At 41.3% G+C, this 72,089-nt stretch overlaps 1 protein-coding gene and 1 long non-coding RNA gene across 7 annotated transcripts; both read right to left on the reverse strand.

Moving 5' to 3' along the window:
• Window positions 1–7,616: 7,616 nt before the first annotated feature.
• On the reverse strand, window positions 7,617–27,173 carry LOC143274142 (uncharacterized). The gene is made up of 3 exons (XR_013052572.1): window positions 26,958–27,173; window positions 9,773–9,900; window positions 7,617–9,200 (listed from the first exon to the last, which is right to left on the reverse strand). It is a non-coding gene; the product is annotated as an uncharacterized LOC143274142 (long non-coding RNA).
• A 4,415-nt stretch (window positions 27,174–31,588) lies between these two features.
• Window positions 31,589–36,162, reverse strand: Tpbg (trophoblast glycoprotein). Of its 6 annotated transcripts, none has more exons than XM_076576748.1 (3): window positions 35,702–36,162; window positions 34,579–34,686; window positions 31,589–34,457 (listed from the first exon to the last, which is right to left on the reverse strand). In XM_076576748.1, exon 3 carries the CDS (start codon window positions 34,346–34,348, stop codon window positions 33,068–33,070), a length of 1,281 nt encoding a protein of 426 aa, XP_076432863.1. In that variant the 5' UTR covers window positions 34,349–34,457; window positions 34,579–34,686; window positions 35,702–36,162; the 3' UTR covers window positions 31,589–33,067. The 6 variants fall into 6 exon arrangements, with proteins under 6 accessions (XP_076432863.1, XP_076432864.1, XP_015857785.1 ...); XM_076576749.1 differs by lacking the exon at window positions 35,702–36,162 and adding an exon at window positions 34,865–34,998; XM_016002299.3 differs by lacking the exon at window positions 35,702–36,162 and adding an exon at window positions 35,357–35,485 and having other exon boundaries at window positions 31,589–34,686.
• Window positions 36,163–72,089: the final 35,927 nt, after the last annotated feature.

Genomic DNA, 72,089 nt, shown 5'->3' on the forward strand with positions numbered 1-72,089 from the left:
CACTAAATGAAACACACAGCACTTGATTCTTAAAAACTACATATCAGTGTATATGTGCACAGTATTCCCACATTCATTTGTAATGTCTATATATGTGTGTGCACATATGTAAAGTTCCAAAAGTCATTTGTAAATATTATAGTAGTAATACAGAATTTTTTTTTATAAACTCTATGCTGCTTGGAAAACACCTTTTAAAAATTATTTGTGGTAATGGTATGCTTGCATTGAGACATGGTGGATCTTACACTTCTAATTCCCTTTGTATTATTCCTACAAGGTGTGCTGATTATGATTAGAATCTTTCAGTCATACCAAGGTAAGAATCTCTGCTCTTTCTCAGTACATGCATGTGGTCTTTTGTGTGATATGATATAACGATGTTACATTAAGCTTCCAAGGTGATAGCAAACCTTTCAGGGATGATGGAAGTTAAGCCTGTTTTTTATTGGCTTCTATTTGTTAGTGGTGACCAGCAAAAAATAACACGCAACTTTCAAGTTAGCAAATTGTTGATTTCAAGATAATGATTCTCCTTGGATACTGTTTTATTGAAAAATCCATCTCTTCTGACCTATTGTGTAAGATTCTTATATTATCTGCATATATCTTATCTGTGTGGTAGACACACACACACACATACACACACACACACACACACACACACACACACACACACACATACACACACACAAACAAACAAAACAATGAAGACTCCATATGGATACCTGAAATTTGCCATGCTGGGATATTCACACCACAGAAATGCAAATTACTTGACATTATTTTGATCAATATTCTGTATATCTAACTGACTTCTAAATGAAAAAAATATATCCATACTCCTGTGGATAATTTTGGAAGTTCCTTCTAAGTTTAAAATTCTAATATTCCTGTAATTCCAGATTGAAATATTGTACAATTAAGAGCAATGGATGTCATCAGCACCGCAGAACCATCAATACTTAGTACTATGCTAATTGTGTCTGGAGGACAGTTTTCCCTGATGAATAGGTAGGCAAGAAAGGTATTAAACTGATATAAAATGTATTGTTGTAAGTATTAAATAAGGATGTGTTTCAAGAAACAAGCACTGAAGTCGCCCTAAAATATGATTCAGTCTCACACTCTAATTATAAAGTATAATTTGTTATCTCTCATTGTAGATCAGAGATATAATGTGTATGTTCCTACTCCTTGTATCTTCTGATATACATTTATAAAGCAGCTGGTTGAGGGTGACATCAGTACACTTTAAAGGTGATTGTCCCTGTGCATCTATAGGCTGAAACTGAAGTACATGGGACACAAATGTTGAAATGAAGTCAACACTTTCTACCCTTAGAAGCATTTCTATGGAAGGCCATGTGAGTCACAAAGAATGGATTACATACCTTGGGGTTCCAAGAGAAGAAAATCCAGACTGCAAATCATACCCTAATAACAGGAATGCCCACATGTCTTTCAATTATTAGTTGGAAGAGTTCTTTTTTCTTGGTGCTAATTGGAAAAACGCTTAGGTCCCACTAACCTCACATTTGAGCAATTGCTTACAACTGAACCTTTCTACACTGGGCAGTAACAGGATGAATCTGCTGAGAAGCTAATCTCTGTGTCTTGAAAAGGAATATAATATGTAAATTACAATGTCTTGGAGACATATTGTAAATTAGACATTTAAAGGTAGAACCTGGAAATGTAAAGAAGAAAGAACAAGTTAGTATTCAGTGATAATTTCTAGAAATGACTATTTCATCTCTTACACATTTTTCACTCACTCTAGAAACTGCTTCCTCACAAATTACTTTATTACAAGGAAATTATACTAACTTGGTTATGTAATTTGAGAGGAAATTATAAGGAAATCCTATTTTGTTGATAAATTTTACTCCTGAATTTTATATTTGGCTTTTAAATTGTTAAACATTTTTCTTTCCACATTTTTCTTGTGTTGGGACATAAGCTGCTTTTAACAGCTATGAGACTCAGTTTGGTCTCTTTTGCTTACTGATTACAAATAAATTGATATAATCCTGGCTATTTTTTAAACTTACAAAAAGTAGGAATAAGAAGACCTAGGAAGCAGTTGTAAAAGTGTACCAAGTGGATTTCTTCACATGTTCCTGTGAAAAGGCAGAAGTGTGTCTTTCCCACTGTTAAGTGTGGTAAACAGCCACACCAGAGTGGCTCAGAGCTGCACACTGACACCTGGAGAAAGTCTCAGGTAGATCTTTCCAACAAAGAGCACAGAAGGAAATGAACTTTCACAGAACAAACTGAGCATACATGCATTACCTATGGTAGACAGTGGAAAGCAGCTATCCAAACTGTAAGAGGCTCTGGCTGGGATTGAGAAAATGTAGGCAGAGCTCAGCTTTCATATGAACTAAAAAAAAAAAAAAAAAAAAAAAAAAAAAAAAAAAAAATCTAGGGCAGCAGTTCTCAACCTGTGGGTCATGGCCCATTTACGGTCAAATGACCCCTAAAAACTTTGGAAAACACAGATCTCTCCATTACGATTCATAACAGTACCAAAATTGCAGTTATGAAGTAGTAACAGAAATAATTTTATAGTTGGGGGTCACCACAATAGGAGGAACTGTATGGAAGGGTAACAACATTAGGAAGGTTGTGAACCACTGGTCTAGGAAATGCTGTAAGACATTTAGCATCCCCATCCCAATCCCTCCCCAGTCATAGCTCTGAGACAAGAATGCTCACCCACTGGGAAAAAAAAGCAAAACAAAACAGGCAGTCCAGTCCATCTTCCATTTTCTCCACCCACAGCTTTCTCCCTGTCACAGACACACATCCACAATCATGGATCCCAGTGAGGAAGGGGTCTGTGCACACACTCCACCATGTATGCTTGGGACAGACATTTGGAAGCTCATTTTATAGATTCCTCCAGCCCAGGTGTCCACAACAGCTATTGGAAGTTCACAGACACTTCTGCTGATTTTCCTTTCTCTTACCCCACTCTTCCTCTCCAGATTCTCATCTTGTCTTTATTAGTCTTTGCTCCCAGGGAAACTCAAACTAAAATCAGTCCCCCCACTCCCTTTTTGGGCTGCTTTATACTTTCATCCTTACTTTGAAACAGTTCCAAGGCTCCTCCTCAGAAGAGCCTGACCTAAGAAACACACCTGATTCAGGTGCTGCTTTAATTAAGACACTGTAATTGAGCCTGCCCATCATCATCCCAAAAGTATGCCTGTTCACTCCAATTCTTGCTATATGGCAAGCTCCACAAAATGGATATAATACATAAAATATGTAAAAGAAAAGAATAAATGGGGAGAAAAGAGAGGGGAAATAAGACCAGTGTAGTAGTTTGAATGTAATTGGCCCCCATAAGCTCACAGGGAGTGGCACCATTGGGAGGTATGGCCTTGTTGGAGGAGGTGTGTCACTGTGGAGGTGGGCTTTGAGGTCTCACATGTGCTCAAGCCAACTCTCAGTGTCCCAGCTCACTTCCTGTTGCCTTTGGATCAAGATGGAGAACTCTCAACTCCTTCTTCAGCACCATGTCTGCCTGCACTCTGCCATGTCACACCATGATGGTAATGGGGTAAATCTCTGAACTGTAGGCCAGCCCCAATGAAATGTTTTCCTTTATAAGAGTTGCTGTGGTCATGGTGTCTCTTCACAGCAATAGAAATCCTAAGAAAACTAGTATCTCTTGTTAACATGAGTTATATGTTTTTGACCATCCCAATTCCAGCTCCCCGATACCAACCCTACTTCTCATTTTCTTAAGTTGTATTTATTAGTCTCTCTCTCCCTCTCTCTCTCTCTCTCTCTCTCTCTCTCTCTCTCTCTCTCTCTCTCTCTCTCTCTCTCTCTCTCTGTGTGTGTGTGTGTGTGTGTGTGTGTGTGTATGTGTTTGAGTGTACATATGCCACAGTACCCATGTGGACGTTGGAAGTCAACTTTCAAAAGTCTATTCTTTTCTTTCACTGCGGGTCTGGGGATTGAACTCAGGCTGGTAGCCCGCACTTTCTCCCAATGAACCATCGCAAAGGCTTTCTCTGCTTTTCCTGTCTTTGATTTTTCACTGACTCATCTCATAAAAACAGCCCTGAGATGAGCTTCTTATCTTAATTCCTGAATAAAAGCAAAAAGACTTGGTTAAATAAACGTAAATGAAATTGTTTCAGGAACAGCAGGGAAATAAAACTCACAACCAAATTAAACACGGGCACGCACATATGCACAGGCACGCACCGGCACGCACCGGCACGCACCGGCACGCACAGGCGCACACGCACACGCACGCACGCACACAAACGCCCCTTGATGGACAATCTCAGGGAAGAAAGGAAGTTGCACATCTACGTCTGGCCCGGGAACAGAGCAAGCACAGTGGTGCTGACTGGTGTGGGGAGGCTCGGAGCCCTTCAGTCTGCCTGAGAGCTGCGGTAGGGAAGGGCAAACTAACCCCAATGATGCTCGCCTGTCATGGCTCATGTCCGATGGGGTAGTGAGATGAGCGGGCATTACTACTTACATGGAGCTGTCAAAAATACAAGTGGGCTAAGCGTATAGCTCAGGGGTAGAGCCTAGTGTACTCAAGGCTCACGGTGCACTTCGCTAACACTTCAAATAACAACCTCCCAACCCCCTTACTTTAGGACAAGAGAGACCTTGAGCAAGTTCATTCTTGCCTAGACTGGCCCAAGGGTTAAGTGAAGTGTGCAAGCATGACAGGTGAATTTTTTTTTTCCTCACTGATAGGAACAATTTTAAATCAGGGAGACAAAACATAGGTGGTACAAGGATAAATCTTCTAAAATCAGTATTTTATACACTGCAGGTTGTGACCAGTCGATGGGACATAAAATCAATACAAGGATCCTAACCAGTATCTTTAAAAGATAGAACAGAGGATTATTTTGAAGAAAGAAAATTGTCAGAATGCCCATGATTGTGGATCTGTGTATGTAAGTGTTGAGTCACAATATACTGTTTTCTTCGCTCTTGTTTGTAATTTAAAATGCCTGAATGCAGGGCTAGAGATGGATCAGTGGTTGAATACGTACTGCTCTTGGAGAGGACCGGAGTTCAGTTTCTAGCAACCATTGGGTGACTCACAACCACCTGTAACTCTCCAAGAGATCTGACACCATTCTAGGCTCTGTAGGCACCTGCATTCCAGTGCTCATGTGAATATATAACAAAGCTTCACAAACAAGCCTTGAAAACAAAGTTTGAACGACCCTGATCTACACTGCTGTTCTCTAACAGTGCTCCTGACATCAAACATCACACTTCAGATAAGAGTGGCCTCCTGGCCCCATCACCAGGGATTTTGAATAGGTACGAGATGAGACATCACCCCCCCCACACACACACATACCAAAATCAGCCTTTTAGATAAATCACAAATGAATCTATCACTGAAGTCTTGAGATATATTAACTTAATATGCTGTTATTTGGCCTTGGGTTATAGTAAAGTATCAGAGGCAATTAATAAAGATCAAATGTTTCATTTTATCCCACAATATGAGAAATTTTAGTCTTGAGATCCAGTGGTCCCACATCTTTTCAGTTTGGCAAGAGCAGTCCATCATGGCAGAAATTCAAATGAGAGCAAAACTGCTTGACCCATGACCAAGAAGCCAAGAGGAAGGAGACTGGGGCCCAGTAATTACTCCCTTCAAGAGCATTAGTCCAAAGATCCCACCAGGATCCACCCCATAAAGACCTCCCCTCTCCCACCAGTGGCTTCACGGTGACAAGCCTCAACACAAGGCTCTCCAAGGCTGTAACAGATGTTACCACGTCCAGTGTGGTGCTGAGTAAGTGTAAAGGACAGCCTGGTGTTTTCCTTTCTAGCACGACAGAGGTCTTTCTCATAATCAGCATCGCAGGGAAGACTTCGTGCGTGCGTGCGTGCGTGCGTGCGTGTGTCTGTGTGTCTGTGTGCGTAGGTGGGTGTGCACATGTGTGCAGAGCCCAGAGTTCAGCCTTGGGTGTTGTTCCTCAGGCATACTTCCTTATCTTGTTTTCTTTTGGAACAAAGCCTCTCACTTGGCCTGAACTCACTACTTGGATAGTCTAGCTACGGATCACCAGCCCATCTCCACCTCTCCTGCGCTGGAATTACAGGCGCGCACCACCATGCCCAGTGTTTTTATGTGGATTCTTAGAGCCAAACCTGGATCCCCATGCTTGCACAGCAATCACCTTACTAACTAAACAATCTCTCCAGCCTGAGACTGTCATTCTTGATAAGAAGCAGGGTGACACAGTGGTTAAAAGGATTTCTGTGACACGAAACAAACTTGAATTCTAATCTGTGTGCAACTTGCCAGGTATGAGAGCTCAAAGACCTCATTTCATTTGTTTGTAATAAGGAGTTAAGAGATATCCCTACTGCATAAATTTAAAAGAATTAAATGTGACACAGCAACTTGTGCAGAATAATCTAGAAATATTAGCCACTCCCCTCTGTGGAGCTCCATCTTGAGAAAAAACATTATTCGATTTATCGTGGTAGAGCACGGAAAGATCTACTCTGAGTGTTTCTGAAAACACAGGGATGGAAAGCAGCCCTTACTTTCATGGGCCCCTCAGTCTGATGTGGTTGTAAATGTATGTAGCAGAAAATAAACTTATAGGTTATTAGGTTGGCCCATTCCCCCACTTAACATGTGAGGAAAGTAAGACATGCACATCTAAGCAGGTTATCCAGAGGTGTGTAAGTAGAGAAGCGTCAGAAACAGAATACAGACCCTACACACATGCCAGTCCTTCTTCCTAAAGTAGATTCCACGTAGAGAGCTGAGTCTTGACAGCTGCTCTCTACATGGGGATTTGTATGAATACTTATTTGTATGTATGTTTATTCTCTACTGATATAAAGGATATATAGCACAGATTTTATAGGTGATGAAGATGTTCAAGATTGTTATTTTAGAATCCAGATGGTCAACTAATTCTCACAGAACACTTAAGTTGATTTTAACGAGTACAGCCATAGCCAACACGTGGTTGCAATTCGGCTATAATGTGACAAATGAGATCTGGGTCTCAATTCACTGACTGTTTCTGATTGCAGTAAAATACATACAACATAGTAAGCAGCACCTTGATAAATTCAAGCATCTAATTTAGTTGGGTAAATGCATTCTCACTGTTATGTAACCAATGCCCAGAAGTTTTTCATTTCATAAAATGAAAACTGTCTACTCATGAAACAATAATTCTTTATTTCCTCCCCATCTCAGCCCCTGGGAACCACTGTTCTGGTTCTATTTCTATGAGTTTGATCCCTCTGGATACCTCATCTGAGTGAAATCACAAGTATTTTTCTTTTGGTTGCTGGCTTATTTTACTTTGTGTAACATACGTAAGACTCATTCCTGTGGTAGCATGCCTTAAGGTTTTGTACCTTTTGTATGCATGGACCATGGCATACATACCACATCCATTGCATATATACCACATCCATTGCATATATGCCATATCCATTGCATATATACCACATCCATTGCACACACATACACACACACACACATATATATATATATATATATATATATATATATATATATATATATATATCACATCCATCGCATATATACCACATCTATCATGTACATACCACATCCATTGTATATATACCACATCCATTGCATATATACCACATCCATTGCATATATACCACATCCATTGCATATATACCACACTCTTTTATATATACCACAACCATTGCACATATACCAGATATGTGGACCCATCCATACATTGATAGAGACAGGCTGTGTCTATCCCTTGGCTATGTGAATAAAGCTACTATGAACACAATTCTCCAAGTACCTCAAGACTTGACTTTCAATTCTCTTGAATAGTCACCAAGGAATGGCCCTGTTAGATGATAATGGTTTTGTTAATTTAATCCAAAATAATAGTTTTATTCTATTTTTAATGCTATTTTCCGTAGTTTGGGCACCATTTGTATGACCACCAATAATACACAGGTATTCAATTTCTCCACATTCTCACATCTTCGACAGCACTGATTTTCCACATTCTAATAATAAACCTTCTAATGAAGTAAAGTTATCTACTGATACTTCATCAAAACGAAGAAATTGTCATGGAGTCTGACATGTATGTATTAAGCCATTTTTTCCTTATAAAAATTATGTTCATTAAACTGAAACCTGTTTGGCTCAGCACACTTAATGTTACAATACCATTCATTAATCAATATGAGTGGCTATTGAATCAGATAGATTCCAATAATCCCTCAGGCTTCCACACTATTCACACTGTAGCAGCTACTAATACCACGTGTACTTAAACTCTGTATCCTTTTCCTCCTTATATTTTTAAGTATAGATAAAGAGCATAAATGAATCAAACAGTAAATATTTTAGATTTTGTGGCTTATAAGCCTTTGTCATAATCATCTAGCTCTTCTAATGTACCATGAAGCTACTCAAGACAATGCATAAATGCATAGTCATGGATGTGTGCCAATAAAACTTAATTCATAATAAAAGATGGCGGGCCCTAGAGAACTCAAGACTTGTTGCTTGCCATTTTTTTCTTGCGTGAATTCTCTAACCACTGTTCTAGGGCATACTGAACATGGAGTTAGGAAGAAATGCATAGCAGCATGCTACTTACAATGTTTATATCAATTGATTCAAGTAGACATAATCACAATGATACAAATAACAAAAAGGAGATGAATAATCAGGATATGATACATTCTTAGTATTTAGTACTTTTGTATTTTAAGTTAACATAATTCAACTTTTATTAATGGTTAGAGTTAAAATATGGATCACAGTATTCCTGAGAACTTACAAATTGGTTCTCACAGTCTGTGTGGGTTGGTCCAGCTCTCCAGTATCTCCAGGCCCCAGATCTGGTCCTGTCCAGTGAAATTCTTGCTTCTTGCAGCCTATCAACTTTTAAGAAGGCTTGGAAGAATGTAAGAAATGGGTAGCAGGAGACAGAGGTGTGGCAGGCTGTCTTCCAGGCATAACAGTGCTATTCCACTCTTAATGTACAGAGTTATGATTTCCTGCATAAGTTCTCCACAAAGTTGGACCTGTCATGGAGGGGTAAGGGGCTCATGAGTCCCCCCTCTTCATGAAAATATATGCCTGTTAATGACTGATGGGTGACGGAAAGGCATTTTCTTCCCATGGTGTTGCCATGGCTAAAGGGCCCACACTCCTGTAAATAATCCAAAGGAAATTCACTGTGTCATCAAAGAAAAATATGGTACAATTGGAGAACAAGTTAGAAAGAGGATTAATGCAACTGGGAGAGGGACAGGAGAGGATAATGGATTTTTATATAAATATGAGCAAAACAGATTATGCACACATGTGAAAATATCATAACGAAACCCATTATTGTATATAACTAATAACTGAAATTTTTTTAAAAGAATATATTCTCCATCTGTACATGGTGGCTCATGTCTATAATCAGAGAACTCACAAGGCCATGATAGAACTTCAAGTTTCGAACCAGCCTGGTTTCTTGGTAATTGTTTTTACTTCATTACAACTTACTTCTACAAAAGCAACACCACCCGTATCATTTGGGCAGTCTGACCCTAAGGCAGTTGGGCCAGCTCCTGAACTCAGTAAAAAAGCTAAAACTCATGTGGTCATACAGTGAGTCCTCTTTAGCTAGCCTAAGTGAATTTGTGTACACCTTAGAAGTTTCTAAGATTATCCCACATTTTCCAACGTGGGACCCAAGAACTTGGGTAAGGTATGATGCATCGAAGACAGTACCTGTGAGCAGAGTGAGGGGGCTGCATTTTCACTTGGACCAGTGCAACTGATTTCACTTTTTCGTTTAAAGTCTCAATTTTCTCCCCTCTGTAAGCGAACGGCAACAGGGACAGGGCAGCACTCCATACCTGTGAAGGCAGATAGATATTACCATGGTTACTTGAAAATTCTGACTAACCTGGTTTTACAAATGCAGATCATCATTTGTCATCTGAACTCGAACATGAGGCATTAAAGACTACCATTCCGTGAACCCGACAAAACACTTGAAGCTCTGCATAACACCCTGAGGTTGTTAAGGCAAATTCAAACCGCCCAGTGATGTTAACTTTGCGAGTTTTTACCTGCATTTCCCTTAGCCGTGATCTCTCTTTCTCTCCATGTTTTCAATAACTCAGAAGAGACATCTACTCAGACCTGTTTTTCTTTAGGTCTGGCCTCGGTGCCGCCATTTCTGAGTTTTCCTTTCTAGATCCTTCCTTTCTACTCTAGGTTTACCATTCTCTTTTCCTCACGAATATGTCTCTCTGGCTTGCCAAAGTAGATGTTTACTGAATACAGCACACTGTGGCCCTTGAATCGATTTGAGGCATGGAGTTACATTAAAATGCATGTGGCTCTTCTTCAAATCGGAAGCAACTTCCATTCTTTGACCCTTGCATCCATATTTATCAGTCTACTATATTCCATCACCCCTTTGTTGTTGTCGAGTTCTACCTCTGGCCTTACTGTAGGTGCATACTACCAACCAGCACGGCATAGCTCTTTGATCATTAAACATGAGGCATGAATAAAACAGGTCTTCTGTGTGGCAGACCTCCTCCTGTGTATTCTGCGAGGCTGCACTGTCTAATGCTTTCGTCTCATGAGCATGGGCAGCTCAGCCAAGGGGCCTTGGAGAACTTGACCAATAGCTCTGGTGTGAAAACCCAAATGAAATCTGCATGAACAGCACTGGAGACCTAATTATTCATTTCAAACAGGTGGAAAAGTAAATACAGAAATCTGTACTGAGTGGAGAAATACATTTTGCATTATTAGTAGAATACCATGCATTTACTAGAAAGCCTTTGTTGATGCAACTCTTAAGAGTAGTTGAAAAGGGTTATCTAAGCCAAGGCATTATTTGCCCTTTATATTCCTATTTATTAGAAAGAGAAAAGCCTTGCTTTTATATCTAAGTTTTTCACTTGTAATTGTCATTTGCTTTGCTGAAATGCCCAAGGATACAAACGAAAAGCACAAAGCATGGAGCTCTGGATTCCAGAGGTGACTCACTACATCTAGCAATCCATCCTGGACATCTTAGCAGGCCTATTTTGGTGCCGTTCTCCAGACGCAGCAAGGCTGCAGAATCCCAGGTGTTCCCGCTGTGCGCAGAGCCAGGGTGCAAGAGTTGACCCAGGAAGCAAGAGCACACACTCATTAAAGCAGGGAGACAAACTGGCTGGCAGTTTTGTGCATCCCCTTTGCTTGTTACAGAGGGGGCCTGATGTCCCGGTGTATCTAGATTTAACAAGCTGTAGTTCACTGGGGACCCAGAGAGGGCAAAGAAGTGCTTGGTTGGTGAAAGAGAAGAGTACATTGTTTATTTCATGGCTAGAACACCATTTAAGTAATGTAAACTTTTTTTTTCTTGCATGAGACTATATGTCTTGGACATCTAAACAGACATGAAGCAGTATGAGTAATATAGGGCTCTGGCCAACTGAACTAATTAATCATGTTGGGTGGATTAATAATAGGCTCATGATAAGATTTCTGAACTCTTAAGAATGATTTGAAAAGAGCAGCAGGCATCTCTCCATCTGAAGTGAACACAGAACACAATTCGAGGAGTTTTCTCATTCTGCAGTTGTCAGGTGGTTAATCAGGTAGAAAGATTTTCAACTGGACCAGGGAATTAGGTCATCATATTGACTTTTTTTAATCTGTCAGATACAGATTAACACTGAGAACACTTTGTGGTGCAGGTAAATAACATATTTTGGTGAAAACAAAAGTGAGCAGTCGTATATAACAAAAATCATAGTAGAGATACAAACCACAAAGTAGAAATACAAATACAGCCAGTGAATAGGATTGTCCACAATAAATAAAGATGTGTGTACACAAGAGGAAACTCGTGGCTACCAGTGCAGTGCCAGAGTTCTCATGAAATGCCAAGCACAGACCTGAAACTAAGCATTGGATGGGGTACTAGGGAAATATTTTATTTCTTCCCTTTGGCATGATATTTTGAAAATGTTTTTATCACTTCAAAATAGCTTTTTTTTTCTGTCCAGAACAAGCAAGACAGTCAAAGTGCATTAGAAAGTTGAGGGGGGTTTGTTGTTGTTTTGAGGGACTTGTTTGTTTGTTTGTTTGTTTTTATTATTACAGGAATAAACACCAACTGTGAAGGAAAGCTAAGCTCCCCTGGTTGATGTTTTAAACATCATCTTATAAAATCAATCCCATCAGTTGCTTCATGATATAACTATTTTTTTCTGCTAAAAGGAAAAAATTATGAGTCCTTGGAACTTCTGTTTCTGGGATGATATTTGCTCTGATGTTATGTATGGTGTAATGTTCATCCAGTCCATTACATTTCCTTCGGTTGGATTTCCCAGCTGAAAAGTGAAAATCCTGCTGAAGTTTGGCCTCGTCCTCAGACACTGTCCAGTTGCCTTAAACTGCGGCTAAGTAAACTCCTTTTTGTCTGATGTGAAAGTCATTGCCTGAAGCAGAGGTTTAGTTATAACAATGAAAAGTAGCATATTTTATGAATAAATGAAAAATAAGTATGTAACCTAAATAATAGGCAAGCTTATCAGATGGACAGGGGAAGAATCAGACACAACAAGAGATATATGTATTGGATATTTTTGCTGCTGACTTGGCATGCACTTTGTAGTAAATACTGTGGGGTGCATATTATAAATGGGAAATTTGCAACTCATAAAAGCTACGCACACGGGAAGTGGGAGAGGCCAAGACACTTACACAGCACAGTTGATTCCATAGTCACACCAACTCTGTAAGCCCCTTGCCAAACCCCAGCATCCTGGTCCACACAAGCAAGACTTCGAAACACTACATAAAGTTCTATGTCCTCACGATATAAACAGGCTGGCTGGCAGTTAAAACCAACACCAGTTTCTAAGCTTCTATTCCATTTATTTGTTCTTACTGAAATGCATGCCTTTCTGTCAACCAAATGAAAATAAATGGACGGGAATCCTTTTCATGTGAGCTAATAGGAAATAAGAAAGCTATGTTTCCTGCTTTTTGAACTGTGTGAGTGTGATAAGAAAATGAATTTTCTTTGGAGAGGAGCAAGTGTTTCAAACGAATGTGCAAAATATGTTTATGCGAATATTTGTATTTTCCATCTACAGAATTACAGTAGACATATTCCTGTTTTCTGGGTGGAAATAATGGCCCAGGAAAATTACCTACTAGATGCACAAAAATTAGAAATAATCTATGTGGGGAAAGCAGCACAAAGAAGCTGTTCATTGGTCTCCCTGCTACTTTTTAAAACATTTTTTTCATAGATTTTTTAAAAAATGTTATGTATATGAATGTTTTGCCTGCATGTATATGTGTGTATGCACCACACGCATGCCTGGTGCTCTTGAAGGTCAGAAGAGGGTGTCTGTCGGGTCCCCTGGAACTGGAGTTAGGGATGGTTGAGCCACCATGTGAATGCTGGGAACCAAGTACCTGTGCAAGAGCAGAAAGTGCTTGTAACCACTGAGCCATATCTCCAGTCCCAATATTTTATTTCTTAAGACTGCATACTGTGGTTATTCAACATGTTTAGAAAAATCAGAATTTTAAAGTTCTGTAACAATATAAGTTACTATGATTTTCAGCTAGAAAAGAAAATTATTTCCCAAAAATAAACAGTATAGTTTGCTTTTCTGAAATGTGCATATTTTCTTAATGACATACATTGTAAGCGGCAAATGTCCAAGTGGGCTCAACTCACTTTTGAAGCTGTTACAAGAGTGCAAAGTGAAGAAGTGAGGGATTTAAACCTGAGGGTAGGCACCAAATTAATCAGAGGCAGCCAGGTTCTGTGAGTTGTCTAAAAGGATTTTTTTTTTTACTTAATGTAAATGAACTTTTACTGAAAAGCACTTATCGCTGTTGTGAGTGCTGTCTCCCCAGGAGGGCGCAACTTCCACAGCACCATGCAGAAACACTGAAAAGCACAACTATTCTTTCTAGGGGGAGAGAAAAAAATGCTGTGTTTCATTTTCATTTGTTCTATCATTTTACAAAAACCTTGATACATTAAAAAAAAAGGCTCCGTACCAAGCTGGTTCTGTAAACTAGGCTTCAGAAAGAACTACTTCTCAGCCTGCCAATGCATTCCTCCTTAATTTTAAGTGGGCAGTCATGATGCATCAAGGTTGTTGAGTAAGTCAGATTAACCAAGTCTTCTTGCCTTATTTATATGAATGCTCTCCCTTCACAAAAATTAATATGTTGACATTTGCTCTTGGCATTTTTCTAACTAAAAAGACCCTTTAAGTGGTGCAGAAATTGTTTCTCTAATAATCTAATTTCTCTTATTCCTTTGTTATTCTTTTCTGTAACTGATAGCCAGAAAAAGAAAATTTAAAAAAAAAATCACTTAAGTGACCCTGTTAATCTTAAAGTTATCCTGTGATCTACCAGTTCTTTCTAAGTAATGCCTGAAAGAATTTATCAAGATCCAGAGCAATACTGATAGCCTGCTGCATCGGAGGTGGGTGGCAGGAGAGGGCGAGCCCAGATTTCTCACCATTTCAGGGCTGCTTGCAGCTTAGGAAAAGGAGATTTAGAGGAGAGAACAGGCAGAACCAAGCTCACACACACACACACACACACACACACACACACACACACACATACACACACACACACACATTCATGTGCAAGGATACACTTTCACACATGAGCACACATGCTCAGAATTCATGATGAAGTCCATGTTCCTGGTGTTAGATCCTGGTCTGACTGTGCAGACCTCAAGTGTAGGTTTGAAGGCAGCTGCCGCCCTGTGGTGTGATCCATGGCTGGCTAAATGGAGGCTCTGTTGCCTAGTCCTACCACCTCACAATGTTCCTAAACTTTTGGAATCTATGATTTACTTCCTCCTTCTCAAAATAAGGCTCATAATTAATGAGGAGTCATGTGTGCTCGTGTGTGTGTGTGTGTGTGTGTGTGTGTGTGTGTGTGTGTACATGCGTCATGCATGTACATGAGTGTGCATACTGGGGAAGCCGGAGGAGGATATCAACTGCCTTTCTCTACTGCTCTCTTCCTTACTCATTTAAGACAGGGGCTCACACTGAACCAGAAACATTGTTTCTGCCAGGCTGGCTGAGCAAGCTTCCAGAATATCTTCTCACTTCCTGGTGCAGGGTTCAGGCACACGCAGCCATGCCCGGCTTTTTACAGAAGTACTGGGCATTGAACTCAGGTCCTCAAGCTTTCACAGCAAGTGTTCTTACCCCCTGAGCTGTCTTCCCAGTTGCTAATTATGCTTCAAGTTCTGTCCTTTTATCTGGAGGCAATTTCATAAACAGTTTATAACAAATGAAAAATGTTACTGTAGCAGTTGCCTCTTGAGCTTCGCTGGCTGCACAGGCGTCATTGGGTACTTGGCACGGGTCCACTGGCCCTGGGCATTCTGAGGATATTTATTATGAAGCAGAGTCAGGACAAACATCTTAAAAGATGAAGATGACTGAAGTCCTCTGGTTGGGGAGCATCCCTTCATACCCAGGAAGTGCAGTCACTGAAAGCTTTAGACTTCCCATGGCATAAAGCCACGGCATAGAGAAGGCAGAGGACAGCGACGGGAGCTCTGCTAAAACAGGCTGGAACAAAAGATTGGGGGAAGGCCTGAGGAACGGCAGAAGAGAGAGATGAAAAAGGGTTGCTGAGTACTCCGTCATCCATGCTGCTTAGTGATTACAGAATGAACAGTCAGCTGCGAATCTGATTCGTAACTGAAATGCAGCCTCTGGGTAGAAGGACTGTAGCACACTGTGTGAGTGTACTTCATTCTGTTTTCAAAGATTATCCTTTAATTGCCTTTGCTTTATAGTTAGGGATTTCTTTTTCCTAGCATAGAAACTGAGGGTCTGGGTCAAAACATAAATCTTTTCAGCTCAGTAGTTGAGCAGCAAGGACTTGGCATCTCATCTTTGTAGGTTACAATAAAGAAATCTTTGCCAGTTCTAACTCATCACCTCCCTCCTGGTCTCTGAAGAATTTAGACAAAGGGAAATTGACAGAAGCACCTGTCGTGGCTGGTTTACCAGCGTCCTCAGAGTGGAGAGAAGGGGACAGTTCTCAAGAAGACGACTGTGAGCCTGTCTCTCCTCTCTGGAACTGCCTGTTGGAGTGGGTTCTTGCTGATACCTTGAGGCCTATGGGGAGCATCCTCCCGTGGGGTCAAGGACGGCAGGAGCAAGGAGGCCTCACCTCCTGTGGGTGAAGGGGCTGTGTGCGTACTGTGGGGTGAGGCCTGTGGCCAGGCCTGCACGCATGCCTGCACGCATGCCTGCAGACAGGGTCAGGCATCTAGCTGGAGCCACACAATGAGCGGTGGAGTCTGCTGCTAACTTGTTAAAATGCACTGTTTGTAGCCACTGAGATAAATATTTACTTCCCTTAACCTTTACTTGTGTTAGATAATTTTACTCAAGGGGGGGAGGGGGAGGAGAATTCCACTTGGCAGAACTATGGTGAAGTTTTCTGTGAGCAGGCCCAAAGTTCAACACTTTCCAAAGGAAAGCCAAGGAAAGTGGAGCAACAACAAGTCCCCATCCCCTCCTCTCCTGTGCTCTAAGCAATGGGTCCCTTCTCGAAATCTCCCCTGCTCTTACTTCAAGACTTCTGTGAAAGGCAGCAATCAAGGAGTCTGGAAGCTGTACAATGGTCTATAGCCCAAGCCCAGCATCTGAGAGACGGGAGTTCCTGAGAAACCCTGAAGCAGTATTAATTACTTGTTAAGAGCAATTAACGAAAATGACTACATTAAATATCTTCAAAGACTTGGAAACGATCCACTCGAGATCCCTTCCAAACACAAATATGAGCTTGTGTTTTCTACCTGATGTCTGAAGTCCAGACGCCAGTTTGAACTTGTGTCAGAAAAGACAAGTGCTAGGGAATTAAGTACCCAGAGAAAAAGTGCTTTGGAAAATGTGAGTGAATGCTTCATATACGTTGGCAGTTGCAAACAGTCAAGTATTTCCCCACCAATTCACATATGGTTTAAATTGATATATCTGACATCTGCAGGACAATTTTTAAAAACATATGTGTGTGTTTGTGGGTGAGTGGGTATGGGTGTACACTCATGTGCAGGTGCACGTGCACATGTATGTTCACCTGCATGTGGATGCCTGAAGTGGACACTGGTGTCTTCCTTGCTCACTCTCCACCTTATATACTGAAGCAGGGTCTCTCACTGAACCTCTAGCCTGCTGACTTGGAGCTAGCTAGCTGGCTTCAGGGATCCAAGGTCTCTGCCTCTTCAGTGCTTGGATTACAGACAGGCCACATCCATCATGGTTATCTACATGAATTCTGGGGATCTGAATTCCAGTCCTCACATTCACCTGGCAAGTGCTGTACCTTCCTGTTTGCTTGTTGACAGCAATTCATCTTGTTTTTGTTTTTCCTTCTTCTTCCCTCTAAAATTGTGTCACTGAAAGCATAGTCCCTCCCTGGGCCAAGGCTTTGGCACTGACTTATTAGAAACCTGCAGAATCTCAGGATCCAGCCCAGACTTTTTCAATCAGAAATTCCATTTTTAACAAGGACTCTGGGGACTTCATGGGCAAACTACTCCCTTGGGAACACCACTCTTAAACATGGCTGTGCACACTGCTTATAAGGAAAGGGCAATTATTAAAGATAAGCCAAAAAAATTTAAAGTCTAAAACTTGCAGCTGGAAAGACATCTTGGTTGACAATTGCTTGCCATGTTCAAGCATGGGGACCTAAATTCAAGCCCTAGTGCGTACACACACACACACACACACACACACACACACACACACACACACACAGCCAGGCAACATGGTGGTCTGAACCTGTAATAACTCGTGTGAGGAGTTAGAGATAGGAGGATCCCTGGCACTTACTGGCCAGGCAGACTAGCAGACAGTGAGCTCCAGATGCAGGGAGAGACCCTGTCTCAAAAAACTAAAGTGGAGAACTGGAGAGATACCAGAGCTCTGATGTTCAGAATCCAGGTAACCTAAGTTGTAAAAGGTGTAAAAGTCAGGCAGGCATGGCAGTCATCCAAAATCTCTTTACTAGGGAACCAGAGACTGGTGATCGGCCGGAAAAACTAATTAGTTAGACTCAGTGGACTCAGCAAGCTCCAGGTTCAACAAATAAAGTAGACAGTCATGGAGGAAGAAATCCAGCATCAACTTTGGACATCCACAGGTACACACACACACACACACACACACACACACACACACACGAACATTTATATGAAGTCACAGGAAATGTCTAGGATCTTTTTCATGGTTCAATCACTATATTAAATGTAACAAATTTTCAACATGGCTAGAATTAAATATTTTTTAGAAATCCCAGTACACAGCTGGAAGTTCATTATAAAAGCCTCCACTAATGAGCAATAGACAAATCACAAGTTGGAAGGGAAAGAATTCTTGATGACAAATAGAAGAGCAGGCCCTGGTCTTGCCAATGAGTTTTTTTTTTTTTTTTGGTTGTTGTTGTTTTTGTTTTTGTTTTGTTTTGTTTTGTTTGTTTTTTTAATGGATCAGGGCAATTGTTGCACCCTCTTTCCTCAAACTGTTAGTAAGTCAAGTGCAGTATTTTCTAGAATTTTCAATAAGAGGATTATGCTGTGAGTCCTCTGAAAAACGATTTTTAAATGCTGTGTTCAGAACAAGAATAAACTCTGCTCGATTGTGATTGTCTTTCTGAAAATCCGAAGCCCAAGTTCCCTCTGTTGTTACAGAGGAAGGGCAGCCAGGACACTCCAGACACCTCTGCCTTCACTGTGGGAAACAAACGAGAACACCTAAGGGAGCACATGCCTGAATCCTGTAGAGCATACAGCCCAAGCGGTGAGCAGATCCGCGATGGCATGGCTTCCTGCTTCATCCTGACAGCTGAGTTCCATGTGCTAATGACAGTCTCTACTGAAACTCACACACTTAAGCAATTCTTTACTGCTAATTAGTTTCAGGCGAGGGGGGGTGGGGTGGGGGTGGAGAACTTCGGGGCAATAGTGGTCTGAGAGTGAGGGAACTTAGTTGATTTAATTCTTTTTCTTAAGGTGTTGAATTTCCCAAATGTTTCACAATTTATTACCTTGCAGTAAAACCTTTTTAAGAACAAAATAATTTTATCACTGTTGGTCAAAACACAAAACAACTGCATATTAAAGCAGCAGGAGCTCTGATGTTTGTTTTTTTTTGTTTTGTTTTGTTTTTTTTTTTTTTTTTTGTCTACATACTGCCATACAATTAAATCATTTGATTCTAGAGATGCTCAACTGGGGACGAGGGTTAATCAGAGGAAAACCACCTCAAGCAATCAAAACTATTCTGCAGCTACCTAATGCTTAACTAGTGGTGGTTAAAACAGAATATTCCGTCCTTCTTTATGACTGCCAATTACATGTTCTTGTTGACTGAGTGGAGAAAATTCAAAGGAGCTAAGTATATCCATGAAAAGAAAAGTGAAGTGCTCTTCAAAAAAGGACACTTGCTGTTCTTGCAGAGGACTGGGGTCCAGGTCCCAGCACCCACACTGGTTGGTTCACGACTGCCTGTAACTCTAGTTTCAGGAGACCTGATGCCCTCTTCTGGAATCAGAGGGCACCTGCACTCATGTACACACCCACACAAACCACCCCCCCCACACCTCCACACACACACACCACAAGGAAAAGAAAAAGAAAATTGGCTTACTGGTAGAGAATTTACCTAGCACAAGAAAGACCCTAAGTTCAATCCCCACTATTCCAAAAAGAAAATACAGTTTTGATTATACTTTTCTCTACTGAAGACGCCTTCAGCTTATTGCTTCCCACTGAATAAACTGCTATTTTCCTAGTGAATAAATTCTAAACCCTAAAACACGGCTGAAAGCCTCCCATGCTCTTCTCTCTTACAGGCTCCGCTTGCCATCGACCCTTTCTGGGACCCAAGCCAATGAAGCGGTGCACCACGCAACACCATTCCACACGGTGCTGCCCGCTGTCCACAGTGCTTCCCTTTCCTCAGCACTGCTCGGCACTGCCTCGCTCCCCACATCACTTCCAACTGCCCAGAAAAGGGGAGGAAATCCTACTCTTGCAAGTATGCTCGTCAGTTTTAACTATCAACTTGACACAAGCCAGCACCTCCAGGAAAGAGAGATTAGTTCACTAGATCAAGTTGCCTGTGGGCATGTTTGTGGAAGATTATCTTGATGGTTAACTGATGTTAGAGGAACCGGTCCATTGTGGGAGGCATCAATCCCTAGGCTCCCAGTTCCTGAACATTAAAAGACAAGAGAAAGCCACCAAGTGATGAGCTAAGGACACTTATATTCTCTGTTTGTTCTTGTCGTGGATGTCATTTGACCAGCTGCTTAACTTCCTGCCTTGACTTCCCTGAAATAATAGACTTTCACTTGGAATTAGAACCTTTCCTCCCTATGTTCCTTTTTGCCAGAGTATTTATCACTGCAATATAAATTAAACCAGGATGGCAGTAAGTTGGAGAGCTGACAGCCTTCTGTAACAGTATGCTCTGAGAAAAACATTTATTACATTACTTGACAAGATGTTCTGGGATGGATGGAACTACATGCTTTCGTCTTTCCGGTTTGCTATCTTCATCATATGGGCCACAGTTTTCAGGTTCGGTTCATTTGCAGTCACAAAACAGATGCTGCTGCACTAATGACACATCCTGACAAATCTACACCCAAAATGAAAGGGACACGGGTATCTCTCACATACCTTTTCTATAGGGGAAAGAAATCTTACCCAGCATGCCATTGGTAGATCCCTGCTAAACCGCCAATTGGAAGGAATGACCCACATCCATCTCTAGTTTCAGAGAAGACATAAAATATAAGCATTCAGGATTTCTGGCCTTCAAGATAGCTAGCTAGCTTCTGTATTAGCCAGAAAGAGGCTTGGGGTAGGGTGGTGTGACTGTTCTGAAGGCAACCAGCAGCTGCTTTTAGTACTTCAGTCCAAGATGCTCAAATCTAATGACTGAATCCACATCTCTGATTCACCCAGGTAAAGCAACCTCTCCCTTGAGTTTATACAGTGCTGGGTGCCTTTTCTATCCCAGCTATAGCTCCCGCTTCCTACTACAGGTTCGTGTTTTCCTAATTTCCTCTATGGAAATATTCCCTTTCTCTCTCCTTCATCTTTTACTCTTCCTATGCCCCAGCTTGTTCACTGACCCTTGGAAAGTCTTGAATAAATGTTTCCTGAACTGGAAACATCAATAATTTGGATAACAGTTAGATGGTTCATTTTCTATGTGGAAGAAAAAGATGCCTTGCTCCAAAGTAAGTTTATATCTTATACACACTGGCTATTAATACACAGTCCATAGGTTCTTGGGAGGCTGAGGAAAAAGAATCATCAGGAGGAGTTCAAGGACAGTCTGGACTCACCTCATCAAAGACATTACTGGAGAAAGAGGCAGGTTTTCCAAGGGCACTTTCTGGAATGATTCCTAAAGTCAGTTTAGGTCAAAAGCATCTAGCTGCCAATGAGACACAGAGACTCAATCAGGTAGAGACAGCCTCAGTGCCTGGGAAAAGTTGGTGCAAAGTTGCTGTCCTGCCTCCAAACTTCAAATCTTCTCTCTTTACAAGAGATTAATTAACTGGCCTCCAACCTAGGATTTCTGTCACTCTCTGAACCAATCAATAGAAGCATCCTGCTCCCTGAACTTATGGTACTATCAGGGTCTCCCAAAAACATGGGTACTAATAACACTCTTGAGTCAACTAAGGCACAGCTTGGAACTCAGCCCCACTCCAAAGACTGGCCAAATGCAGTTCTGCCTGGTAAAGTACCAGCTCTGCTGGCTCTGGTGGCAACATGCTAGCTACATATCGAGTTTCTCCAGCAAAACAAAGAACTTGTCAGATACCCTAAACACCATCCTGGTAGACTGTGTTTAGTTAAATGCTATTTTTTCCTACCACCTAGTCATAGAATTGAGTCAGTTTTCCCCAAAGTCTAAGCAACTTATCTCCAACCAAGAGGCAGCTGACTCAATAGTTGTTCATTCCACTTGTACTGCTGCATTTTTACCAACGTTCCTCAGACTGACACTACAGCAACCCACACAAGCAAAGCAACCCAATCAGTTTAGACCAAAAGCCAACTGAATGGGAAAAGCATTTTGTATTTTATTCTAAAGGTCGGGTCAATCAAAGACCTTTTTCTTCCGTTGGAGCAGGTAGGTATTTGCTGATAGGGCCAACGATCCCAGTTAAAGTAGTAAATAAGACAGTTTGTACTTGGAGAGGCAGGTTATCTGAAGACTCTCCTGATTTCATTCCACACTGGGGAAAATTTATGTGAGTCCTAGGATTTGGTAGGATGCAGGGTAACTGCTCTGGCAGAGCTGGCAAAGGGGCAGGGAGCATGCTCCCACTTCGCTCAGAGGCATCTGCCCAGTGAAAGATGCTAAAGACATGACAAAGCTTATTGAACTTGGAAGGCCTGCAACCCCATGCCTCCCATGGAAGATGTGACTCACAGCTGATCATGAAGGCCAAGCACCCAGGAGAAGCCTAGGAATGTCTGCTGTAATTACCTACATTGCTCTTACACTCTTACACCAACCATTCTCCAGAGGATGCAACTCACAGCCACAGCAAAAACTGACCATTCAGGTTCATAAAGGAAATCTGCACCAGCCTAGATCCCTGTGGTCAAACAGCTCTGTCGCTCTCTCACAGGAAGTACTTCTTAGCAATCACAGACGTTTTTATTTTCCATGTTAGATTTCTAAATGATTGTGTGTGTGTGTGTGTGTGTGTGTGTGTGTGTGTGTTGTATGAAGCTGTTCAAGTGTCTACATGTGCATATATGTGTGCCTAATCCCACATCCCCAGTGCTAGGATTACTTCTTATGTAAGTGCTGGGATTTGGTCCCAAGTCCTCATGCTTACACAAGGATTTTTACAAAGTGAGCCATCTCTCCACTCCATAAATGGTAGACTACAGTCCTCTTTTCAACATGCAATATCCTATTCAGGGCCATATAATATTGTCACTGTTCCTCTGTATTGAACAAACAAACAAAGAAAAAAATCAAGGCTGAAGAGATAGCTCAAAGGTTAAGAGGTCTTGTTGCTTTTCCAGAGGATCTGAGTTCAATTCTCAGCATCCACGTAAGTCAGCTCACAACCGCCTATAACTCCAGCTCCAGGGATACACCTTCTGGTCTCTGATTGCACCTATTCTCTCTCTCTCTCTCTCTCTCTCTCTCTCTCTCTCTCTCTCTCTCTCTCTCTCTCTCTCACCAAAATAAATCTTTCAAAAACATCAAAATATAGTGATTTCTGTACATTATGATTTAACATTAAAAAAAGGAGCCAGCTGGATGGGAAATGGTGCTTGCCATCAGGCCTGGTGAGCTGACTTCAAAAGCCTGACATGCACACGGCTGAAGGAGAAAACAGAATCCTGCACGTGGTCCTCTGACCTCTACCTGTGTACCATGGCACACGTGTACACACATACATACACAAATAAACAAATATACTTATAAATTTTAAAAACAAAGACTCAAAATGGAAAATAAATGACCAGTTATCTGGTTCTCCAAATGCCCTCTGCTGCTATTGCTGGGGAGGAATCTGCGATTTCGTTTCTCTCTCCTCACTTACAGAGCACTCAGTTGTTACAGTGGTACAGGCCAGAACGATGGTACAGCACAGTGGCTAAGAACACCTACTGGAAAGGAACTTGAATTTCAGTCTCAAGTTGTAGCTGTACCATTTATCCAGCTATGTGAATTTGGGCAGGCTATTTACCTTCCATGGTGCCCCAGTTTTTCCACGCATGAAATGGTCTCTATTTTCCCATTAAGAAGATACAATGACTTACTACTTTTAGTCAGTTACGTGAATAATATAAGGTTACGTATGCAACAGAAAGCTGCATGCATCCATATCCAGTGTGGAATGTAGAGCCAATTTAAGACGGACACCTCTGTGGTGTTGCCAGTGTCTCAACTCTTCCTACAACAATGGGTATTAGAATCTGAGTCCATTTTTTTTTTTTTTTAATGTCTACCCTCTGATGTTTTAAGCCCCTGTTCCCTACTTCTCACCCCTCTAGTATCTGGGAAAACCAATACAAATTAACTGACTATTGCTCTCTTGGTATGGAAGGAATGTCTGGGGGGGTGGAGATTCAAGCCATACAGACCTGGGAACTCTCATTTGGTCAAAACACATAACCACAATCAAAACCAGACCCACTTTCCTCCCTTGCTTAAGCTGGTCTAGACCAGTATGAATGTCTTCCCTGCTCACTTCAGATCTTCTTGGTGTGTGTGTGTGTGTGTGTGTGTGTGTGTGTGTGTGTGTGTGTGATCAATTTTAAAATCCAAACCAATGTTAAATGTGAAAATGGACACTCAAGAAATGGAGGTGGGGGAAGTGGTGGTCAATACCCTCTATTTGATGACTGCTGGTCCTCTGGAGTCTCTCTTCTCTTCCTCTTGGCCTGCTCACTGGCCATGCTAGTCATAAGCATGCCACACCTTAATACCAGAACTACGGCCTTAACTACGTTTTCAGTGGTCATAGTGCCTTACTGACATACAATCTCCCATAACAGGCAAGGGTGACCCAGCAGGCTTGGCACTTAAAATTAGCAAGAAAAAAAAGTGAGACCTCATAGACCTTACCCCACAGGTGGCACATTCCAGTATAAAGACAAAAACTATAGAAACTTAAAGCTTTCATTTAAACTATAGGAGCAATAATTTCTACTATTTTGCCTTTAATCCCCCAATTTGGCCAGTGGTGAGACCTGACAGAAATGAATAGCATCTAACAGAGGACCCTCAGTGAAGACTCTCAGACCCAGTGATTATTTAAATAGCTAGGTATACCACACTGACGACAGCTTCACCTTTCAAGATTCATTTGACATACCCAGGTTCACAAAATAGCAGTGGAGTCTCTGTCTGTCTCTCTGTCTCTCTGTCTCTCTGTCACACACACACACACACACACACACACACACACACACACACACACAGCCTGAGGCCTATACCTCAATTAAACCTCTGGCAATTACGTTTGCAGTTAAACTGCTGCATACTCCCTTGTGCTACTGCAAAACAGCGATTTATCTCACAGCACCCGTGACACCCAAGTAAGTCCAACATCTTTTAATTCAGAGGTCCACATAATATTAACTTGTTGTACTTAAGCTCATTTACTTTGTTCCTTGGAAACCTCACCCATTAAAGAGGACCCTCCCAAACAAAAAGCACTGTGTCTAAACTGCACCATATCCAGCCTTCCCTTTAATGTCCCTCTCCAAGGTCCTTCACGGCAGAAACCTCAGCAACCTCCCCTTCCGGTAGCCCCAAACTGCCTGCTGGGTTCCTCCTCTGGCCCGTGCTACACAAGTATTGAAACATCAACTGCTTGCTGAGCCATTCTGGAGTTAAAAGTCCTGCTCTGGCCCAGCTTAGGATCCTTTGTACCCAGTTTTCCTCTTGGGTTTGTGGACCATGGAACAACACTCTTCAGACTCAGCAATTATGGAGAGCTCCTTGTCATCATGGAAATGCCATGACCTATAGGAAGAAGTGACTTGTCCGATCTGCTGTCGTTTGCTAGATGGGAAATTGTTGTAAGATGTCAGCCCTCTCCCACCTCCTCTGGAGACTTGGGAGTCCCGTAAGACTAGATGAGTGTTTAGACAAGGCAGTCTAAGCTTTACTGGTGTCAAAGTCACCCTGTCATGAGATGACACTCTCTTGTGAGCTGTTGCCATCCAATCTCAGTCAATACGCCCATGATGGGGAGCTGTCACCCAAACTGATAAACTCCATGCAGTCATCTTGGCCTAGAAGATGCTCGTCTAGCAGCTAGTTCAATGTTTATGTTCTAACAGACTCTTGGGATCGTACCAATGATCCAGCCAATTAATCACCAACAGCAGCTATTCTTTATTGTAGCTCATCCTTTTGGGGGGGGTGGAAATTGGGAATTTTCTTAAGGATTTACAGGTCACACATGTACGCACTTATTAATGCTGAGAGAAGTCTTCAGACGTCTTTTGTTATCCCTTCCAAGTGCCTAGCCTTTCAGACAGTGGCCAAGATCTCCATTTCTCTCAACATAAAACACCACGGTTCCTAAAGACAGCAGTCAATGGTACTTTTACCACTGGCCTGGTACTTCAGGTGTCATTGATTGCAATACGGCTTTTTAAAACAAGTTAAACATCAACTAAATGAGACATGGTATGTTTCAGTCATCCATCAAGCATCCATGCTTAACAGTTCAGATCCACTTGTGATGTCCATGCACTGACACTTTGCAAGCCTCAGCTGTCCCCTCCCACAGGATGATCGCTGCTCATTCTCTTTGCTGATGCTGTTCCCTGTGGTGAGTCTTTCTCCCACCCATCACCTGAGGTTCCTCTTCTTCAAAATAACCTTAAAAGATAACTTGCCCAAAACCCTTTCCAGATTCTCCCAGCCAGACAAGTTTCTCTCTACTCGAAACTCATGCCACGGTGTGAGCCTCCAGTTTCTTATCTCCCACTCTATAGCAAAATTGTTCATATTATGCTGTCCAAAAGCTCAAGCTTTGAGCATGCGTCCTAGAGACAGACACCCTCACTAGCCTTCCTCCCCTCCACCTCCCAAAAACCCTGCGGTTTAAATCCCACACCTGACTTTTACTAACCTAGACGTAAGGCAGTAAATCACTGTCTTCTCTCAGCCTCAGCCTGCTCTTCAGAGGGCTTTGCTCAAAGTCTGACTTACAGGAAACACTTGGTAAAATGTGAGTTATTATCGTCATCACCGGGCCTCACTAGTAGGTGTGAAACAACCGTATGTCAGAAACCCATTTTTAAAACTCTATCCCAACAACGGCACCTGATACGCAGAAAGCATCTAATAAATATTTATTGACTCACCTGGATGAATGATTCATGGAGCCTCGTGGAGATGCTAAAGCAAATAAGTGAGAAGATCGATACACAGTTCACAGCTTGCATGGAATTTAAATGATGGGGTACACACGGAACATCTGAAATAAAAGCAGAAGGTAGGCAAGGGCACAGCTTGCTGTGGAAACTACTTCCTATGTGGGAAAGGTCAGTTAACTTCGCACATGCTCCTTCATACCTGCCCCTCCCGCCTCCCGTCCACATCCCTCCTTCCCTTCCTCCGCCTTATTCCAAGCTGACTTGACATCTAAATGTATTGCTTTCATGAAGAAAGTCAGCATTCACAGGTTTAAAACTGCAGCTAGCTAGTTTTCTCCTTACTCAAAATCCTGTCCACAAATATTTTATTGCTCTGTAAAATTTGATATAAAAACCTTTATGACAAAAAAGTGAACTCTGTACTTTTAAATAGGCTTCAACACCACTTTCAGAGTTTAAAGATAGCCATTCTCCTTCAAGCTCTGCATTAAGGGAGAAAATGGCAAAAGCAGGAACAGAGGCAGGCACAGCAGTGCTCACCAGAAGATTACCTAAGTCACAGGACACATCCTCTGTATGAAATGTAGTATTCTAAAACAACTTTAGAGATAGTGGCAATGATTACTGTACATATGTAAACTACATGTGGCATGAAGAGAAAGCAGTTTATCTCAGTATTAAGGCTTTTCACCCTTGATGGAGAGTATCAAACACTGTGACCTTGACCCCTGGAGTTTTAAATATTTATGTTATATTTGAATATTTTAAAAGTATAAATTAACTTAAATATATATTTTAAATGCTGTATAGCCACACTTGGGATCGATAGGAACGATCACAGAATGTGTCTGACTGAAAAGCTAAGTCTTCTTTGCGGCTCGCTGCCCTCACATCCTAACACTGGCGACTGTCCATGACGGATGTGTTTGTAAATGGACCTGCCTAAAGTCACAGCTAGTCCACTTCCCCTGTGTACAAGTAGTGACCTTGAAATACCATGTATCACAGCTATCTTTGGAGAAATCAACAAAAACTAGTAAAGCCAGTGCTATGTGAGAAAAGCCTATAAGCTTTCCATAAAAATTGTATCTTCATTATATCCTCAAATTAAAAAGTATTATTAAATATGCACTTTCCTCAAAAAAGTCTTATTGTTGGTTGTATTTTGAGTTCTTGCCTCCTTGATAACGAGTGTTATCTGACATTTATCAAACTAAACTGACTCATAAATAGGCCTTCTTATCATAAAATGTTGGCTAAAGAGAGAAAGCATATTTAATAAAAATTTACGTGTAAGTTTGTAATGTAGCCATCTAATTTAAGGCACATTTTAATTTTAGGTAATTCAGCAAAGCTCCTTTCCTACAGGATTTTATATCAACTGGTATCACATTCAAAGGCACCAACTGAAGTCTTCTCGAAATCCACATAAATGACAAACCTTTTGCGAACTGTGGCATGCGCTCCACAGCGAGAGACAGCTGGGGTTCTCGTCTGTGGGGCTGCATGTACAGATAGCAAAGCCGTGCAGCAGCAGGGCTGGCCACAGCCTGTCAACACACGGGCTTTAATAAGGTGAGAATGTTTTGTATTGCCGGAGCTTCCCTGGCATAGGCATGAGCAAGAGAGCAGACCATAATCATGCAAAACTGACGCTTTCACCTGGTGACAAACTTCGTGGCCATGAAGTTTCATTTCTCACCAGCTGAACTCATTCCTCTTCAAAATAGAATTATACACATTACCCAGCATTCCAGAGTTTCTGTCCTTCCAATCCAAGTATCACCACAGAGTCTCCAAAACACTTCCTATCATGGAGGTGAACAGGCATATATGAAAATGCTGTGGTAAAATCCACTCTTCTGTACAATTTATACATAATACAATTATAAAACTATTTCCTATCATGCTATAGATAGAGATGTTTTATAGTAGCAACCATCAGGAAAGTATTATTTCAAAAACATTAGCATATGTTCAGGGACCTGAAGCATGGTACCTGTTACTAATTTTGAAGAAAAATCTGAAGGAGATTGAAACCCTCACTCAAACACAGTACAAATGCACCAAGGAAATTGTCTTCTTAAAAATTAGACTTGGGAATTTCTAAGGTAGGCAATGAGCAATACTGCCATCTGTCAATCAGGGTGGGAGATGGGTAGCTCAGAATCTTGGTTCTAGAATGGCTGGCATTATACTACGGGCAACTCAGTCATCATTTTTTTTTCATTTGTAGAATGGAACACTTGCTCGACATGTCTAAGCACCCTTCCAAGTTTGAAGCACCAAGAATTCATGCATCTGTAAATATATAAACCGTATCTTAAACCATTTTAAGTCTAGGTTTTTGTTTTTTTAAATCCATGGCAATGACCGAGCTGCTAAAATGTTCTCAGATAAAACACACAATTGGAAAAGCCAGCTTTTGTGAATCCAGTCTCCAAGGAGAAGAATGAAAAGGTAATTGTATGAAACCTTCAAGGAGCTGTTTTCCCCATCTGAAAGAAGACAGTAACACAGGACAGCACCGCACAGGATTTCTTAAGCTACCCGTTTCTACCACACTTCTGCCGCGCTGCTGAACCCTTCTAAGAAATTATTAACGAGTTTTCATATGTTATCCACAAATAGAATTTCCTCCCTTTTCTCCCCTACCTGACCTTATGAAAGTCGTGTCTTCCTGATGCTGCTCTGAAGGCTGGACGGCTAGGGGATTTCAGAGCAGGAAGAAAGCACATGCCTTAGCCTTGCAGCTCCTCATGGTATCTGTTATCGGAGTCTTTGGAGAAAAATCCACATACAAAGTGGGAATGACATGAAAGAATGAACTCTAGCAAACTTGAGCAGCAAAGCTTCTAACTCTTCAACAAAGCAAGCTTATTAGAACCCTAGGCCCAAGGGAGAAGAATGAAAGTATGCCAGAGGAAGTAAGCCATAGATTGGTTGCCTTGTACCACAGCCACTCTTACAAGATGCTAAAGTAAGGGGTGAGTGACTTTTAATTAGATACTGCAATGAGCATTAATTCACATTGTCAATCTTCATGTTTTCTGAGAACTTACTAATTGTGAGTCACCCATGTGCTTCAACCCACCCTTCCCATTCATCTTTCAGTGTGGAACTTTCCTTCCTTAAAATGAACAAACAAAATCAACCCATCAGATGTGTTTCAAAGCCTCCCTGTTTTAGGAAGCTTAGAGATCACCAGTGTCTCGCACTCGGGGCAGCTGAACTGACAAGAATTAATGCTGACGAGTGAATGTCACCGGAGAGCACTGATGTGGGTCAAGTAGCTGTACTGCCACTAACTAGGTATGTGTTAGATATTTGAATAGCTCTTCAAATTAGGAGATAAAAAGATGCATTTTTCTAACTTTCTTCAAATGAAATTCGCTAAGGATAAGGGATGTCTGCTGAACTCTTACCTTCTGAAATAACAACAGCCAAAATTTAGTTTTATAGTGGAATCCTTGTAGGTTTCTAAGAACAACATATAATGGTAAAGAACAGTATTTATAACAAGTGTGATTATTTTAAATAAAGGCACAACTTTTATGTTTCACATTTTCTATTACCCCCATAGGCTTCTTGTGTTTATATAGCATTGGTCTTCCAAGGAACTTAGAATGCTTGTGAGCTTCTAGACATCACATATTATGACGGTACAAAACAAGGCTCTAGTACATTAGCAGGTTCATGCAGGAGAGGAAAGTGGTGGGTGGGGTGGAGGGAAGAATGACCACCTCAAAACAGCCACCTCCAAACAGGCAAATCATCTTCATTCGATCGGATTCATCACTGCTTTGGGAGATGATTAGGGGAAAAAAAAGAAAGAAAGAAAAAAAGAAAAAGCCAATGATCCTACAGAGTTCCTGAATCTTCAATAATGCACAATTTTTAACTGTTCAACTATCAGCTGGCAAAGAAATAACCATTGTAATGCAGGCTCTGTCAGTACTGTATAATATCTACACATCCACCAACCTGTCATCAGTAGCTCATTTCTACTATTTTATTAGGTATTTTTACTGTTTTTGACAGACTAACATCTTCATTACTCTTTGAAAACAGTGGCAGTTAGCCAGTTTATAAATGCCAAATAAACACTTACCATGTTTAATGAAACACTAAGTATCATATATTTAGTCTTTACTCAGGTAATTATAGGGTCAGAAATATTACCCATACATAATGAATACTATTTCACAAAATAAGCCATACACAGCTGAAGATTTTTGAAGCCCCATATTCTGACTAGACAATATAACCAATTCTAAGCAACGAATAGATTCACATAGTTTTGAAAACTCCTGAATTGAACTGCAAGAAGAGATTTATAACTTAAGGTCTGATCTATCTATTTATAAAAATAGCAAAGTGTAAGTTTTATTTAAAATGTAAAGTACTGTAGACATGAATCACTTAAAATGAAAACGGGTCCTTAAGTTTATTGCTCTAAGTGTCCTCCTATTTTAAGTTAGAGAACAATGGTTAAATTTAAGTTCCTTTATATGATGGCTTGGAGACAGATTAATGAAATTTACTCTTCACTGTAAGTGGCCAATGATGGCAGGAGGCAGGGGAATAGAGATGAACTAGAAGACTACAGGACAAGAGTGTTAATGAAGAATTGCTTTAATTTATTCCTTATGTGATTTATTCCTTGTGGAGGTATATACACTTACATAGAGCTCAGAGCTTAGCCTTTTTTAAAAAGCCCTCAAATTCTTAAATACTGAACATAAAAACACAATAATTACTTATGACACTTGCTCCTAGATACAAATATTTATCTCTGGTTATCTCTTTAAGCTTAAATGCAATAATGGTAATTTTTAAAAAATACATTTGTTTGATCCATTTTGAAAATTTAAAAAATATTCTCAGGACTCTGAATTCCAATTTATGACCTCTGAAAATATTGTTTGTGCTTTAAAAATATTTTATTCCAGCATATTTTAAGATACTTTGTTTTCAAACATTTATTGCTACATGAATCATACTTGGCTCTAAAATTCCATGGAGCAACTTCATTCAATTTTACTATTTCTGTCTTAATAATTTCATTAGTCTATACAAAGTGGCAGCTGTGAGACGTTTATCATAAAGAACTCTTTGCTATTACCAACTTCACAACAATGAACACCATTAACTTGGGGACCTTTAGTAGTCTGGCTATAAATATTTTAATTCTATTTAAGCCCTAAAAGAATCCACCATTTCAGAAGTATCTTTTCTATTTATATAAGACACCGCTCCAGTTTGATCTCAGGTCTGCTAACTAATAACTTATCATCTGAACCAAGACCATTCAATACCACTGCCTTTAATCCTCCTTTCAAAATACCAAACCTGAACACACCATGCTTCTTTTAAGACTCTTTATTGATTTTTTTTTTAAACAATCCGGTCTGTTGGATCTCAATGCAGTTTATAAAAAACAAACAAACAAAAAAAAAAAAAACCTTAAAACAGTTTTCTATAAACTGCAATCAAAAAGTAATTTAGTTTGTCAAAGAAGTTATCTGAAGTTGCAATTTTTTAATATGCAGAACAGTAAAATGTAAGCATGCTCTTGGATGCAGGTGCTCTGGTGCACTAAGTTCTAGGTAAGAGCTTGCTAAGGTCTGCAGGCAGTTTGGGGATGCAATTATTTTCTCCATAATACAGGTAGGTGAGGATGAAACTCATATTTATGAATAACGTTATTTTTCTCAAAAAAATTGAGGCAGCTTCCGTTGAACGCTATCTTTGCTAAACCTTGAACTGAGTTAATAAGGAAGAGTCCATGTCCATGCCGGAACTTTTGTAAAAAAAAAAAAAATCCTCCGCAGGCATGAAGGAGTACCGGAAGGAAAAGGGTAAATTAACATTGTATGCACAGTTGTTCACGTTCTGACATTAACGGAACACACGAAGAATTTTACATAACAAGGAAGCAAAATCCCTTCACTGCTTTCACATCAGTCATTGGTGCTGGTGGTGGAGGGTGGAGGTGGAGCAAGCCGAGTAAAGGGGAAAACGAGAAAAAAACAAAAACAGACAAACAAACCGAAGTCTACATCTCATGCAGAGCTGTCCTTGGCCAGTCCAGTTTCTCAGACATCCGAATTGGAACTGAGATTTGTTAACCTGGGGTCCGCATTGATTTCATATCTGTAATGATACCCTTCCATGTGATCCCTGCAGGCATCTCTGATGTTATGCATCCACTTTTTTATGCCTTTACGGTTCAAATACAAAACGAGGAGGAAAATAGCGCCTATCAGAGCTAAAACAATACCTAGGAAGACATAGGACGTCTGCAGGGATGGGGGGAGGGGAGGGTAACAGTCCAGGTCGGAGGTGTTGAGGTCCAAGAGGCCACGATTCCTCATTTTTTCTGGGAATGCACAGGTGAGTTTGGCTTTATCGGGTACCACCTCTGTCTCTTTAAGCCAGGCCACCATGTCAGCCATGTAGCAGTCACAAACCCAGGGATTATTGTCCAGGAACACCCTGACACGAGCCAGGCCTTGCCACTCAGCCAAGGTGGAATTGTGAAGGACCTTGAGGGCATTGTCCTCCAAGTGGAGGCTTTCGAGATGTGTCAGGTTGCGGAAGGACGCATAGGTCAGGCTCACCAGAGAGTTGTTTCGAAGGTCCAGGTGCGTGAGACTCGGCAGTTGGGACAATAAGTCCCGAGGCAGGTAAAGGAAGTGATTGCTGGCCAGCTCCAGGCGACGCAGCCCTTGGAGCGCAAGACCTGAGCGCAGGGCAGCGGCCACCATGCTCTCGAAGGCCACCATGCCCTCGAAGCTTCCGTTCTGCCGCTGATCCTCAGGGGGCACGATGTGGTTCAGGATCAGCTCAACCAGGGGACTGGGGGCCAAGGCGCTGGAGTTGCTGCCTGCAAAGGCGAAGGCGCTGAGGTTGGTGAGAGGGTTGTGGCTGAGATCAAGCTGGCGCAGGCCGGGCAGATGCTCGAAGGCACCTGCACACACCTCCTTCAGGTGGTTGCCGCTGAGGTTGAGCGCCGCCAGGTCGGCGAGCGGAGGCCGCCGGGCGAAAGCGCCAGCCGGGAGCACGGTCATCTGGTTGCCGGTGAGGAAGAGGTTGCGAACGTAGGGAGGCAGGTCCGCCGGCACCTCCATCAGGTTGCGGTTAACGCACTTGACCGTGCGCGCCGCCTCGGAGCACTCGCACGCCGCGGGGCATCGCTCGGCTGGCGGAGGCTGCACAGACCCCGAGGCCAGGAAGGCCACCGGAGAGGTGGAAGACGAGGGTACCGAAGAGCTGGGCGCCGACGCGGAGACCCAACCCAGCAGCACCAGTGCCAGCCGTGCCAGCCGCAGCCGCCCGTCCCCGGCGGCGGGGCCCCGGGAGCCCGCCCCAGGCATCGCTACTCACGGCTCCCCGGAGCTGGGACGGCGCCCGCTCCCAAGGCTCGACCCGCTGGGCCCCGCGGGCGCAAGCCGGCCACAAGCGTTGCCTGCAAACTTTCCTTGCCTGGGAGGAAAGGGAGCGTGGGAGGGGGGGGGGCACCAAAGCCGGAACTTGGTTTACCCCGCGCCACCGGGCGTCCCCCTCCCGGAGCGGCTCCCCGCCCTTCCCTCCAGCGAGTACGCACGGCCGATAGCGACACGGGCCTCAGCGCTCCTCCTCCCGCAGCCGCCGGAGTGGCACCTCCTCGACTCTTTTGTTGGCGCCTTTCGCAGGGCAGGATCGGATGAGCGACCTGGGACAAGCGGGAGAGAAGTGTGAGGAGCGGCGATAATCGCGGCGCCCCGAGGACGAGCCAAGTTGTCCCCACCCTCCCCACCGGGCCCTAGCCTCCGCGTGCGTCCTTCCCTACAGAGGGACGCGGTCCCCACTCCCGAGCATTAAGCCAGCCTCTTCCGGGCTCACATCTGTACCAGAGCCACCTCCCGCCTTGCTTCTGCGGGGATCACACTCTTCTCTCGCCTAGAACTTCTCGCAGAGCCGGCTGTGTCCTGCAAGCAAACTTCTCCCTTCCCAGGATCCCCGCTTCTACCGCCCCCGCCGACCACCTGCCTTCCGGGGTCCCCGCCCCTGCCGCTCCTCCCCGCCCAGGTTGGGATGAGAGCAAAGTTTCGGGTTACGTGACTCTTTCGATCTCTTTTTGTACCTTCTTGAATTAGTGGGGGAAAGGAGTGCGGAGCCAGACAGCTGTCGCCCACTCCCAACTTCCCAGTTCCCGGCCTTCCAGCACCCCTGAGGGTCCAGGCGTCTCCAGAGAGGGGGAGGGAACCCGCCAACAATGCGGCCCTGGGACCGTGGGCGGGTTGGTAGTCAGGACCCCCGCTCCCTCCACGCCCCAGTGGTGGAAAGAAGCCCCGGTCCCGCCTCCAGGTTCCTGCCCTGGCGGCTGGATCCCCGCCTCTCACCTCCGCGCCCGGCGCCTCTAAAGCCAACTCCGAGTCCCCGCGCCCTCCGGGCTCCCGCGGCGGGCGCCGACTCTCCTAGCACCCAAGCCCCTAGCCCAACCTCCACGGCTGGGAAAAACCAAGCCGGGGGGCGGGGGAGGGCCAGGGCTGCTGGAGAGATTGCGGCCGCACAGCCCACCTCGGCTGCCAGGTGGGGGCTTTAAGGAGGGAGACGAGGGGGACCGGGGCTGCGCGCATTCTCCTGTCCGAGTTACACGAGCCACGCGCCCGGGAAAGAGGAGCTGCCTTTCTCTTCCCCCTCCCTGGCATCCTTTGGTGGTTCCGTATTTTGCATAGCGTATTTACCTTGGACAGAAACAAAACCGCTGGTGGATCTCTTGGAATTCACGCTGCTTCGGGCATCGCTGGCAGTGCTGGGATGGATTTAAGCGTGACCCACATCAAGGCAAAGCAGCAGTAGAAAGGAACGAGCTGCACACGTTACATCCGCCGCGGCAAACGCCCGGGTTGTGAGGGAGATTCAGAAAGTCTCCTCTCGCGTGGCTCGGTTAAGGCTGGCAACTTCAGATTCAGGAGTAGTTAGTTGATGCCTTCCTACCTGTGCCACCCCCGCACGCCTTGGGTAGTTATGAAACTTGTGAAGAGAGTCAACTTTAAAGTGGGGGAAGGTTAGTGGAAAGAACACTCATTCTTGATTCATTATGAGGTTGGGTTCCCCCCCTCCCTCTCAAAATTAAAACCAGAGGGAAGAAAAAGGCAGCTAAAACAGCCCAGAAACAAAGGCAAATAGCAAAGACGTGAGTCACCCGGAAAGCTCCCCTCCACCAGATTCGGTGCGTTGTGTCAGCACAAGTCACTTACGCAGGGAGCGCTCGCGGCGGGAGGTGGGCGGGCTGACCTAGGAAAGAAGTTTGTCCCAAAGCCTGTCTCCCAGGGGGCGCTGGCAGGCGCCGGATGATGGATTAGGGAAAGGGCTGGAATGCTTATAGGACCAATGTCATTAAATCGGGGAGATCTGGAGTTCCGAACGACCTGTCATTGCTCTTTCAAAAACTCTTTATCTTCTTATCCCCAGTCAAATAATTTTCCCTAATGTAAAAGGTGTGGGTTATTCCAGTCTTGTTCATTTCAGAGAGGAAATGACAGGAGAAACATGTCTGGGGGAAATGAACACCAGCCAAACAAAAGGGATCGAATTGACGATGCTAGAGGTTGTTCCTACAACATGCATCCTTACTGTGGTGGTCCAGTTCTGAATCTATGGCTGATTCCTTCTGCGGAAAGAGAGTTTACACAAACACCAGCCAAAATGGCCCAGGAAAAAAGCTGCAGAGCCTGGAGACTGCAGAGATTTGCACAAAAAAGACAGTTTCATTAATTTGCATCTTCAGCACATTTATCTAAATCCCTTTCTCTTATTTTTAAAAGTGTTTTTGCAATACAAATGTGAAAAGCTTTGGGGGAAAAAAAAACGACTCAGAAGCTGAAGTCGTGTTGTATATGGCAATCATGGAGATGGTTATATAAATCCATACATGTGCTAGAACTCAGAAGACTATACACTGAAAAAGGCAATTTTACTGCCTAATTTTTGTAGTAAAGTAAATGGCATGGGAAGAATTTTTTCTGAACCTCTATCATGGTCTTAAATCTGATTCTGTCAAAAGAGCAAATGCTCTTGTGATCCGGCCGGCTCCTTAGAATTCAGAAAAACAACACATGCTCTCGTCTGATCCTCAAAACACCTCTGAGGCAAGATACAGTAGCATTAGGACTGTTGTCCTGCCCTATGTCCTCACTGTTCAGTTTTCCAAATTTAAAAAACAAACAAACAAAAACTACGGCTTTGAGCTAATATGACCCAGCATCGATTGTCTTCAGCTTGCCTAGTCATACCACTTGATAACACTTGCCCCATTTACTCTGCACATCACTACCAAGATAAATCTTCTCACTCCAGTTTTACGGATGAGGAAACTGTAAAGCACAGGACGTTGTCACAGGGAAGATGGAGATGGAACCAGCCCCAGGTCTGCCTGCTTCTCATGTCTGTACATCTAGGCCAGATCAGGAGACTTATGCAAAGTCCCAGTCTTTTAGGATATATTCAGCCTGCAGGCAAAGGTGGCTATGAATGCATCCTACACACACACACACACACACACACACACACACACACACACACACTACAAACTTACTCAAAACAGATATTTGTTTTGTAACCCAATTACGTGGTTCTCCCATGTGAACTTCAGAGATGATGGTGTCACCATGCAGTGTCAAAGGTCAGGCATGCCTGTAGGTGGCCAGGTAAGCAGTACACCTGAGTGTCTTTCGATTTTTCCTCTGCAGTTAGCAGCTAGCTAGAACCAGAAACAAATTCTTTTGCAGCTCCTATACTTACATGCTGTGTGGCCTCTGTGTTTCTGCTACATGTGGTTCTACTGGAACCACAAGTAAAATTCAAAGGATGTCCACGAGAATTGAGATACACTTAGCCAAATCAACTGTTGTTATTATGCTCTCCTTAATTATTCTCCTTCCGGGTATCTATTATGATTTATTTCTTTTTTTTCTTTTCTTTTTTTTTTTTTTTTTTTGGTTTTTCGAGACAGGGTTTCTCTGTGTAGCTTTGCGCCTTTCCTGGAGCTCACTTGGTAGCCCAGGCTGGCCTCGAACTCACAGAGATCCGCCTGGCTCTGCCTCCCGAGTGCTGGGATTAAAGGCGTGCGCCACCACCGCCCGGCATGATTTATTTCTATAACCATGTTAGTGATAGTAGCACAGGGTGAGAAAAGGTCTCCATAAAGTAGAGTTGCTACATTTAACAAATGAAAGACAAGACACAGAGTAAAGTTTAATTCCAGTTAAACAGTGAATACTGTGGTGTTGTCCACAGTTCAGTTGGGTCTTCCCACTTTAATTACCCTAAACTAGATGACCCCTCCCAGGCGGCGCAAAACCTTGTCTCATTGGTGATTCTACACCCAGTCAAGTTGACAATAGTAACCATCACATCTCTACCTTTTGTCAACATGACACCCAAACACATTACTTTTAAGCTAGAAGCTTCTTCAGCGCACCTCCGCAGGCTTATGGATATCCCATAATGCAAAATGGATTTGGTCCAACTTCCAAAATCTGTATAGTCTTTAAAAATCCCAGCACTGTTTAAAATCCTTTGATTTTGAGGTTCAATCTTGTGGCTCACTGTATCTCACTGTAGATCTGAATCAAAGAACTGAACAACAGCCACACCGCAGCCAGTGAATATGCTGTCTGGAAATTCTGTCAACTTTTTAATTCACCATCACACAAGTTCTCAGGACACACGCAGAATTTCAGCAGACTCTTTGCCAGGATGTAACAAGAGCTGGCCCGTAGCCCAGTTCTTGATAGCCTTTGTTCCCTTTGGAACCTTGTGAACTGAGCCTCTGCTGCCTGTTTTCTCTAAGCATGCTTGTCTTCCAAGTTCCTACCAGAACACACCATTAAGCAATGCTTTTAGTATTCGAGGGCTTGTCTCGTCCAAAGTTTCAAACTCTTGCACATTCTTCTTGCAAACGAGTTCCAAAGGCCTAAGGACCACGGAAGCCAGTTTATTGCAGCAGTGACCTCACACCGCTTCAGTTTCCCATCTCAATCGCTTCTCCTGCTAATGTGATAAGAGGCTCTAACAGACCCGGTTTAAAGAGGAGAGCATTTGCTTTAGCTGACTGTCCAAGGGTGCAGCCACGTGTGTCTGGGGAGTCTTGGCAGCAGGAGCTTAGGTCAGATGATCAAATTGTATTCACAATCAGGAAGCAGAGAGCCCTAAGTGCTCAATGCAGCTCACTTTCTCCCTGGTATTCCTCCAGGACCCCAGCACATGGAATGGTGCCGTCCACAGTTAAGGTGGGTCTGCCCACTCCACTTAACCAAATCTAGATAATCCTTCACAGGTATGCTCAAAAGCTTGTCTCCTAGGCAATTCTTGATCCTGTTGAGTTGGTAATATTAGCCACCACACACTGCAGCTACTTTACTGAGCTATCTCTCCAGCCCCCCACTTTGCACATACTTTAATTCTATTTCTTCTATGAACAGGATCATATGTATATATTGCATGAATTATTTACAATCTTTCTTCATTTAAAGATATATTTATGTCCAAATATAAATATATATACATATATATACATATACATACATACACATATATACATACTTTTGTGTGTGTGCACATTTTTGTGAGGGGGTATGTATATGTGTAGATGGATATTCATAGGGGTGTGAGTGTACATATGGAGGTTAAAGGACATCTTTAAGTGTCATTCATCATAAAGTTTCTCCCTGGCATGGAGATGACCAAGTAGGCTGGTCTGTCAGGCCAATAAACTCCAGCAATCTACTGTTCTGCACCCCCAGTGCTGGGATTCCAAGCCCTCCATTCTCACATGCAAATTTATATGTGCTGCTAGAAAGGTAACAACTTTACCAGCTGGTCCATCTGCCCATCTTGCCTTCTTCCTTAAGATTGTAAAATATTGCATATTGTGGACTCTTATGCTATAACTTTGGTCTTGGTGTTTAAAGACAAAAATCTTACTGTGAAACCCTGACTGCCAGAAACCCCGTGTAAACCACACTGACCTTATCCTCCTGCCTCTGCCTCCCGAGTTCTTGATCTGCAAACATGTGCCTCCATGACTGGCTTATACTACAGATTTTCAACAGCATTATTGCAACATGGATAACTACTTTAAAAGAAGTTTCCTGCAAGTGAGAACAACTTACCAGGATCCGTTCTATTTTGATTGTCTTAGGCATTTAATTATACTAAATTATCATACTTACTTTACTCTTGACAGCTTGAAAAAAAATTTTTGTGCATAATGCTATTTACATGCTCTGAAGCAGGACAGAGGATTTCAGAGCACATCTTCCAAAGAGGAATGAAGGAAAGATCTGAATGACCCTGCAAAGTCAATTTAATATACTTCCGAAGGTCATTTTGTAGCCTCCAGTAAAATAGCCCTACACTAACATTTATATAGAAGATTATTTCTACAGAAATCATTTTTCTTCTAATGACCCAAAGGAAAGTCACTAAAAGAGATATTATTGAATTATTGCTACTAAATCTTGGGACTGAAGGGCATTTATGAGAGAGAGAGAGAGAGAGAGAGAGAGAGAGAGAGAGAGAGAGAGAGAGAGAGAGAGAATAAGTGATACTGACAATTAGCAGAAAGAAGCCAGGAGGTCCAACAGAGACAATCACCAAGATTCTTTAAAACTAGTTAATTTTCCTAAAATTAGCAAAGGAATTGATGAAGAGAACACTCTTGAGTCTGAAAAATATCCAACAAAGTATCAAATACCAAGCAAATCTGTTATAGAACCATTAACTAACACTTAAAACAGTAACCGCCACCTGCATACACAAAGTGAAGAAAGAAGAACAAGAGAGAGAGAGGGTGGAAGAATAATTTTTTAAAAATTATTCATAGGCGATGGAGAGATCTCTGGTGATGAAGAGCACTGGCTGCTCTTCCAAAGAACTCAGGTTCAATCCCCAGAACCCACAGAGCAGCTGTAACTCTAGTCCCAGGGGATCAAACAACCTCTTCTGGCCTCCAAGGACACTACTGGCTTGTAGTACACAGACATACATGCAGACAAAACATATTTACATGAATCTTAAATTTGAAAAAATATAAATTATATACAATTAAAAAGAATATTCTTGTGAGCTGTTTCTGAATTGTTTTAGGAAGAATGAAATATGGCCTCCGTTTTTGGAAACAACCCAACTTAAGTAAAATATAAGCTAGAGAATGGGTCAAAGAAGAGAATAGGTCACAGATTTATCTAACTAGTCATTAAAAAGTAGAATTGGGCTATTAAAATAAAATAAAATATAATAATGATGTCTCCATGTTCACTGAGAATTGAATACATATTAAAGAACAGGCTAAAGACTGTGGCAGACTAGAGTGAATGAATAACTTGATAATTGGTGTTTCTTCATGGATGAGAAAGTACTGGGAAGCAAATAAAAACTGTGTATTGTCATATACACAGATTTTTAGAAAATGGACGTAATCACTCAACATTAATTCAACAAATTCTTCAAGGCCTCACCTTTTGCCTGCCACTTGTGTGATCCTTAGGATAAAAATCCTGACCCTCGCTTAACTCAGTCCTATAACAGAACATGATGGTGCAAAGCTCTGGTCAGAGTGAATATGATGGCAGGTTTCACTAGGTCATGACGCCTGGCTTGCACTTTGAAATATTAATAAGAGTTTGCTCAAAAGAATTGGAATGTTCAGTTCTGGATGCTATATGAGGAAGGGTGCAGCAGACATAAAAGGGAGATGTACAGATCCAATTTGAAATAGGATGGATCAAACCAGATGTGGAAACATGCCTGTAATTCTAACTGTTGGGAAGCAGAAGCAGGGATGTCTATTTCAAGGTCATCCTGAACTACATTGCAAGTTTGAGGCCAGCCTAAGCTACATCAGACCCTGGCTCAAACCATGCTCCTTTCCAGCATGAAATTAAATATGGCTGACCTCCAAACGGTTGGTTGACTTATTCTACAGTGCTGGGAGCCACAGAAGATCAGTAGGGAATAGCAGGATCGTGAGAACAATGAGTTTTCACAGAGAAGATTAAGAATAGAGAAAGAAATTTGGAGACTCAACTGAGAAAGGGTAAAAAATAAAAGTAAAAATAAAAACTAAAGCTGAGGTGAAAGATTGGGATGAGGCAGGGGTCGGGGGAGTAGATGATGCAGGGGCTTTGCTTTCAACAGAGTGGCACGATCACCACTGGGCATTTCGGACATTTCGGGGGCACTTTCTGCCTGTCAACAGTAATTGAGAGCTCCTGGAATTTAATGGGCAGAGGCCAAGGATATTAGAAATCCTGTAATTAGATAGCAACTCCCTACAATGAAGAATTGTTCTGTCTTGAATGCATTTCAAATATGCATTCTTGTAGATTAACCTCTGAAGCTTTAGCCTAGACTCAGATCCACTTCACACTCAGACGACAAATACAGCATCATTTTGTCGCACACCAGATTTTCAAGGGATAAATCTTTGTTGCTCACCAAGAGAAGAAGCGATGCTATTTTGTCTGGAACTTTACCATAACTACCTCTGACAGCCATGCCACTTGCTCGGTTTGTGGTGCCAGCTGCTCCCCTGCAACCATCTGCATCTGGAGTTCCTGTGAGCAGTAAGTAGGGGTCCTTACTGTGAAGTGTGGACTATGGTAAGAAGCTGGTTTCTACCTTCACCCATGTAGCAAGTCAATGTCCCTTAAATTGTACCTTATTTATAAGTGAATGGAGGCTTATTACTATTTCCTTAAGCCTCTGATAAGCTTATGCCCAAACATTTCTATGTTGTACTACATTTTTATTTAAAATGTCCTCGCCCCTTATCTATCCTTTAGTATTTGACTGGAAATTACACACACACACACACACTAACAATTTGGTGAGAAGGCACATTTTTATATATTACATGTGGCTTTATAAGATATTTGTTGTAAAAAGGAAACACTGGTTTCAGAAAGTTTTAAAACAATGTGTGCAGATGTCTAAGAGCTAGAACTGAACTCTTGGTAATTTATTCACTGTAGTTGTGAGAATACAGACAAGTTTAGTTTTAAAATAGGATACTAGAGGAGATGTCTATATTTTAAATGATGCACAGTACGAAGTCTAACAATTCTAGATGGAAGAGCCAAGTTTGACTGTGAGGAACTGAAACCTCCCTGGAGAAGAGATGAAATAGTGAAGTTACCAGTTTAAAGAAGAACCTGTCTTACCTGGCTGAAGGTATTGTCTTTTAAAAGCGAGTCATGGAAAAAGCTTAAACCAGTAATGTTGCCTGACGTCCACTTATAGCTGTAGCATTTTTATTTCCTGGGTAAATGCATACCAGGCCATGAGAGTGTAGGTCAGAGGATGACTGACAGGAGTTAGTTATTCTTCTCCCGTGAGGACTCCGGGGATTAGACCCCAGTTGTCAGGCTTGGCATCAGTCCTGTTTACTTGCTGAACCATCTTGATGACCCTCATATTCATATCCAATGTTTCGTGCTAATGGATTCTTCTTTGAAGATAGTGCTGAGGAGCACCCGTTTCTTTAGTTCCTGATCAAGATGGGGTTAAAGGCAGACAAGAATTCAGCCCAGAATTAGTAGGAGCATTTGCAATTGTAATGACCATTCAAATTCAATTCCTTTCAACTAAATATAATACAGTTGACAAATAGTTATTAATGTGCGTTCTTTTTTTGTGGTACCCCACTTTGCCTTCCAAAAAGAACTGCCTTGAAAGTCAGCAATTTTCCTCAAAAATTTTCTCATCTTGGTACTCTGGCAGGCATCTAGTACATGTCCACCAGAGTGTTTAGCAGATAGTGTTAGGCCAAAGTTTGAGCCCATGAACCTTGCTTCTCTAATGTATTCTGCAAGTCTGACTCCACAAGCTCAAGGGCATTGGTGAATATGATCACCCTAGTGCTGTGTGCAGTGTTCACATCTGATACATTGAATATTCCATCGGATTTAGTTTAGGTCTCCCATGTAACAGCCGAAGGACCAAAGCGTGCCATGTGTCTTAGAGTTCAAGTTTATCATATTGCCTTAGTAGTGAAAGAAAAAGCTCAAAGCTCGGGACTATTAACTGGGGAGAGTGAGGCGGAGCCAGTGTTGAGCCTTGTGGCTGAACACTGTGTGTGGGTTACGGCAGAGGAAAGTCGGGTGCAGAGCACATGGCATAGGTGACCTTTACTGAGCTAGAGGGACCCATGACACCAGAAGGGCTTTAGCCAAGAGATACTGATGGAGTAATATTTACTAAGAAGCAACCATTGAAACGTTTTGAAACCAATGGGCCCAGAGACAGTCCATGTTCATTAACACACAGGGCTCCACCTGTAGATCATGACCCTGACAATGCAGTCTGCCCAAGTGTCAGCAATGCATGTCCACAGAATTCTCCAGACCCAGAAATGCTTCTCATCATGTCTGCAACCATCTGCATGGGATGTTCGGTCACCATAAAGCCCATCCATGATGCCCAAGCTTTGTGGTAACGAATTCTAAACTTCTTTAGAAGAAGAGTGCTGGGCTGTGTCTCAGGAGAAATATGTGCCTGGCATATTGGAAACCCCAATTTAATCCTAACACATAAAAAAGCACACCAAAGCTGTACATGCTCTTTTATTGTTTTTTTTTTTCAGTGTATTTATCTGAGATTTATGCATGTTGTTATAAGTATCAGTGCTTTAATTTTTTTCTTTTTTCTTCCTGAATAGTATCCCATGGTGTGAATGTAGGACCTTGTCTTTGGCGTGTTGATGGATACTTCTAGCAGGGCAGGGGTAAACATTTATTTTCCAATCTCTGTAGGAGTGTACAAATACCAGGAGATTGAAAGGAGTCTTCAGCAAATTCACTTTTAACTTGTTCAGAAACTACCAAACTGGCTTCTAATGTGTTATTACCCACTTTACATGACCACAAATGGTGAAGAGGATCACTGCTCCTATCCTCTCCACCTTGGATAGGGTTGGTATTTTCAAATTAGGTGTATGACATTGGTGTTACATACATGAACCCACAGCATCTGTGGTGGCCCACATAAGATCAAGATAATTAAAAACTCCAGTATGGATAGGGAAGGGACTCCTGATGTCCCACCTCTAGCTGAGGAGCTACTGGCAGTAGATTGCTGCTGAGGGAGAGTCACTTTTCTTAGTGGGAGTGGCCACTGGTAGGTCGTCCATGGTCCAGTGGGTAACCCCTCACCTAGGCACATATGGGCAGCAAGTTGGAGGAAGTGGGAGTGGCTATGATCAAGGTACACTGTATGCCTGAATGATACTTTCTAAGAACAAATACAAAACATTTTCAATATAAATATAGGAGGTTTTGAGAGCTCACACAGGTTTTATTATTAATAAGAGTGCTAAGCCATTTCATTTAATTCCACTGCGGATAATTTTTTTTTTCTTAAAAAGAAAACACTGGGACAAAACAGCAAAAGATGAACAGACAGGTTCAAGACAAAAACATAAATGGCCTTTCAACATATTAAAAAGTTTGTCAGTCTTACTTATAGCAAGAATTGTAGAAATCGGAGTCATGCAAAGATAATATATTCACAGGGAAAGTAGCAAAAACTTTTTTTTAAAAAAAAGATAAGAGTTCCAGCATTGGTAGCAGGGACATAAATTGTCACAATCAATCATTTCCGAACAGTGTTTTGGCAGTCACTATCAAAATTAGAAAAGCTCAGATCATATCCTTTAATCAAGAGTTTCGCTCCTGAGGATTTATGCTTTGGGTATGTGACATGCGTGGGAGATGACATATGTACTCAGTCACTGTTGCAACACTTGCGATAGTAAGAGGGCTGAATATAGCCCGAGAGTGGGGGGAGGGCCTGAGCAAAGCACAGGACATCTGTTTGTGGGGGATGGCATTGGTAACCCCACCCCTTCAGGTCTTCCTTAGTGGCAGGCCTTTTCCGTGTCAATGGGCAGAGCCCTGCCCCCTGTACTAGAGCGTGGTCCCCTGCGCCTTGGCATCAGTGTGTGATTTGCTTTGATGGATAGATATAGCACGTGGCTAGATGTGAATCAGACAGCTTCTTTGGAGGACGTGCTTGGATTAGGCTGGCTCACTCTTGCAGTTATCTGTTGCCAGGAGAATAACACTTTCAGCTCTTCCATTGGTCTTGGGAGGAAGCAAAAAAATCTGTCTTCAAGTAAGTTGGTCCAGTTCAACTCAGTCTAAAGGAGAGCCCGGCTGTCATGTTGCTGAAGCACCAGCAGAGCCCCACTTAAGAGTTTGCTGGTCTAGCCCAATTGACATCATCCAGTCCTCAGCCAAACCACAGACACATGGCTCTGCTGTGGAATAGCCATTGTCCTCCACCACTGAGTTCTGAGGTGGACTGGTGCATAACAAAGACTGTTAAGCCACTCTCCAATAGATGCCACCTACCCCAAAGAATTAGTGGACTAATAAGGAATAATCTTTCAGAATCGTTGATGAATATGTGCAATGTTCAATTATTAGTGAAAAGTGGTCTGTACACATGTATAAAAGACACACACACACACACACACACACACACACACACACACACACACCCTTAATACAAGTTGGCTGTCCCCAGTTGAGAGAAAGGAATGGAAAGAGGCTTTTACTGTATGCTCTCCTATCACTTTTATTACTGTCTTTTTTAAAGAGACAGCTACCTATGTTACTCAAGATAACCTTGAACTCCTAGACCCAAATGGTACTTCTGCCTCAGCCTTCTGGGTAGCCGGGACTAGGAACACCACCATCCCTCATGTCACTTTGAGATTTTCAATTGTTTATGTGTATCAGATAAATTTTAAAAGTGAATTATTTTTCAAAATGCAGGCTATGGATAGTGTTTTATGGAATCTAATAGAACAGGGAAGAAGAACACATAATCATTTCGGTATTTCTTCTATAGTGAGAACTATCCAGTGCTCCAGAAGATCCAGGAGAGTTCTTCACTTTTGGCTGAAGTTAAGAGTCTTCAGACTTTGTCTAGATACAGAAGTCTTAATTCATTTCTGTCCTGGTAGCTAGAAAATGTATATAAATAACTTCAAAAATCAGTCATAACAACCCTAGTCGCCTAATTTAAATGATAGACAAGTAAATTGATGAGACATTTCAAGAAAGAAGATTCACAGATAAGCATGTTAGAAGCCATTCAGCATCACAGATCAACAAGGAGCAAAGAGAGCTATCATACACAGTTTAAAGATTCAGAGGCCACCCTTTCTCGGCACACCTCCTCATCCTCCGGCTCTTACATTCTTTCTATTTCCTGTTGTGCAGCATTTCCTAAGTCTTGGGGGTTGAGGTGGGTGTTTGTAGTTGAATTTTCCTTTGGTCCACCAGTTCACAAATAATGACATGGAGACTTATTTATTAATTATGAAAGTGTGGCCTGAGCTTAGGCTTGTTTCCAACTAGCTCGTGTAACTTAATTAATCCAAATCTATGTTCTGCCACATGGCCCTTTACCTTTCTTCTGTATGGCATATCCCACTTGCTTCAAGTCTGCTGGCAAAATCCATGCACCTCAATTCCTTCTCCCAGTTCCTCTCTCTCTTTGTCCGGTGCATCTTGCCTGATAGTTTGATATTGTAGCATACAGGATCCTATGATGAATAAGACCATTGAGGCTTTTTCTCCAAAAGTGGCCTACATAAGCACCATGAAATATAGCCAGCAGGAAGAGCTCACTTTTAACTTTCTAGCAAGGACAATTTGTACGTCAGGCAGCTGTTGTGCTACTTCAGAGAGCCTCATCCTAGCAAAAGTTTTAATAAGGGGCTTGCCTTGTGGCATTTAACACAGGAGAATGAGAAAGCAGAAAACATTCTGCTTCTCTTGTTAAATCCCTCCCAACCGTACTACTTCGTATTTGTTTTACATAGAACTGGTGCTGTAGACTGGTTCCACTTGTTTTCTCTTATCTTTGGGGGACAAAATCTAAGACCTTGCACAAGAGTTCCAACACTGAGCTACACACCAAGTCCCCCAGCCCCTTTTAAAGAAAGGTCTGGCTATGTAGTTCAGGATGGCCTTGGACTCTCTATGTACTTCAGGCCAACCTTAAACTCCCAATCACTCTGCCTGCATCTCTTAAGAATTCCTGAATACTTTCTACAACACTCTACTAACAACATTTGACAATATTGGTAACCGATGATAGCTAATTAACACTAATACATTTAGATGAAAAAAATGCTACTGATTGAAATTCAGTGTCATAAAAGGAAGGTTATTCCATGAACAACTGGCAAGATTTTTTGTAAATTCAGATATGAATTAATTTCTTGGAAAATATGAAGATAAGTTCTCTACTCAAACTGATCTCAGTGTTGTGGATGCTTCCCCAACTTTCAAACTTTGGGAGACACTCCCAACACAACATTAGCCACCACACAGATAAAATTGAGCAGGCTCTAGAGGGTGGGAGAACCTACTCAAAGAAAGGAGTCTATTGACGTCAGAGCAGTTCTGGTGGACACCGGACAGTTCTCAGACACAAGTTCAATATCGGTATAAGTGATAGGAAAAGGAAGACTCTACAAGTTGAATCCAATACCCGCCCCATTCATGTAATTGGGCATTTCTAACTTTTGAGCATCCATTACGTACTCCTGTGTGTCATCTTTGTTTTTGTTTAGTTTTGGCCATGTGCATTCAATTTTACTTTTCACTACACTTATAGTACTGTTTTCTTTGTCATATATTAAAAGCATGCTTAATTTTTTATTCCCCTTTATACACTTATCTAAATTTGTTTTGTGTCTTTGTCCCATCCCTTTATTTTCTACTAGGTTTTGGTAGTGTGTTGACTCTACCTTCTTGTTTTGGTTTGATTTGGTTTTGGTTTTTGGTTTTTATGAGAGAGGGTTTCTCTATGTAGCCCTGGCTGTCCTGGAACTCACTCTATAGACCAGGCTGGCCTCTGACTCCCAAGTACGGGGATGAAAAGTATGTACTACCACCACCCAGCTTCTAACTTTTTTGTTTGTTTGTTTTTAAGCACTTTCATTTTCGTGGTTTTGTTCTTACATTTGTCCAGTTTTGTTTGGAAACTTTCTTGTTAATGAGGAATTTTCTTTCCTTTTTTTTCTTTGTTTTTAATTTATATACTCTTGCTCATTTATCTTCCTCTCTATATTACAGTGTTCTGTATTCCTTTTCTCTACCCTTTCTTTAGTGTTGTGGAATATTTGTTTACACTGTGAAGATGTGTTCTTGCTAAGACACCTTCTGATTGGTTTAATAAAGAGCTGAATGGCAAATAGCTAGGCAGGAAGAGGTTAGATGGGACTTCTGAGGACAGAGAGGACTCTGAGAAGAAGAAAGGTAGATTTGCCAGCCAGATGTGGAGGAAGCAGGATAGGCAATACTGATATGAGATAACAAACCTTGTGGAAGACTGTAGATTAAAAATATGAGTTAATTTAAGTTGTAAGAACTAGTTAGGAACAAACCTAAGCTAAAGCCAAGCTTTCATAATTAATAATAAGTCTCTATGCCATTATTTGCGAGCTGGTGGTCCCAACAAGAAAGCACTGCTACACTTCACTCTAACTTTTTGTTTGCTCTATTTTGCCCCTTCACTGGCGCGTCTACTCCCTCCATGTTTACTCTGAGCAATTGTTAACATTAGGGCACTCCACCGTAGTTTTGCCATTTTCCATCTCTGGCCGTTGGTGATGTCTGAAAGGACGTTAACTGATTGTATTACAATATTCTATTGTAACATAGAATGTATTTCTATGTTGTTGTACTGTCTGTTGCTATTGCAAAAGTTTGTTTTCTTTTCTCTGCATGGTAGTGGGTATTGAGCCCTCAAGAGTAGGCTACTCAATTAAAAAAAATCAAACTAACAAAAACCATTATATCCAAACCAAATTATCAGGATGTGGGAAGGAAACTGTAGGTTGTTTGTTTTTTGCCAAATGTAACAAACTCTTCCACATTCTTCCTATGATCAAGTTCCAGAGACCCACGGATCACATGGTCCGGTTAATCACAGCAACAGTCCCACTACTCAGTATCAGTTTTCTGCATTAGTAGCTTTTCTTATTGACAAAATACCCAACACAAGCAACCTAAAGTGAAGGTTGGTTTGGGGTCATGGTTGGAGTGGATTTTCCTCAGTTAAACCTCTCTTAGAATGCCTTCATAGGCAGGCCTGTAATTGCATCTCCTAGATGTTTCTAGATTCCATTGGCAATTAAGATTCACCATTTCTCTCTCTCTCTCTCTCTCTCTCTCTCTCTCTCTCTCTCTCTCTCTCTCTCTCTCTCTCTTTTAGATGATGAGTGTAGAAAGGAGGACATGGACAGAGAAGAAAAGATCTTAAGAAATGAGAAAGGGGGAAAGAGAGATTAACAACATACACATGGGAACACATAAGAAATAAAAGGATTAGGGTGTTCTTTTTAGAGGGAGGAGAGGAGCCAGCAAGAGGGCAAAGTGGTAAATAATAGCAAAGCATAGAGGCAGCAGGCTTTCTTTGGGGTTCCCAAATCATGACACAGAGACTTCTTATTAGTTATGAATACTCGGCCTTATGTTTGTCCCACTAGCTCTGATAATTTAATTCAGCCTGTATCTCTTCATCTACATTTTGCCTTGGGACTTTTTACCTTTCCTTCACTATGTATGCCCTACTCTGGGTCTGGCTGTCTCATGGCTGCCTGACTGGACATCTGGCTGGCTCTAGACATCTCCCTCTCTTTCTCCCTCATTCTCTCTCCTTTTCTTCCCCATCCAGCCTAGATTCCTCCTCCTACTCATTCTTTCTGCTCACCTGTGTAGCAGGAATCTTAACAATTCTTATTAATGAAATCAAACCCGAGGCCAGTTTATTGGGGTGAATGCTGGTAGATCAGATGCAGAACAAGCCACAGCTCTCTCACCTTGCCAATTCCTCAGCTGGTCCTGTTTCCTCAGGCTGGAAGCCTCTAAGTCCTCATCCCAATGGCTCTCAGCTGAACTGTGCTGCTAGAAATCCTGAAGCTTAATCAGCTAAAAGCTTAACCAGCCAAATGCTTCTAGTTTCTGGTCCTCACACCTTATATACCTTTCTGCTTTCTACCACCACTCCCTGGGATTAAAGGCTTGCTTTCTGGGATTAAAGGCATGCATCACCATGCCTGTCTGTTTCCAATGTGGCCTTGAATTCACAGAGATCCAGAGGGATTTCTACCTCTGGAGTACTAGGATTAAAGGTGTGAGTGCCACCATTTTCTAGCCTTTGTATCTAGTGGCTGTTCTGTCTCTGACCCCAGATAAGTTTATTAGGGTGCACAATATTTTGGAGAACACAATAGCACCACACACCAGCCCCACCTATCCCTCTACTGCCTACCTACTGGCCATTCTGCTTTTTATTAGACCAACGAGGTGCCTTAGGCAGGCAAAGCAACACATCTTTACATGGTTAAACAAATGCAGCATAAACAAATGTAACACACCTTTATGTAACACCAGACCTGGTGTTGCATATGGTAACAGCACAGATGGAAATGTAAGGGTCAGAAGTTCAAGCTCATATTTGGCCATATAGTGGTTTTGAGGCGATCTGGAGATTCGTGAGACCCTGTCTTGAAACAAAACAAACCATACAAAAGAAAGAGAGAGAGAGAGAGAGAGAGAGAGAGAGAGAGAGAGAGAGAGAAAGAAAGAAAGAAAGAAAGAAAGAAAGAAAGAAAGAAAGAAAGAAAGAAAGAAAGAAAGAAAGAAGAGCAGCAGGCTGAGCCATTGTCAAGACAGCTCACCAGACAGAATCACTGAAAGCAAGAGTTAAGAAGAGCCTGCCTTAGGCTGTAGAGATGGCTTGGTGGTTCAGAGTACTCTGGTTTCCAGCACCCAGCACAACTGCCTGACACACCAGCTCCAGCGGAGCCAATGTGCTCTTCTGACCTCCACTAGCAGCTGCACTCACATGTGTACACACACACACACACACACACACACACACACACACACACACACAGAATTAAAAATAAACATAAAACGAGAAGATCCTGCCTGATCCCAGAGACTATCCACAAAAGCCACCTCTGCACAAATTAAATTTCATTAGATAAATAAAATAAATACAATTATAAAAGTATTAAAGCATACTTAATTTGATTTTGCCTTTTATTTCATTAAAATGCAATTTGACAAAACATTGTAACATTTTACAATCCACTCTCAGGCAAGAACCAATAGGAATGTGAGATACCAAAATAGTGTAAAGGAGGAAGATCAGAACAAGGATATATTGAGCTCAGGAAATGATACAGATGCTGGCTTAATTCCATACCACATGTGTAGAGTTCCCAAAATGTTAAGTAATAAAGTTAACGCAACCAATTGCAAATATGTAATTGTTCTTTCTTCCTATTTTATTTAGTAGACCTAAAACTACAATGTAATAGTCATATTGGCATGTTATTGTGTTAGTGTAACTAACATATCAATATCATATGTGTAATCATAGTATATAGAAGCAATGTTTCTATGTCTTATCATAATTAAGTTTGTATACATTTGAAGAGGATTCTAGGATGATATATGTAATATACCACTGAGCAACGATTAAGAAAATAAATTTTTAAATAGCAAAAAGGTAGTTATAGTTATTGAAATATTATAGAATGCATTTGTTTAATCATAAAGATATTCATAGGGGGAATAGAGTAACAAAAAAGATGTTTAACAAATAATAGACAAAAATAAAATGGCAGAGATTACATACTGGACAAGAAAACATGATGCAAATATTTTCTGTTTATATAGAAAACTTTATATTCAATGATATAAATTGACTGAAAGTGGAAGAACTAGAAAGATATATCATGCAAACAGCAGTGATAGGCAAGTTGTAGTGTCAGTGGTAATATCAATCACAATGGATTTTAAAATGAAAGTAAATGTTTGTAGGGACAGGGCATTTTCTATAGACAGGACAGACAAAGGGCCACTCTGTCAGGTTACTATAACAACAATAAACAATACCCAAAAATGGTGAAGTAAAAATGAGCACAATTTAATGTGAACTTGACAATTCTCCAACATTAGCTGAAGGTTTCAATACTTTCCCTCCATAAACAGATGGGGACATCCAGGCAGGATTTTTAAAAGGAAATAGGAAACTTGCACAGGTGCACACACTAACTAAACCCTGGAGACAGCTGTAGAGCTCTCCAGCCCACAACAGCACAGGGAACACTGTCCTTACAAAAAAATATTCAGTCATTTTAATTATGTGTAGGTGTGTGAGCATCTGCATGTTGGTATGTGCAGGGAGAATGCAGGTCTCAGGGAGGCCAAGTGATGTACAGTTCTGCTTGAGCTGGAGTCACAAATGATTGTGAGCCACCCAGTGTAGGTACTGTGAACTGAACTCCAGTCCTCTGAAAGAGCAGCAAGTGCTCCTAACCACTGAACCATCCATCTCTCCAGCCCCTGAAACATTTTCTGAGATTGACCATATTCTAACCCACAAGGTAAGCCTCAATAAAGTTAAAGGAATAAGAATTATAGAAGAAAGTGTGTGTGGTGGGAAGGAGAGGGGAGAGATGGTTCGGTGGTTAAGAGCACTGGCTGCTCTTCCAGAGGTCCTGAGTTCAATTCCCAGCAACCACATGGTGGCTCACAACCATCTATAGTGGGATCTGATGCTCTCTCTGGCATAAAGTTGTGCATGCAGATAAAGCACTCATACATAAAGTCAATATATAAATCTTTAAAAAATGGTGGAAAGTATTTCTCTAATCACAAAGAATAGAAATTAATAACAAAATGGAATACTCACAAATGTGCAAAATTCAACAATAGTACACAATCTGTGAGTCGGTGAATACAAAAAAAAAAGCACAAAGTACTTTAGGACAAATGAAAAATGAAGGCATGATATGCCAAAATGTATGATTTTATCTAGATAAGAGGGTAGTTGGAGGGGAATTTATAGCCAGAAATTTTTTATTTTTTTTAAAAAGAAAAAACTTCAACTATGATGTAACATTACCTTTAAGACATCATAAAAGAAGAACAAACTAAACTAAAAGCAAACATAAATATTCAGGCAGAGAACAATGAAATCAGTAAGAAAAATGATGCTGTCAGGATGGCCCAGCAGTCTAGACTCTGTGTTCAGAATGAAACATGAGAAGAAAAAAGTCAAGACAACAAAAATCACTAAGATAAACTTGCAAAGCACAAATTACTAATATAAGGCACTTGAAAACAAAGACATTGCTATCAACCATCTAGATATAAAAGGGGTCAGTAATGAATGCTATGGACTGCAGTGTTCCAAGAAAGCACATTATCTGCATGAGAACTCACCTTTCCGAAGACACAAGCTGCCGAAGCTGACTCTGACATGGAAAATCTGAATAGATCTGTAAGCGGAGACTGAACTGTTAATATTTAAGAAACCTCCTGAGGAAAGAAAGCCAAATGCCGGATGACTTCACCAGAGAATTTCTCACTTACAGGATGATTAGTTCCAGACCCAAACTTTTCCAAAAAGTGACTCACTCACTGATGCCAGTGTTTCTTCAAAAACAAAACCTGACAAAGACATTGCAAGAAAAGGAAGCCACAGAGCAGGATGATTATAGTGGAAAACCCTTCTAAAATAAATCTAATCAAACCCTGAGACAAGTAAGAGTGACTGTAATCCATGACTATGCAGGATTCACATGCAGGAATGCAAAGCTTTTTTAGAAGGAGGAGGAGGAAGAGGAGGAGGAGGAGAAGAAGAACAAGAACAAGAAGAACAAGAAGAAGAACAAGAAGAAGAAGAAGAAGAAGAAGAAGAAGAAGAAGAAGAAGAAGAAGAAGAAGAAGAAGAAGAAGAAGAAGAAATCAACTATTATAAAATAAATAATCAATGGAAAACCAACAAACAGCAACAATAACAGAAACAAAATATGACCACACCATCCACTCTGATAAAGAAAACACTCTACTTACTATAAATAGAAGGAGAACATCTTCATCCCGATGAAGAGCACCAAAAGCAAAGCCAAAAAAACTAATGCCACAAATTCCACATTTCAAGTGACATTTAATGCCAAAAGAGATATTATTTCATTTTAAGACATTACATGGATGATGCATAGATAAAACTTTATGCTGCAGCCTTAAACATTCTTATGAAATGAAAAGTTGAATTTCTTCATCAAAAACTAGAGTTCTGTCTCTTCCTTTCCATTTTAAATGCCTCGTTTTCTTGCCTGATTGCCTTAGGTGCACACCCAATACAATGTTGAAAAGAGCTGGGTGAGAGTAAACATCCTTGTCTTGGTCTTTATTAGAGTGTGAAATCGTTTTTTCTTTAAGTATTAAACGTCATGTCATCTATGGAGTTTTACTTCTTGCTGCTATTTTTGTTTTTGTATAAATCAACTTAATAGGATTTCATTAGCACCTCCTCTACTCTATATCCAGTTGATTAATATTTTGTTGAGGTTGTTCGGCAGGAAAAAAATTGCACTTTCACTTACATGTGCTGTGATGAGTATGTATACAATGGAAGGACAGAAGGAGGCAATGAAAGATGGAAAGGAAGAAGAGAAAGAAAAGGAAAGAAAATTAGGCAACTTGATTACATACATGCAAAAATACCATTAACTCCAATAGATCCTAGACCTAAGTGTGAGCACTTAGTTGGGAGAAAACAGAACTAAATCTTTATGATCCTGGGTGTGACAAACCTTTGTGGACACAACACTGAAAATATAAGCAACAGAAAATATATTCATTGCATTTTATCAAAATTAAAAATTTTTATGCTTCACAGATTGCTATAGAAGTGATAAAAATGCACAGCATAGAGCAAACATGTTGAAATCATCTATCTGCAAAATATTCAGGCATGACTCATGACTCAACAATGAGATGATAATAAATTTAATGAGGAAAGTAAAAAATCAGCATGTCTCAGAAAGGATGTACGCATGGCTTATAAACCAAAGATAAAATGGTAAATGTCATTAGCTATTAGACAGAAACCACACAAGATAAGACTTTATCCCCATCTAAGTGGGCTGTGATAAAAATATCAGGTGACAAGTACTGGTGAGGAAGTGGGATGCTTGACATAGTCTATCACTGGTGGGAGCATTAAATAATGTTACTACCTGGAAAAATATTATTAGCCTCTCAAAATGTTAAACATAAATGTCAATATAAAGCAATTGCATTAGCAGTAAGACAAATTAAAAAAAAAAGATGCCCACACAAAATCTATAAATCAATGCTGATAGTAGCATTACCAATATTAATCAAAACATAGAAACAAGGCAAATGTTCATCAAATCTAGCCTGGATGAACAAATTTAGTCTATGTGTAACAGTATTGCATCAATCAGCTCTCTGTTCTGTAACAAGTGATAAGCAAGGTATAAAGAGAAAAGGTCTACTTTGTCTTATGATCAGAAGTTTCAGTCCATGCTCATTGGCCTCACTGCTGTTTCTGGCCTGTGTAGAGACAGCATGTCACGGTGGGGACAATGTAGTAAGGCAAAGCTGTTCACCTCATGGTGGCCAGGAAATGAAAAAAGAAGAACAAGGGACTTAGAGAACATCTAGTACATCTATCTCTTGAAGTTTACACAGCTCCTAATAGTTCCATGCGGGACACTAAACCTTTACCACATGAGTCTTTAAGTAGCATTCCAGATGCAAGCTATCACACATGTATAACTTGACAAAATAAAAAAACAATGTAAAAGTACTTATAGATACTATAACCTGAATGAATCTTGAAAACATCATATTACATGAAAATGCCAACCAGAATGGCAACTACTACGTGATTTTACACATGAGAATTCTCATGAAGAGGCAACTCTAGGACCAGAGTGGCAAGCTCTATGGTAGAGTGCTTGCTTGCAAGGCATGCACAAACCCCAATTTTATTCCCAGCACATGTTGGTAGTCCCTGGCATGCAACCAGCATAGAGAAGTGAGGTGTGTCTGCTAAGGGTACAGATTTATTTGGAGGCTGATGAACTTTTTGAAATTGATCGACTCTGGATATTCCAAAAAGGATATTCCGAGAAATGCACTGGACAAGCGAGCGGTAAGAGCTAATTTGAATATAGTAATGATCATCTGTTCAGAACATCTTAGGCCTACAGTTTAGAACTACTATACTTTAAATCTACAGATCAAAAAGCTTGTTGTGTGAAAATTCCATTGGTATGTTTGATGTCAACAGGTTACAGTTAGTGCAGGATAGGAAGGAGGTCTGTGACAGCATGGCGGGGCTCCATGTCACTATGCTGCAATGTTAGAGCCTGTTCATGGAGATGTAGAAGCAATGGGAAAATAGGAAATATGGTTTGTATCCTTATTTGCTTTTGGTCTTGCTACATAAGCCACATTGGCTTCACAATCATAATCCTCCTGCCTCAGCCTCCCAAGACCCAGGATCCCAGGTACGAACCACCATGCAGGTGTTACAAATAAGAAAGGGTGAAGGGTACAATATGATCTCTGCAAATGAAAGTTGAAATAGCAATAATATGTATTTCATGGTATAGATTCAAACTGGTATTGACTGCATTAACAATGGAATTTGGCTTGCTTCTGCAGCAGTTTGGTAGTTATGACCAGTTCTGAAATTAGACAGAAGCTTATCAATGTCCACAGAGAGAAGAAAATAAAAACACTAACTCAAAGACCATGTTTAGAAAACATTTTAAATTATGTTTTAAATTTATTATTATTGTAATAGGGCACACTTTTGATCCCAGCACATGGGAGGTAGAGGCAGGCAGAACTCTGAGTTCTGAGGCCAACTGGTCTACAGAGAGTTCCAGCAGGACAGTCAGGATGTTGGAATACAGTCAAAAGAATGAGGCATGGTGAACAATGCCTTGGGGAACTGTGAGAGAGACTCCAGGGGAAAAGGCAGAGGGCCTTTTACCTCAGGTGCATTTTGTTCCCTGGATTGTTCTTAAATACGTGAGTCCATGCCTTCTGCAACAAACATTTAATTTATAGGGCATGTCCATTCTTGTTGGATATCAGAACATAGCAATAGAATCCAATCAGGTCAGTGTACTCTGAATCTGAACATGGTCTTCTGCCTTGTTTTCATGCTTTCCCAGATATAATCTGTAGTATGCACATGCCAGGTCATTGTGTTTAAATTGGTCTGCCCTGAGAAAGTTCTGGGAAATGGCGGCTCTGTTAATATTTAATATGTGCTCACTGGCATCTATTTACATGTTTTTCTGATCATGCTTTTCTGAACTCAAACAACCTTCCTTGGTTCATCACTTTCTTTGTTACATTCATGTATAAAGTATACTGAAACTGAAGTGAGGTTGTCTATAGCATTAGACTGTAGTCTGCCCCATTCTTTCAGGTTCTCAAATCTAGGTCCAGAAGGCAAGATCTGCACAGGTTGAGGAAAAAAATTGACACCAGGGCTACACAGAGAAACTTTGTCTTGAAAAGAAAGAAAGAAAGAAATTATTATTATATTATTATTGTGTGTATATGATGTGGGCTGAGAGGGAGCACACTCATACCGCATGCCACTCATGCTTGAGGAGGTCAGAGGGCAGCTTTTTGAAGTCTGTTCTTCCCTTCCACCTTCATGTACCCACTGAGCTATACTATGCAGTGTGGCCCTAGAATACATTGTATAGCTGTCTAGTGTATGTTCTGTGTATATGAAATGGTAGGTCAATATGGTACACACGTTTTCTTGAAATAGTTCGTAGAAAAAAAATGACCTTTGGTCAGAGTAAAAAAGTTATTGATTAGATTACAAATTGTACCTAATATGAAAAGTAGAGTACTTCAGTATCTGAATATGAAACAGAACTGATTATAAATTCTAATAGCTTTGCTGAACTTGATTTTCTATCATCCTTTCTTGTAAATTCTTCCACAGGCAATCTTATTATAAATTGATTTTCAGTTAAGAAACAAAAAATACGAAATATTTTATTTTATGACAAAAGGTACATGGCTTAAAAATAGATTCCCAAGACCTTGGAGATGTACTGTTTTATTTCTCGAGGTTTTTTTCAGAGGCCATTGTACTTCTCACTTAAGTACAATCTATCTAAAACCTCTGTCATTTTAAAGCTGAAATCTGCTTAGTAATAAGTAATAAAGTCTGATGTTTTTGGACTCCAAGTGGAGCTTCCAGAAAAGTTCCAAGGTGCAGCTTATTGGTAGAGTGTTTGCCTGATACTATGTCCAAGGCCGTAGGCTTGATCCAAAGAAAGGGTGTGGGGAAGAGAATAATTTCAGAGTATGGAACTTAGGGTAACTTTAGCTATTATCACAAGAAATAATAAGTTACATCATACATAAATAATGACTTGTTAGAATTATCTTTTACCCATTTATGTCTTTCTTTTGGGTCTAATTTGGTGGGGGCTTATTTTATTGTTATTCATATGCAATACTTCCTCTGTCTACTAGATTATAAGTAAGAGATGAAGCCTTACTCTCATTTCATACCCACAGCATTCTACAGTAGCTCATACACGGGAGTTACCAATCCCATGCTCTTTGAATGTGAAATTAGTCTGCCAAAATTCAAGTAGAGAACTGTGATGATGCCGAAGACCTATTTAGAGGCAAATGTGGCTTCACCACAGTTTTAAATGTCCCTGCTATGCTAACTGAACTTGCTTTACAGGTGCGCTCCACGCTTCTCTTCACCCCATTGCCTTGAAGACTCCTTGGCTCACTGAAGTCTTCCCGGCATGTGGGCTTTTGATATTTTAACATCCTCTGGAAGCCTTGAGGGTGTTCAGACACTGTCTTTGGAAAATGTGCAGGTACACACTTGACAGAAGCACACAACTCTGCCTTGAAGACATAAAGAATCACAGGGTTTGCCAGACAGGGTGTGTTCTCATGAGACGAAGCAGCTTTGTCGGAACAGAAATCTCGGCTGTCTCGGGGATCAGGCCATTGAGTCACTGCTCATGGGAGCTGAACATAAGTGAGAGGGAGGTAAGGACATCCGAGAGATATGCCAGATGGCATTCAGAATGGGAAAAAAGTTATATATTTGTCTGAAAATATCAGAGAAATGATAATTTATTACTGTTGAATACATAGATTGCCAAAACATGATACTCTATAGGTCCTCTGGAGAGTGGAAGAGGCTAATGCTGGTGCACGTCTCTTTTTGTTTCATCCAATCAGAGCTTTGAATCCTGACCCTAATCTTAATCATCACCCTCATCAAATGTAGCCCTTTCCATTCCTTCTGAGCCCACCCAGAACCACCTTAGGAATGATAAGCATTGTATGGCACACTGAACGTCTCTCACCACTAACCACAGCACCTCTCTCCTCTTCCTGACTCTACATGGCCAGGAAACTTTTTTTCCATGGTAACAAGTGCCACCGTGAAGTGAAGGAGAACTGATTCCAGTAGAGATGACCAGCAAGCACTGGTGGATGAAACGTGGTGGAGGGGAGCCTTGGCCTCACTTTTTAGGGATGGAGCAGTAGAGGCACCACGTAGCTTCTCAGATGGTGCTTGGGGGAATGAGTCTGCAGCAGCAGCAAGCTCATCAATGAGGTACCTTTTACCTTACTCTACCTACTCCCTCCCTCCCTGTGCTCGCTCCCAAGCGAACAACTCCAATATGCTATTGGGGAAACCCACAAAGTCAGAGTAAGTATATTCACATTCTGGGTTATCTCCCTAGTCATACCAATGCCTGTGATGACATATACATGTTTTAAAAAGACTTAGGTAAAGAAACTGTACGTTGAAGATTGTATCCATGAGTAAGACTAAGCAAACACAAAAACAAGACCGATGAAGTGCCTCTGAATTAAAGTAAATTGCAGTGTCAAAATAATGAGAATTTAATCATATTTGATGAGAAATGAGCAAAAAAAAATTCAAAGCTGCCAAAGACTATCCAAAATAGGCATTTACATCCATTATAATGATCAATCTCATTCTATCTGAATGCTGCACCTTTAGGAACTAATTAGCAATATCTTGATGGTATCATGATTGACAAGACAGTTATGTATTTTCATGGTACTTTACTAACATACTTAATATGTTGGTATAGAGGTATGGATTAATACACGCCTTTGTGAGTGATTGATGAATCTGCCATGGAACTCATTACTAAATGGAAGTATTTGTAAGGATTTCCTCACTAGTGAAACTTTGATTTAAAATCTTGATGACAGGCTGGGAAGATACTGCAGTGCGTAACGTGCCTACTGCATAAACATAAGGACCTGAGTTCGATCCCCAGAACCCATGACAGAACTATGTGTGGCAGCACCATTCAAAACCCCAGGGCTGGGGTGGGGTGTGGAGACAGGCATATCTCAGGGGCTTGTTTGTCAGCCACTCTAACCAAAATGATGAACTTCAGGTTCAGTCAGAGACCCTATCTCAAAAAATGAGGTGGGAAAGTGCTCTAAAAAAAGATATCCCAGCATCAATCACTGGCTTCCATATGTATCCACATAAGCAAGCATGCCTGACCACACATGTGCATACACAGACATATAATGTGTACCCACAGGTACACACACACACACACACACACACACACACACGCACGCACGCACGCACGCACGCACGCACTCCCACACACATACACCATTAAGATACTGTATAAAAACAATAGTCTATGTAACTAGATGATGCGGTAGTTTGAAATCTCTAACTTTAATAAATGAGAAAAATGAACTCCAGACAGCTTGGATTGCTTTTCCCAGGATCACACTTCAGACTGATGTCAGAACCAACTTATAACACAGGATGTTTTTTTACACCCAATTCAAAAACCTCTCTACTCTACCATGGAATGGAAGACATTTGATTGACTTTACAGTGACTTGAGTTTGTCTCTGTCATGCTTTCTCTGATTCTGTCTGCTCTCCTAACACACATCATCATTCTACTTATTTACATTTTTAAATCTCTTTATATGTCCCAACTTCAAGATACTCCTCAGTGTGGACCCATCTTTTGACCTTCACTCATTGATCCAGACCATCCACCCACCGTACTCTGTATGGCTGCACTAGGTTATATCTGGTTTTGCCTTTCAACCTTTTATCCTCTGTGGGAGACCTACTCATTTCTCTGTGGGAGGACTGCTCCCACTTTTTCCTGGGGTTACTTTTGAGGAGGGAGAAGTGAGAAATATTTAGAAAGATAGAGGGAAGAGAAACAGATAGGAACACAGGATAGCCTTAGGAGGGCCTGGGTCAATATCCACTGGTCCCTTCTGTCTTCAAAGGAGCTTTTTTATAGGAATACCAAGGGGAGGAGCAAAAGACCTCCCCCTAGCACCCTTCCAATCACCTGGTAACCATGCACATGGTCAAGCCATCCTCTAATGCAGCTCTGCTGGGTAAAGCAAGCTCAGATCTCACTAGGAAACCTCTTTGGGCCTCCACAATCCTTCATACAAAGCTGCTTATGGCATAAGGTGACAGGGCTGACACTTACCAGGGTTGTAAGCTCTGATCTGAGGTCTGATTTAGCTTTGAGCTACAAGAGCCCTGCTGTTTGTATCTCATGCTATTGTCCTGTGTACCACACTTTAACCTATAATGTCCTCTCAAATTCTTTGCTAGTTTTGCTTCTCAAATTTTGTAGATTTAGATGAGAGGTTGGAGAAAGCTGAGAGTATGTGTTCAGTCTCAGATGTACATCTCTAACTTCATGAACTTAGTTACTATAAGACAATGTGATAATGGACAAAGTAATTAGACTGAGCATAATTCAGAAAGGCAGAGAAAACAATAGCAACAGTGGAAGAAAGAGTAATGTTGAGAGTGTGGATTTAAAGGCAAGAGTCTGAAATGTAATCCTTGATCTATCATTTATTACCTGCCTAAACTCAGATAAGTCAGTCTACTTCTCCATGTCAATTTCTCCAAATGTCTAATGTGAAAATAACCATAGCTGCTTCAAAAATGAAAAGCATTGTGAAGAGTAACTATTTTCTAATGGTTAATTCATTGAGAATAACCTCTGGTGAATACCAAGCACTGTGGAAACCTTAGAAAACAAGTAGTTATTGTGGAACTGACTAGGGGATGGTTCTGCATCTACTTATTTAACAAGTGTCTGATGGTCTATTTAATTTTATATCTTTATTTTAATTGTTATTTATCAACTATGCATACGAATGGATTCAGTGTGAAAGTTCAAGAAATGCTTACAGTGTGCACTAATCAAAGCCAACCTCCCTTTACCAATACTTCTTCTTCTCACCCTCCCCAACCTCTGGTCATGACTTTTTGACACTCAGGTCAACTGTTTCTAGCTTCCAAATAGGAAAGAAAAGGTGTTACTGCTTTGGCCACCTTCTCTGATCCTTTATGTTTATATGAAATGAATTTTAAAATGAGGAAGTAAATATGGGTAGAAGAATAGCCTTGAATGAAAGACCATGAAGCAGATTTGGAAATGTCTAGTTCATGGTGTCTGCATGTGGAGAACTGGAGCTCAAGAGAAAGGGATGCTGCAGTTATAGAGCCAAGGTAACTAGAGAGGACCTGGGAGTCACTGAAATCACCCAGAGAAAGCATTTAGAAGAAAAGAAATCCAAAATTACACCAACAGTTTTGACAGAATTTAAAAGGAAGAATCAATAAAGTCAAGAGAATATTTTAAAATGTGGAAGCACCAGTAGAGTACTAATGCCATGGAAATGATGGCTGGAAAACGTATCACTTGCTGCAAAATGGCAAGTGATGTTGTGAGGTTGGATAGAATAAAGGCAAAACCAAAAAAAAAAAAAAAAAAAGCTCATATGTTATGGTTTGATAACAATTGGCTATGGTGAGTTGTCAGAGTACAGACATAGCTTGGGTGATAGCAATGACTTAGATGCCACATAAGGATAAAAGTGAAACCTCTCCTGACTTGCCATCCACTCCATCTAACTACTAGACAACGTACTCATACTCTCTAAACCTCAGTGGTCAGTGCCGGCTTTCTATGTAGGGCTACTAATTCAATTATTTAGACTCATTAGACTCATGAAATATTTATAAGAAGTACTAAACTACCCATCTTTTGTAGCCAGGCAAGGCTTCCAGTGGTGGGACTGGGTTGCATTCGATTGAGTAGTTAGACAAGGGGGCCCTGTGGAGATCCCTAAACAACTTAGATTGATGCTAGGACACAGGGTCACTCTGAAAACTGACAGTGGAGCTCCATTGGGGAGGACAACATCCACACAGCTCATTGAACACAGAGGTGTTGAACTGGTGCCTGCATGAAGCCTTCACCCCTACATTCTAGTTCATTTGGTGCCAGAAGGTACACAGCAGACTATAGAAAAAGAAATCCGGACACCAAATACAGCCACAAAACCCTTAACCCACAATCTGTCCTACCTGCAAGATGTGCTGGGGCAGTGATGGCGCAGAACATGTGGATGTGGCCAATCAATGTATGCTTTAACTTGAGGCCATCGCCATGAGAAAGAGCCCATGCCCTACACAGACTGGATAGCCAGGAGACATAGGGTAGAACCAAACATGACTGGTAAAACAAAACAAAATAAACAAACACAAAAGCCAATGAAATAATTCCTCATGATATTTTGCTATACTCACAAATCAAAGTCTGGGACAGTAGTCATCAGAGAGGCTTCTGACAGCAGACTGAGAGTAACACAGAGACCCACCAGACATTATGTGGAGAGAGAGTCTAAATTGGAGGTCTCCATTAGATCTCTACCCTATGAGAGGGGGAACCGTGTGGAAAAGGGGTAGGAAAGATTATAGGAGTCAGAGGGGATGGAGGACACCAGGAGAACATGTCCTACTGAATCAACTAAGCAGGGCTCATATGGGTTCACAGAGACTAAAGCGGCAAGCACAGGGCCTGCATGGGTCAGTATCAGGTCCTCTGCATGTATGTTGTGGCTGATAGCTTAGTATTTTTGTGGGACTCCTAACAGTGAAAGTGGGTCTATCTCCTACTCCTCTTCCTGCTCTTGAGACTCTTTTCCTCCTATTGGGTTGCCTTGTCCAGCCTCAATATGAGGACTATTGTATCTTGATTTGTCATGTTTAATTGTTCTCTCTTGGAGGCCTGCTCTTTTCTGAGGGAAAACAGAGCAGGATTGAGTCTGGGAGAGAGGGAAGTTTTGGGGAACTGGGAAAAATGGAGGGAGGGGAAACTGGTCAGGGTCTATTATATGAGAGAAGAATCTGTTTTCAATTAAAAGAAGAAGAGGAAATAATACATGGAAGACGCAGTGTACCCTGCACAAATTCACTCAACAAATATGCTACTGTGAAAAAAAAATTGTTACAGGAAGTTGAGGATAAAATGGTAAGTTAGGACAGATAAGCTTCTCAAGTAGGGAGGCTGAGATGACTCAGTCAGTAGAATATGAGTGTCTGAGCTCACTCCACAGCATCTACGTAAAATCCAGGTGTAGTGGCATATGCCTACAATCTTAATGCTGGGAGGATCGCTGAGTCTAGCCTAGCCCAATCCATAAGCCTCATGTCCCCATGAGAGACCACGTCTCAAAAAGCAAGGTGAATGTACCCAGTGTGGTGGCACAGCCTTTTATACCAGCACACATAAAACAGAGGCAGATAAATCTCTGTAAGTTTGAGGCCAGCCTGGTCTACATTGCAAGTTCCAGGCCAGACAAGGCTTTGTAGTGAAAGTCTATCTAAAAGGAAAAAACACAATCAAGCAAAACAACACACATAAAAACCCAAGGTGAATGGCTTCTGAGGAGTGATACCTGAGGTTGACCTCCGGCTACACACACACACACACACACACACACAGACACACACACACACACACTAGTATTTAAGCCATGGAAGGAAAGACATAAAGCATTTGCTTTGTAGGAAACAGCATCCAAAGAGAATTTTTTTCCTTTTTTCCCCTCCTAGGATAAAGACTTCCATACTTTTTAGGCAGTAGCAAAGGGCCCAGTAATTGAATAAAAATAATACTATTATAAAAAGTGGAAACTTCTTTATTTAGAGAAGATTTTCTCATAAAGGATAAATTTCACAGAGAGGTAATATGACAAGTTCAATAAATCAATAACAGAAAGTAATATGTAGATTGAAACATCTCTGGATGAATCTGATTTATGAATCCACCTACAATTTTTTGGAAAGTGAATGTTTCCACTGTGGGCTGCTTTCAATTCACAGTTCTTTATTCCTTCTAAAATGAACGAGAATTCTTGAAAGAAGTGAGCAGGAGCCTAGGCAGGTTCACCTTGATTGGATACTCGCCTCTTTCCCGCAGGTTTTCTGATTCTGTGAGAATTATAAAGAGGAGGAGAGGAAGAAAGAGACAGACAGACAAAGAGACAGCAGAGACAAAGCCTCTTCTAAGGTATGTGGAGATAAGCAGCCACACAAGGGTCACAGAAATGGGAAACCAGGGAGCCGAGGATAGCTTGGCTCAAAGCCTGGCCACTCCTAGTCCTAAGCAGGGATTTAAAGAATGTGTTGACAGATTCTAAGTCAGATTTGAGCTTTGCCAGTTGTCCTTCTATTTGTTAAACTGGAAGCTTGGGAAAATTTAAAAGCCTTCTTGTGATTTTTAAGCACAACTCACTCTGCAGGCTGGGGAAGGAGGCTGTTAGCTGGTTCTCTGGTCTCTCCCTTGCTTTCTCAGATGAGCTCTGGACCTCATGTCCTGGGAAGGAAGAAGCAGCTGAGGGAAAAGTGGCCTAGGTGGAGTCAGAGAGCAGCATACCTTAATGAAAAGCCTCTCATTTGACTTCTCACTTTTTTTCTTGGTCAACTATTGTCACCAGGAAGGAACTCAATAGGCCAATGTCCCACTGTTTGGCTAATGACTGATAGTGGTTTATTATGCTGTCCCTTCAAGCTATTTACACCTGTGGCAGAGAATTCACTAAAGCACTGACTCTGAAGCTAAGAATTTTAAGTGCCTTGGAATGCTCTAGGGAAAGATGTGCAAAGACTCGGAGCTCCTCCTGATGCTTCCCCAGTTATACCATATACACAGCAGCCTACACTTAACTTTGACAACCCTTGGCAGGCTCCAAAGCTGAGGATGCTAAGAATAATGATCACGTGACCAAAGTCCTAATCTGAAACCCTGCCTTGTGGGAAAGTCTTCATGAACCAGGGAAACCAGATAACGCTTCCTTCCTTTGGGTGGCCCCTGTGCTGGATTATCTTTGATAACTAAATGTATCATGTACTGACTGATCTCTTCTGACACCAATTAGCTAAAGTATATTGCCCCAACAAAAAAAATTTTTTTAACATAACAAAAAAAGAAAGATGAAGAGGTAGAGTAGAATTTGTATTCTATAAAGGTAAATCCTCGGGCCACTTTCAGGAAATAAAGGAATTTCATTGTTGAAAAATTTAGCCTACAAGAGCACTAAACAAATATGGGTTCATTGAGTGGTATTATTTGTAGAAAACACTATGCTCACTATTGTGTGGTAATACAAAAGAGGAAATAATAGCAATTACCAAGGAAAGCACAGGCACAGGAGACACACACATGTGATCCAGCATCCTTGTGTGTGTCAGGAGTAAACTATGGATGGAGGCCCTGACAGTCACACCTTGCTTTCTTGAAAAGGCAATACCAAGCTCTTGTCCTTGTCTTTGGGTAATACAACTGCCTTCAAGAACAAGGCAAGGTTTTTTGTTTTTGTTGTTTGCTTGCTTCTTGCAGTCACTCTATGGCATTAAGTAGTTCAGGGTAGGGGCTGGAGAGATGGCTCAGCAGTTAAGAGCAATGGCTCCTCTTCCGGAGGACCAGGGTCCAATTCCCACCACCCACATGGCAGCTCACAACTGTCTGTAGTTCCAGTTCCAGGGAATCTGACACCCTCACACAGACATGTAGACAGGCACAACACCAATGCATATGTAATAAAAATAAATAAATCATTTTTAAAAATTAAAAACAGAAAACATTAAAAAAAAGTATTTCAGGGTAGCAGAGCTTCAGAGAAAAGAGACTCAAAGGTTATGCAGCAGATGGACAGTTAGGATGAAGGAGGGAGAAGAGCCAGGACAAAGCATCGCAGTTGGCAGCATAATTGGCTTGAGCACAATTCCATGACACCCTCTGTTTGTGGACACTCAGGTCACTCAAGTCACAGTCATTTCTTACTTTTTTTTTTCATGTGAAAAGCATCTTCAGTTGAAGTGCCCACCACTCCCAATTATCTCACATATGTGAAAATTGCAGGTGAGTGTCATTAATTTCTACATTATTCTTAATGACAAAGATTGAAAATTGTGGGCTGAGTTAATGATTTGTGTCCCTGCTATATACAAAAGAATACTGTGCAGTGGATAGGTGATGCTACTGTCTGCTGATGTGGAAACATCTACTATGCACACACTTCCTAAGACTGCTAAAAACAAAGAATCACCAACTGTGTGCCTTAAAATAACACGAACTCACTATCAGTTTTAAAGGCTAGCAGTCGAAAATCAAGATGTTGGCAGGGGCGTGTTCCTGCCAAAACCCGGAGCAGAGAATCCTTTCTTGTCTCTCACTTGCTTCTGGCAGTTTGTCAGCAAGCCTCACGGTGTGTTTGCCTCTGTCATGTCGTCTGTCCTCACCTGCCACTCTCCCTGTATGTCTCTGTACCCACAGCATACAAGGATACCAGTAATATTGGACAGAGAACCCACTGTTCCAGTATAAATTAATGTTAACTAATTATATTTACAGCCAACAGATTCCCACATGATGTCACTTTCTGAAGTACCGGGGCTTAGGATTGCAATGTACCTTTAAGGAGATACAGTTCAGCCTGTAACGATCACCAAGCTAACGTAGATGAAGATAGGAACCTGCAGGGCAGAAAACACAATACCTTTGTATAAAAAAATTAAAAAAACACACAGGCAAACCACACACACGTGGAAACCTGTTGAAGTCTATCTACTGAAGGATTATTGAGGTGTTAGTGGCCTCCACACAATACAACTGAACAGATGCCAGAGACGACATGGAGGAATCATGCTTTTTTCAGTCACTGCTTTTCTGTGCTATCTGAATTCTGTGTCAATTTTTTTTTCCGAAATGCTCTCTGTGCAGCTATTCTTCAGCTAATTCTATTTAACATGCAGTTCCATCAAATATTTGGAAGAAGACTTTTCTTCTTCTTCTTCTTCTTCTTCTTCTTCTTCTTCTTCTTCTTCTTCTTCTTCTTCTTCTTCTTCTTCTTCTTCTTCTTCTTTGCTTTTTCTCCTCCTCCTCTTCCTCTTCCTCCTCCTCCTCCTCCTCCTCCTCCTCCTCCTCCTCCTCCTCCTCCTCCTCCTCCCCTCCTCCTTCTCCTTCTTCTGAGCTGTTTTGGCAAAATGAACCAGGGAATTCACTCAGTTTGGTGCTGTTCCAAATGGCTGAGTGCAGAGAGAGAAACAAGATTGAGGATGAGAATGGGCTCAGGTACTGCATGGTCAGCATCAGAAGTTAAGCAGAGGCAGGGGATGATATGGAGTTTGGATTTTCCTACAGAACAAACAGGAGCATAAGGCCAAGTGGAAGTCGGGTCAGGAGTGGGCAGCAAGCCTGCAGCTGTGGCTCATACACAGGGTTTCCTAAACCTGCCAGGCCTGAGAATCAATCATCTTTTTAGCAACAAATGCCTAGGCCCTGGGGACTTGGGCTCGGTAAGCATTCTTCTCTAGGATGAGGGCTGCTTTTTTAATGCACAGAAAGAAAATTTGACAAACACTGAAGATAAAAAAAAAAATGAACCCTAGTAGAGAAGAGGACACTTAATGATTGCCTTTGGTATTATCACTTTCTCTACTGAAATCAGCCTTAAAGCTAACCCTGATCCTAAGGTGTGGGTAGTTCTGAATGCTGAAATGGCCCAGTGCCAAGCTGTCCCATGGGTATTCTGTCCACATTCCAATTACTCTGATACAAAACCTTTTCTGATACAGGAGTCTTTTTTTGCCTTGCATCATTAGGTCAAGTTGGAAGATGGTCATTTTGATATTCTGAGGGATTTAAGAAAGTAATCCTCAAATACTAGATCTAGAGTATAATTTGCAATGGAAAAAAAACTAGGTCTTTCAAAGATACAGAATTAGGAAGCATGATGCTGATAAGAAAAAATGCAAGCTATATTTTATTATAATTTGCTTTATAATAACCCATTGCTAATATGCTTTCTAAATAGAACTGGTAGTGAAAATGAATTTATAAAATGCTAATAGTTATTTTCTTTTAAGTGTTTGAAATTTGTCATAGCTAAGGATCTATGAACTCTCCACATAAAGAAATTTACTTAATACATTGAGCCCACAATTCATAAAGTGCACTACACTTTGTGTATCTTTCTTATATTTTACTTACTGAAATAGTCTTATATAGCTAGGATTCCAAGTAACTTTAGTCCGTCTTCCCCATGAGGTACGGCTATTTCTGGATTCATTTGTTTATTTAAAAAGTATTTATTGAGCACTCAGTGGCAGAACTCATTAGACACATTTTTCCATAAAATGGAACATTAAGGAAATTCATTTAATCATAAAGATTTCATAAAAACCATATCAAAAGGCAAAAAGAAGAAATTATTAAAGAAATAGCACAGGCATGTTTTTCAACTATGAAAAATAAGTTTCCAAACTGAAATAAGTGCCCACTACAATGAATAATTAGTAGTATGTAATAATAGTCATTACTAGTATATTTATAGTAATAATAGTTCGTATTAACGGAGGGTTTGCTTGTTTCAGGTGCTGGCTGCCACACCTGATGTTTGGTCCCTGGTACCCACATGGTAGAAGAAAAGAACTGATACTCATAGATTTTTTTTCTGACCTCCACATATGTGCCATAGCACCTAAGGACCCATACACTTACATGCACATGCACATGTAAATAAATGTAGTAAAATGTTTATCAGCTGATGAGGTCACATCACATCTATGCACGTAGATGCTCAATAAATACTTGTTAGGTTGACTTGAGTATTTGAGTATGCACAGTTGTACATGTGTATAGAGTAATTTAATTACTTATTTTCAAGAGAAAAGTTTCCCAGAGTAAGACATAAAATTCAATCAGTTGTTCTCAACTGTGGCAGCACATTAGAAATACGGGGGATTTAAAAAAAATTCTGATGTCAGATACAATAAAGTATTTAGGAGTGCAGCCTGAATCTTAAAAATCTTTCTTGATTCCAATGTGTATAAAAGAATGAGAATTATTCCTGTAGACCATTTGTAGCTTTAGTTCCTAGACCTCCTCGGAGATCAACAGCAACTTGAGAGCTTCCTACAATAAAACTCTATCCCTTCCAAACCCAACTGGGCGTCTACATGGTACTCATGCCATGGTTGCTGATTTTTCTCAAGGGATTAGACTGAAGTTACAATGGCTCATAGCTTGTTGTAGGTGATCCTTCCTGCTAGAGGCAATCTTTTGTTTAAATGTACTGATGAGCCACCCTTCAACTCTGGTCATTTTCCTTTCCCTGCAACATCTCTTTCCTCCCCACCACCTCCACAAGTCATCATTCCCTCCTGGAATGGAAGTCTGGAAGTTTTAACAAGATGGTATCTACCATCTGAGACCTGGCGATTCGAACTGAGTAACACGGCTGAAATGCTGTAGGGAAGGTCACGGCTGCGAACGGTTGTTTGGCTCTTTCACCAGAAACAGTTAATACTAAAAGGTAGCTTGAAATACCAGTACTTTAAATACTGTTTTCATCACAAATAAGCATAGATCAGTTGCTAAATAGAATTATCAGCTGAAAGAACCTCTGCTGACCATGTTTCAGACAGGGGTCTAACTCTGACTTCACCCACAAGCAAGTGGAAATTAAAGCCTGTTCAGAGCGGTCAGCAGAGGCCCTGTCTCCTGATTTCTGTACCTGTGCTTTTTGTCAACTTGAATATGCTCAATTCTTTATGGAAACCCTTTTCTTTTTTCATATAAATAAAAATAAATCTCTATTAAAAAGTTGTGTTTGGATATAATTACTATAATTAATTTTAGCATTTACAGAACTTTTGGCAGTCAAGATTTAGACCTCTGAAGGAAATTGACATCTGTGTCTGTAGGATTTTATGTCATGACTTCTGCACAGAGAAATGGTGAGAAAAATAAATAAATAAAAATGAACACCTAGGTCTCTTATTCTAA

The sequence above is a fragment of the Peromyscus maniculatus genome, chromosome 7, assembly GCF_049852395.1.
Source record: "Peromyscus maniculatus bairdii isolate BWxNUB_F1_BW_parent chromosome 7, HU_Pman_BW_mat_3.1, whole genome shotgun sequence".
Taxonomy (NCBI): domain Eukaryota; kingdom Metazoa; phylum Chordata; class Mammalia; order Rodentia; family Cricetidae; genus Peromyscus; species Peromyscus maniculatus.

Excerpts from the sequence above, each read along its gene's own strand:
- Tpbg (XM_076576748.1), bottom strand. The coding sequence starts at position 34,348 with ATGCCTGGGGCGGGCTCCCGGGGCCCCGCCGCCGGGGACGGGCGGCTG.